Genomic DNA, 72,089 nt, shown 5'->3' on the forward strand with positions numbered 1-72,089 from the left:
ACCACCTTCAACTTAGGCTGACCGCACTGCACGTATGCAAATTCCCCCCGAACAGCTGATCAGTAGCTTTGCTCTGCTGCCCTCTGCTGGATGCTTGCTTGCACTCAAACCCCTTGGGTCTCCTTCGCCGGTTCACCTTCAACTTAGGCTGACCGCACTGCACGTATGCAAATTCCCCCCGAACAGCTGATCAGTAGCTTTGCTCTGCTGCCCTCTGCTGGATGCTTGCTTGCACTCAAACCCCTTGGGTCTCCTTCGCCGGTTCACCTTCAACTTAGGCTGACCGCACTGCACGTATGCAAATTCCCCCCGAACAGCTGATCAGTAGCTTTGCTCTGCTGCCCTCTGCTGGATGCTTGCTTGCACTCAAACCCCTTGGGTCTCCTTCGCCGGTTCACCTTCAACTTAGGCTGACCGCACTGCACGTATGCAAATTCCCCCCGAACAGCTGATCAGTAGCTTTGCTCTGCTGCCCTCTGCTGGATGCTTGCTTGCACTCAAACCCCTTGGGTCTCCTTCGCCGGTTCACCTTCAACTTAGGCTGACCGCACTGCATGTATGCAAATTCCCCCCGAACAGCTGATCAGTAGCTTTGCTCTGCTGCCCTCTGCTGGATCGACATCCCCTCTAACCCCATCTAAACTTTTGGATACTAAGGAGTAATTTAGCATAGCCAATCCACCTAACCTGCACATCTTTGGACTGTGGGAGGAAACCAGAGCACCCGGAGGAAACCCACGCAGACAGGGGAGACAGTGCAAACTCCAAACAACAGGAATCGAGGTCAGGATCGAACCCGGGTCCCTTGCTCTGTGAGGCAGCAGTGCTAATTATTGTGCCACCGTGTCACCTGGTTCGTATATCGGTTCATCCACCGGTTCATACATCAGTTCTCAGCTAACAATGGAATAAGTTCACAATTTGCAAATTTTTTCAATTACCTGGGAGCTTGGGGAGCCTATAATTCCCCATTTCTTTCTCCATTGCAAGATCTCGGCCAATCAGAGTCAACGGCAACAAATCAGCACTCTTTTATCCTGCAGTAAAACTGATTGCGATCATTTGAAATTTGACAAGAATTATGGGGCGGGATTCTCCCGTACCCGGCGGGGCGGGGGGTCCCGGCAGGACGGAGTGGCATGAACCACTCCCACGTCGGCCCGCCCCCAAAGGTGCGGAATCCTCCGCACCTGCAGGGGCTAGGCCAGCGCCAGAGTGGTTTGCGCTCCGCTGGCTGGCGTGGAAGGCTTTTGGCGTCACGCTAGCCGGGGCCGAATGGACTCCACTGGCCGACACGGGTCCGCACATGCGCGGGAGCATCAGTGGCTGCTGACATCATCCCTGCGCATGCGCAGGAGGGTTCACCTATGCATTGGCCATCGTGGAGGCTGACATGGCTGGCACGTAGGAAAAGAGTGCCCCCACGGCACAGGCCTGCCCGCGGATCGGTGGGCCTCGATTGCGGGCCAGGCCACCGCGGGGGCACCCCCTGGGGTCAGATCGCCCCGCGCCCCTCCCCCCCCCCCCCCCAGGACCCCAGAGCCTGCCCGCGCCGACAGGCGCCGGTAAGGGACCTAGTCCAATTTACGCCGGCGGGACCTGCATATTACGAGCGGGACTTTGGCTCATCGCGGTTCGGAGAATCGCCGGGGGGGGGGGGGGGGGGCGCTGCGAGCAGCGCTGACTGGCGCAGTGCGATTCCCGCCCCCGCCGAATCTCTGGCGCCGGAGAATTTGGCGGCCGTTGGGGGCGGGATCCACGCCACCCCCCGCCGATTCTCCAACCCGGCGGGGGGGTCGGAAAATCCCGCCCATTGTGTTTGTTCCAATGAGTTTAAAATGAAAAGCTTCAGCAACATATTTTTATTTTAGCAGTTCTTTGATATACGTTCATTCATGAGGAACAAATGTAGAGTTTTTTTGTGTAATTATATCTGCAAATAAAAACACTTACAGATAAAGGAGAACACAATTAACTTGAATGCATAAACTGGTTAGAAGTCATGAATACCAAACATGATGATGCATAGATTTCCGTTTCAAATTAATGCAAAAGAATGTTTGCCTTGCGCACCAGAAAAAAAGGGCCTAAAAATGTATTTGTGATTCATACCTCAAATAGTATACTCAATAATGTGATAATGTGAGTAACAGAGGAGAAAGGGACTTCAATGAATCTTTTCTGCTTTAACTATATCAACACTGTTGTAAGTGAATAGCATCTATTTTATTCCCTTGACAAGCATCTGCAATAAAAATTATGGATTGCACTTCTATGCACACAGTAATCCGTTTGTATCCATTTACAGTTGAAAAATATGAGGCAGCTAGAAAACAGTCAGTATTCCTTCAATCATTGGTACACGCACTAACAACGAGAGATTCAAATCCAAAATCCTGAAACTAAATCACCAAGGATAACAGAGACAACAATCTCGAAATGACGACAAATGCTGATTTCCCATATCTCAGCAGGCTCCAAGGAGTCTGAGCTAGACTAATGAGAACATTGTATTCTCCATTCAAATGTCAGAAATGTCAGAGTAATCTGATCCATTTATCCCACAAGATTATTTGAGATTACCTTGTACTTCAAAACTGTCTGTAACTAGAAGCAACAATATGGGTGTCACCAATAATGCTTAAGGCCTGAAGGACATTGCACCTTCTTGTAAAATAGTTGCCACACAGAGATGGTTTTACGAGAGGACAAGCGATTTCTTCACTTTTTTCTCATGAATATAGAAGATATCTGAAAGATCTTCAAACTTTTCTGCTGCACTGCTGCCAATAAAAATGCCAAAGTAGCCATTTTCTCTGAGGGTATAATCATTCTGACTGAATCTAGACCAGGGTCTATTGCAGAGCTCACTGCATTGATTCTGTCATTGAATGAACTGCGAGAGAGCTGTAACACGTACAGTGATTCTTCTGGGTATTTAACGGGGTTGAGGACCTCACTCCTCCAGTATTGGATTCAGTGTTAATATATTCACATATATCTGGTTTATGTGCAGAGAAGATTGAAGACTGCATAATAGTTAATTCAAATGGGTCAAATGCAAGAGGTGGGACTCTCCTACTCAGATGTGCAGTGAAACTGTAATCACTTAACTGGTGAAAACCAAGTCCCAAATAAAATGAATGCTTTGACTTACATTTTCAGTATATTGTAAAAATAAATGGGAAAAATTATACATGCATTATAAATTTTCTTCAATTCAATATTGGGATGATCAAAGCCATTGTCTTCATTCCCCATTACAAATTATGTTCTCTAGCTACCAACTGAATCCCTCTGCTTGATAACATTTTGAGGCTGATGCAGAGGAATGGCTTTAGTAGGAGCAAGGGCTGCTCCACAATTCAGTAACGTCTTCCTGGAGGCGCTCATCGACACAACATGGAAAGGAAAAATGTCCTGCTTCCAGCAGGTGGGAGGAAGAGGCGAGCAAACCTAATGAATAAGATGTGGTTGGAGATGGTAGCAACAGTGAGTAGCCAAGAACCTGGATCCAGTGCAGGAGGAGATTCAATGTCTTGCTGCAGTCTGGAAAGGTCAGTGGCGTGTAAAATTGCGAACTTGAAGCCCAGCATGAATTAAAAGCTGCCCATGAAATGTCAGGCAAATTGCTAGAACCATTCATGGGACATCAGTAGGCAATACATTGAGGCACCCAATTCATGTGAATCCAAGCCCCATGGTGATGCCTGGTAAATGCAACATTCAGGTGTCTAATTGGGCGTTTGACCTCACGATTTCAGACACATAGTGCTGCACTTTTACAGTACCTTAGAGTGGCCAACAAAGCTCGGCTTTAAGAATACATCTTGAGAACAAAGTGACATTGAGTATGCCTGTGCTCCAGGAGACGTGTGGTCATAAAGCCAGGGAGTGTCAGTGCACAGGAGGTAGTGTGGCACTGGTCTCAAGCAGGATCTTTAGAATAATCTCGCTGCAGAACATGGAACATTTCTTTCCAGCAGAGTTCATTTGAAATTCATGTTCCAGCTTAAGAGTTTAAACCTTTTGTTAACTGAAGGTCTCCTAACGTGAGACTTCTGGATTGGCCAAGCAGAGTAAAGTTTTAGATACAAGATGACAGAGTTAAAGAACCAAGGTGATCATATGCTTAAGAAAATATCAATGCGTGGCACGAATAAGACATCTATGACTCTGCCCTTGGTACATTTGGAGGAAATTTAAAGGGAAAAACTTGCTGGAAGTAAGCAGAATGCCTAAGAAATGGGCTATACGAATCTGCGAAACAGTACTCAGACCAAATGGAGGCAGGGTAGCACAGTAGTTAGCACTGCTGCCTCATAGCGCCAGGGACCCGGCCTTGAGTGACTGTCTGTGGGGAGTTTGCGGGATCTCACCGTGTGTGCGTGGGTTTCCTCCGGGTACTCCGGTTTCCTCCCACAGCCCAAAGATGTGCAGATTAGGTGAATTGGCCATGAACAAATTGCCCCTTAGTTTCCCGGAATGTACAGATTATGTGGAGCTACAGCACTAGAGCAGTGGAGTGGGCCTATATAGTGTGCTGAATGGTTCCTTCTGCACTGTTGGTGAATCTACCAATTTTTGGTAATTATCTGGCGGTGTAAGTCAAATGATTGGAGAAGGAAAGTTGAATTAAGAAATTTGCTTTAAAGTAACAGTATTTGTGTCATTGTATTTTTAATATCTTTAACGTGACTTTAGTTTTTTTTTGTTCATTCACAGGATGTGGGTGCCGCTGACTGGGCCAGCATTTATTGGCCATCCCTAACTGCACACTGCCTTCCATTTCAGAGGGCATTTAAGAGTCAAGCAAATTGCTATGCATCTGGGGCGGAATTCTCCGACCCCCCGCAGGGTCGGGGAATCCCAGGGCCTTTGTAAATCCCGCGCCCGCCGTGGCCGGAATTCTCTGCCACCCGGGAATCGACAGGGGCGGGAATCGCGCCCCGCCAGTCAGCGGGCCCCCCCGTGGCGATTCTCTGGCCCGCGATGGGCCGAAGTCCCGCCGCTGTCAGGCCTCTCCCACCGATGTGGTTTAAACCACCTCTGGTGGCGGCGGGAGTAGGTTGTGGGAGCGGGCCCCGGGGTCCTGGGGGTGGGGGGGGCGTGGGGCGATCGGACCCCGGGGGGTGCCCCCACGGTGGCCTAGCCCAAGATCGGGGCCCACCGATTGGTGGGCGGGCCTGTGGCACCTGTCCCACCATGGCGGAGGCGGAAGAGAACCCCTCCACCGCGCATGCGCCGGTGGTGACGTCAGCGGCCGCTGACGCTCCGGCGCATGCGCGGACTCCTTTTGGCCAGCCTCGACGCCGGTCGGTGGGGCGCCAAAGGCCGTTACCGCCAGTTGGCAGAGCGGGAGCCACTCCGGCGGGGGCCTTGCCCCTAAAGGTGCGGAGAATTCCGCACCTTTGGGAGGCCCGACGCCGGAGTGGTTCTCGCCACTCGTGTACGCCGGGACCCCCCGCCCCGCTGGATAAGGGAGAATCCCGGCCCTGCAGTCACATTTAGGCCAGACCAGGTAAAGATGGCAGATTTCATTCTGTAAAGGACATGGGTTAACTAGATTTGTTTTCATGGAAACAATGGTTTCATGGTCATGATTAGACTTTTAATTCCCAGTTTTTAATCAATTCAAATTTCGCACTGCTGCCTCACAGTGCCAAGGACCCGGGTTCAATTCCGGGTCACTGACTGTGTGGATTTTCCACAATCATCCCATGCCTGTGAGGATCCCACCCCCACAACCCAAAAAGATGTGCTGGTTAGGGGGATTGGCCACACTAAATTTCCCCTTAATTGGACAAAAAAAAAGAATTGGGAACTCTTATTTTTTTTAAAATTCGGATTTAACCATCTGCCATGGAAGATATGTACGCTGGTCTCCAGATCATTCACTAGATTACTAGCCCAGGGACAATACCACTACACTACCACCATGTCCTTTGCTTTGGTTGAGTAAAACTCTTTTGTTTTAAACAGTGAACTTTATGGTTTCATTCTTTTATAAATACCTGGATTTTCAAATTCTAAAATAAATAAATAAACATGTTACTGCTCTCTACCAAGATTATAACAAAAGTGATAATGACGCCAAGACAAGGAAATAGATTAGCAAGTTATTTCGCTGGCTATTAAACAGACAGATTATAAAAATCTCTATGTAAAGCTTCTTTAATTTTTAATACATTTTGTGTGCCCATGAAATGGCTTCACACGTTCCCCATTGTTTTATTTAGTTATGTGTTTGTTTCTACAAAGGAAAATTCCAGTAGTTTTACAACTTGAAATGGCAGAAGATCAAAAATTTCTATTTTCTTACATGAAATGGCTCCATGTTCCATTAGTTCCATGATTTCTACTACCATGTTCCGTATTATTGAATTCTACGATTGTAAAAAACACATTCTTGAAAAGAAAATAAATACATGACAGAATTTTAAAAGGCTCCATCCAAGCTCCTGAATTAACCCTTTGTTTGGAAGGTAGAAACAAAACTGTTTCTAAAGTCGTAGCTCCTATCAATGATGGCATCGTAAAGTCAATGAGGTGCTGGTGATGCCTTGACAAGTGTTGAGGCCTGCATGAAGTGTGTTTTCCTCATTTGCTTCCAGGGGCAGAAATAGTGCCACAGGTGGTAACTAGGATTACTATTGCCAGTTACCCTTCTCTCCATACAGATGGCTGACACTGCTCTTCCCCAAACGTTAACATAGGTTTAGCAGTCAGATTTGTAAGTCATGATTGTGACTTTCAGGTAACCATCTATGATTGCATTTTCTTACCTGCAATAGTTAGTTACGACTGCTGATATTGTGGAATCCACAGGGCAATGGAACCCGCAAATATAAGTACTCCAATTAATTACTCCATTGCTCCCATCCACAACATTTAAATGACTCCAGAGCTTTTGCTACCCTGATTTCACAGCATTTAGAGAACAAGATTGTTCGAGAAACTCTTTTTTCAACCATCCTGGGGAGGACCAATGTCCTCGAGGGAGTGTTTGCTAGTGCTGTGAGGGAGGGTTTAAACTTATATGGCAGGGGGCTGGGAACCGATGCAGGTGGTTGGAGGGAAGTAAGGTAGTGACAGAAACAAAAGACAGTAAAGGGAAAAGTGAAGGCAGAGAAACCAAAGACAAAAATCAAAAAGGGCCACATTACATCATAATTCCAAAAGGCTTTGTGACTCAATGCGAGGAGGATTTGTGATAAGGTTGATGAATTAACTGTGCTGGCAATCATTAACATATATGACGCAATTGGGATCACAAGAACTGGCTCCAGGGTGACCAAACATCCAGGGGAATTCAATACTCAGGGCAAATTGAAGGACAGGAAAGGGAGGTGGGGTGCCGTTGCTGGTTCAAGATGAGATTAACACAATAGTAAGGAAAGAGATGAGCCTGGATGATGTGGGACCTGTAGAGGTGGAGTTGCGGAACACCAAAGGGCAAAAACCTTTAGTGGGAGTTGTGGACGGACCACCAAACAGTAGTTGTGAGGTTGGGGATGGCATCAAACAGGAAATTAGAGATGCGTGCAGTAAGGGTACAACAGTTATTATAGGTGACTTCAATCTGCATATTGATTGGGCTGATCAAACTGGTAGCAATGCAATGGAAGAGGATTTCCTGAAATGTATTAGGGATGGTTTTCTCAACCAATATGCCGAGGAACAAACTATAGAGCAGGCCATCCTAGACTGGGTATTGTGCAATGAGAGAAGATTAATTAGCAACATTTTGGTGTGAGATCCTTTAGGGAAGAGTGACCATAATATGGTAGAATTTCTCATTAAATGGAGAGTGACATAGTTAAGTCTGAGACTCATGCCCTGAACTTAAAGAAAGCTAACTTTGATGGTATGAGATGTACATTGGCTAGGATAAGCTGGCAAAGTTTACTTAAGGGTTTGATGGTGGATAGGCAATGGCGGACATTTAAAGAACACATGGATGAACTTCAACAATTGTACATCCCTGTCTGGTGCAAGAGTAAAACTGTGAAGGTGGCTCAACCATAGCTAACAATGGAAATCAGGGACAGTGTTAAAGCCAAAGAGGAGGCATGTAAATTGGACAGAAAAAGTAGCAAGCCTGAGGACTAGGAGGAAAAGGGTTTAATTCAGAAGGGGAAAATAGAATACTGACTGCAAAAGCGTCTATAGGGTGGCATGGGGGCACAGTGGTTAGCACGTGCCTCAGAACTCCAGGGATCCTGGTTCAATTCCAGCCTCGGCTGACTGTGTGAAGTTTGCCCCATGTCTGCGTGGGTTTCCTTCGGGTGCTCCAGTTTCCTCCCACAGTCCAAAAGATGTGCAGGTTAAGTGGATTGGCCACAGTAAATTTCCCTTAGTATACAAAGTTTAGGTGGGGTTACTGAGTTACGTGTTTAGGGTGGAGGCGTGGGCTTAGGTGGAGTGCACCTTCAAGGGCTGGTGTAGACTTGATGGGCTGAATGGCCTCCTTCTGCACTATAAATTCTATGATCTATAGATATGTGAAGAGAAAAAGACTGGTGAAGACAAGTGTAGGTCCCTTACAGTTAGAATCAGGTGAATTCATAATGGGCAACAAAGAGACCAGTTGAACAATTACTTTGGATCTGTCTTCACTAAGGAGGACACACATAACCTTCAGGAAAAAGTAGGGGACAGAGGGTCTAGCATGAAGGAGGAACTGAAGGGAATCCTTATTAGTCAGGAAATTGTATTGAGGAAATTGATAGGATTAAACCCAATAAGTCTTCAGGGCCTGATGCTTTGCATCCCAGAGTACCTAAAGAGGTCGCTTTAGAAGTAGTGGATGCATTGATGATCATTTTCCAGCATTCTATAGAGCCTGGAAGAGTTACAATGGATTTGCGAGTAACTAATGTAACCCCACTTTTTAAAAAACGAGAGAAAGAGAAAACAGAGAATTATAGATTGGTTAGCCTGACATCGGTGGTGGGGAAAATGCTGAAGTCAATTATTGAGAATGAAATTACTGAGGATTTGGAAAGTTGGGACAGGATTGGTCCATGGATTCACTAAAGGGAAATCATGTTTGACAAATCTTCTGGAATTTTTTGAGGATGTGACCAGTAGAGTGGACAAGGGTGAACCAGTGGATGTTGTGTATCTGGACTATCAAAAGGCTTTTGACAAGGTCCCACACAAGAGATTAGTGAGCAAAATTAATGCTCATGGTATTGGGGATAATGTATTGACGTGGATACAGAACTGGTTGGCAGGCAAGCAGCAGAGATTGTGAATAAAGGTGTCCTTTTCAGAGTGGCAGGCAATGTATAGTGGGATTCAGTGCTGGGACACCAGCTGTACATAATATGATTTGGACAACGGCATTGTATGCAATATCTCCAAATTTGCAGATGACACTAAGCTAGGTGGCAGTGTGTGCTGTGAGGAGGATGCCAAGAGGATGCAGGGTGACTTGGACAGACTGGCTGAGTAGGCAAATACCTGGAAAATGCAATATAATGTGGGTAAATGTGAGGTTATCTACTTTGGCAAAAACAGAAAGGCAGATTGTTATCTGAATGATGGCAGTTTAGGAAGAGGGGTAGTGCAACGAGACCTGGGTATCATGGTGAAGCAGTCGCTGAAGGTTGGCATGCAGGTACAGCAGGAGTTGAGGAAAGCTGATGGCTTGCTAGCCATCATAGCGAAAGGATTTGAGTATAGGAGTAGGGATGTCTTGCTGCAGTTGCACAGGGCCTTGGTGAGGATACATTTTGAGCATTGTGTGCAGTTTTTGGTCTCCTAGTTTGAGGAAGGACATTGTTGCTATTGAGGGTGTCCAGCGAAGATTCACCAGACTAATTCCCAAGATGCACGATTGACAACTGAAGAAAAATGGGTCGACTGGGCTTGTACTCACTGTCATTTAGAAGAATGAGAGGGGACCTCATAGAAACATGTAAAATCCTGATGGGACTGGACAGGCTAGATGGGTGAAGAACATTCCTGATGTTGGGGATGTCCAGAACTAGGGGTCAAAGCCTAAGAATAAGGGGAAAGCCTTTCAGGACAGAGATGAGGAAGAGTATCTTCTCTCAGAGAGTTGTGAACTTGTGGAATTCTCTACCACAGAAAGCTATTGAGTCCAGTTTGTTGAATATATTCAAGAGGGAGCTGGACGTGGCTCTTGCGGCTAAATGGGTCAAGGGGTATGGAGAGAAAGCGGGAGTGGAATACTGTATTTGCATGATCAGCCATGGTCATATTGAATGGTGGTGCAGGCTCGAAGGGCCGAATGGCCTACTCCTGCACCTATTTTCTATGTTTCTATCCTGAAATGTAATGGGAGCATTCAGTGTCATCAGTTCAAAAAACAAATCAAAAAACGAAAAGAAGAGATATCTATGAGTTTCTCCCTGAGTCTCAAGATTAATTGATTGAAGAGCCTCTGGATTTGAATTTAACATTAAAGGTTCAAATTAATATTTGAATTAAACATCAGTTAAGCATGCCAAGTTATATGCCAGACTTGAAAAGTCATGATCCCAGTTATGGTTATCTATCTCCTTACTTATCCCTGTGAAACTTTGGTTCCTTGGAAGGACTGGCAAGGAGTGCATGTTTTAATTCAAAACACTTCCTTCTTTCAGACAAAAAATTGCTTTTTGGGAGAATTTTTATTGGTAATATATAAAAGCATAAGTTATTACACCTGCGGATTTTACCACACAGTTTTTGATATTGATGGGTGGGGCTAGGGACACCAAGTGATTTTGCCTTCCTGTTAAGCAAATGATGCAACTAATAGGTAGCACTCTTGGACGGGATTCTCCGACACCCCGCCGAGTCGGAGAATCGCCGGGGGCCGGCATCAATCCCGCCCCCGCCGTGTCCCGAATTCTCCGGCACCGCAGATTCGGCGGGGGCGGGAATCGCTCTGCGCAGGTCAGCGCCCCCCCCCCCCCCCCCCGGCGATTCTCTGGCCCGCAATAGGCCAAAATCCCGCCGCTGTCAAGCCTCTCCCGCCAGCATGGATCAAACCACCTACCTTACCAGTGAGAGCAGGCGGTGCAGGCGGGCGCTGGGGTCCTGGGAGGGGGGGGGGAGGGGCGCAGGGCGATCAGGCCCCAGGGGGTGCTCCCACGATGGCCTGGCCCGCAATCAGGGCCCACCGATCGGCGGGCGGGCCTGTGCCATGGGGGAACTCTTTTCCTTCCGCCTTCACCATAGTCATCACCATGGAGGAGGCGGAAGTGACCCCCTCCCCTGCGCATGGGCAGGGATGACATCAGCAGCCGCTGATGCTCCGGCGCATGCACAGACGTCCGCTGGCCGGCGAAGTCCCGTGGGCCCCGGCTGGCGGGGCACCAAAGGCCATCCCCGCCAGCCGGCGAAGCGCCAACCACTTCGGCGCAGGCCTAGCCCCTCAATGTTAGGGCTTGGCCCCTAAAGGTACGGAGACTTCAGCACCTTTGGGACGGCCCGACGCCAGAGTGGTTCACGCCACTCCATCATGCCGTGACCCCCCGCCCCGCTGGGTAGGGGAGAATCCCGGTGTTCCATTATAACAGCACGGCTGTGGTTTTATTCCAGTTTGAAACCTATTGTGAAAGAACAAGCCAAGAGTAAATCATTCAACTGGAGGAAGCCCATTGGCAACATTACCGAAGTAGCCCAACAGGAAGAAAATCCCAGTTTAAAGATTGCAGACCAGAAAGAATATTCATGCTGAAATAAAATGATCAAAATTCTCCAAACCTTTCTGTTCTAAAATAACAGGGCAGGATTCCTCGTTTGGGAAACAATGTTCTCCCACCGGAAGTGAATTGCTCCTGGTTTGTGCTGGTGCTAGCAGCGTCACCCAGGAGTGATTCACTCTCCCTTGTCATGCTAATTTCTGCATGGCGTGAAGCTCGCGGGATTCCATTCCGAATCCAGTTATTGGGCCACCATTTTGAGTGGGTGGCCCGAAAATTACGTCTGGCAGATGGCCGCCTCCCCCCACCTTGCAAATCCTGTTCCCCCCCCCCCCACCACCACCACTGACAAGTAGGGGCATCCTCCCCCGCGACAGAAAATGCTGGGCCACCCGCCCCCACAACAAGCAAGCCTGAGGGTGACCCGACTCCCCCTCCCTCCCCCAGATCTCCCCACGACAAAACAAGTTGGTTTTACCACGAAGGCTCCATTTAGCTCATTCTCTTACATATAATTATAATTTAATTTTAACGAAAATTTTAGAATACCTTTGCTCAGCAAAGAATTGCAAGGAACGCAAGGGGTGAGATTTTCCTGGATATCAACAAAGACCGATTTTGTGCAGGAAAAGCAGCATTGAAGCCGATAATGGCAATGGCGTGTTTCTCCTCCCTATAGTCTGGGACCCAGAAAAAAACTTCAGTGAACATTCCCATGACATTTGGCCAGCAGGGCAGCCTCAGACTCGCTTGCAATTTGAAAACCTGAGAACCGGGGCGCCATCATTAAAGGCCGCCCCAGTGCACAGCGACCAAACCAGTTAACCCTGGAAACCCCCAGCACCCACATCCCGTTCACACAATATTGCGCTTTACAGTTGGTGGCTTATGAGTATGTGTTGGAACAACGCCCTGGGACGAAGAACCCTCATGCGGGTGCCCTGAGGTGCGTCAGGTGCATTACCCTGCCGATCAGGCCATGGATGCCCGCTCCTGCCGACGAAGTCTTCGCAGCTCTGCATTTTATGAATACGTTACGCGACACTGCATCCCAGATTTCCACCTGGACATAGACGCACCCCCAGTTAGCCAGTGTCTGGCACATCATTTTGTATGGAGCCCAACATTGTACCTTGCCAATTGAGCTAAAAGCCTATACGGCGAAGATCGTGGAACTTAGTATAGAAGGCGGTATCCTCTGCTGGGCAACGTGTTTCATAGTCCCAACGACGGGGCATGATGGATCTCCATTAGCATTAATCAAAAATGAAAATGCTGGCCCGCAGTTACATGTGGTTGCTGATCAACAAATTCAAGAAGCTCGCCCAACAATGTAGTTTGTGCCAGGAACACCAGATGCTGCCTTTTGGCAGCATCCCCCACTCTTGGGAATGGCCAGGTCGACCTTGGTATCAGATATGCATTGATACAGTATTCGCAGCCCTCTAAAGGGATTGTTAGTCCTGATCCTGGTTGATGGCCACTCCACATGAATGGACATTCACTGAATGATCTTGATGACCAAGGCCACAATCGAGCAACTCCGGCAGTCCTTTATGATTTTCACCAGCACAGAATTTGGGGCTTCCTTGCAGACCAATGGGATTCTCCACATCCGCACTGCACTGTACCGGACATCGAATGGTCTGGCAAAGCGGGCGGTCCAGTGGGGGATGTGGAAGCAGACTACAGGTTCCTTTGAGGTGCATCTGGCCCGTTTCATTTTCTACCTCAGAACTATGCCGCACGCTACCATGGGATTGACACCATCAGAGCTACTGATGGGGCTGCACCTTGTCATCAACCTCGGGTTTCCAGACATTGGTGGGAAGGTCTGCAATGGACAGGTGCAACCAAAATTGGACTCTGACAGGCATATGCACCTTTAGTGTTTTTCACACGGAAACCTGGTGCATGTCTGAGGTTTTGTCGAGTGAGTAATGTGGGTCCCCGCCGTCATGCTTAAGCAGATGAGGCTGGTGTTCTTTAGGTATGAGCAACAGGTCGGGAGATGAATCGCCACGTAGATCACTTCTGCAGTCGCATCCCAGCATCAGCCTACCCTTGTCCGAATGAGTCGGCACCATTGTTGCCGTCTCCACCAACACTGGTGCCAGTGCCGCCACCACAGGTCGAGGTCTTCCAAGATGCTGAGGTGCTGGATGCAGAAGTCACTGATTCCGACTCTAATATGGAGATGTAACCACCTGCGGCTGCCGTGAACCTGGGCGTGGATGGCAATCCACCAGTGGTGGCACCGCTTAGGCTTTCAACCTGCAAACGTGGAGTAGAGTTGTAGTTAGTAAGATTGTATGATTAAACCTTTTGTTTTGCTTCATTGTCGCTTCCTTCAGGTCACTCTGCCAGGAACCACCATTCGACATAAATATAATTTAATAATTCTTGAAAGTGCTGCACAACTTGTTTGTTCAGTGAGCACCTGCGACAGATGGAGCAGAAGGACCCCAGGTTTTGTAGCCAATATGTACTGTGTTGAGTGATCTCAACCAACGAGCTGGTGTAAGTAGCCTCAGTCCTATAGGTTAAGGAGGGGAAAACTAGCTAGTATTCTTGATTCTTAGTACTATTCATTGACCACTGCTGAAGATGCATGTTTGCAGTTGCAGAGGGCAGTTAGTTCAGTTGCCTAGATGGTTAACAGAATGATGCAAATGGGGTAGGTTCAATTCAGTTATGGTAGTTTGTTGAGGTCTGCTTCCTCCCTTATTTGCAGAGTGCTGTCCCTCAACCAATTGTGTCTCTCTAATAGAAAGAGAGGTACCTGTGGTCATGTGTGGACTGTGGTTAATTCGTTAGTTGTTACGTAAGGCTAACACTGTGGTTAAATGTGATGCCTTACATCATGATCCAAAGGCCGACTAACTCTGCCTAACAAGTCACATATATGTTTAAAGGCCATTTAGGTGAGGAACTATAAAGCAACTGGTGACTGCAGCTTATGTTACAGGCAGGATTCTTCAAGTGAAGATAAGGGAAGGGGAAAGATTGTCAGAGAAATCAAGATCAAAATGTATATTGAGTAATTATGTTGGCCTTAATGTAAAATAATTGGATATTGCATGTAATAATAATAGCTTATTGTCACGAGTAGGCTTCAATTAAGTTACTGTGAAAAGCCCCTATTCGCCACATTCTGCACCTGTTCGGTACGGGAATTAAACCCACACTGCTGGCCTTGTTCTGCATTACAAGCCAGATGTTTAGCCCACTGTGCTAAACTATAATTGAATATTTGTGACCTTGCAGTTTTCTTTGGGTATCCTTTAGCTGCAGTTTCAACCATTTTGTCCTTCAGACGGAGGTTAACAATCTTCCTCAAACTTGAACAGATGTCCATGCCTCTTAAAAATGAGTGGAAGTTTGCTCTGAAATTAGACTTAATGAATTTGTTTATTGAGCAATAAGACGTAGTCATTCTGTTAATGGTTCCGAGTTTTCCACATGCTCTTAAAATTGTCCAAGTGTAAATTGGCATAGTCCACCTGAATGCACTAAACAGACATCAATGGGTTCTTGTTTGTTAGGTTTTATTAAGCAACAAATGGTGAATGTGCAAAATTACTCTGTCTAATTGATATGCACGTGGATTTAAAGATTCATAATTAAGGTTGTTTTAAAGTACCTGAGAGTTTTGCCAGAGTTTGTGAGATGAAGAGAGTGCAAGATGGCTGAGGAGTACAGGAAATAGAAGCAAAATGCTGAGGATGGTGGAAATTTGAAATAGAATCATAAAATGCTGAAAGAACTCAGCAAGTCCGGCAGCACCTGTGGAGAGAGAAACAGAGTTAATGGACGAAATTCTCCCAAAACGGGAGAAATCGTCAAACTGCCGTAAAACCCGGGCGGGTTTTAAGGCATCGCGCCCCTTCCCGACGGGGGACCGATTCTGGTCCCCCGTCGGGGCTAGCAGCCCGACGTCGGAGGCCCCGACAAGTCGGGCTTAACGAAAATCGTTAAGCCCGCTTGTCGGACTTAGCGCCGGCTGACGCGTCATATGACGTCAGCCGCGCATGCGCAGGTGGGAAGACTCCACCCGCGCATGCGCGGGTGACGTCATCGCGTTTTTGCGCGAAACCCGCGCATGCGCGGTCCGGGTTGCCCCTCAGCCGCCCCGCGTATTGATACTGCGGGGCGGCGGAAGGACAAATAGTGCGCGGGCATCGGGCCCGCTGCCCGCGATCGGTGGGCACCGATCGCGGGCCCATGGCACCCTTGGCACGGCCGTGGTACTGCCGTGCCAATCGGTGCCATGGTTATTTTTTTCCAGGTGGTCACGACGTTTTTACGAATGGCAGGACCAGGTGTGTTTGCCGTTCGTAAAAAGGTCGTAAAGGGCTGGGACTTCGGCCCTTCTAACAGCTGTGAATCGCTGCCGGCCGTAAAAAAAACGGCGGCAGCGATTCGTGTCGGGATTTCGGCGGGGGGGGGGAGAATAGCGGGAGGGCGTCAAAAAAGTCGGGAAGGCCCTCCCGCTATTCTCCCACCCGTCGTGGGGGGGGGAGAATTTCGCCCAATGTTTTGGGTCTAATTTGACCCTTCATCAGATAAACAGGAGCTGTTTGCTGAGCAGAGCAATATAGACACAGTATAAAGTTGATCCTTTCTGGACAGTACAGTGGCACGGTTATTAGCACTGCTGCTTCACATCACAGGGACCTGAGTTCAATTTCGACCTTGGCTGATGGCTGTGTGGAGTTTGAACGCTCTTCCTGTGTCTGCGTGGATTTCGTCTGGGTGCTCCGGTTTCCTGTCACAATCCAAAGATGTGCAGGTTGGGTGAATTGACAATGCTAAATTGCTCCTAAGTGTCCAAAGATGTGCAGGTTAGGTGAATTGGCCTTGATCAATGCACGGGGTTATGATTTTATTTTATTTATTTATTTATTGTTATGTGTGCTGCGCCACAGTGAAAGGTATTGTTCTGTGAACAGTCCAGACAGATCGTTCCATACATGAAAAAATATAGGGCATACATAAATACATACTGTAAAAAATAGACAACGGCATTGGTTTAAGCTGACAGAATGTAGTATTAATCAATAGAAATGATGTGTGAAGAGGTCAGTTCAGTCCATAAGAGGGTCATTCAGGAGTCTGGCAACAGCGGGGAAGAAGCTGTTTTTGAATCTGTTCATCGATCATAGATCATAGAATTTACAATGCAGAAGGAGGCCATTTGGCCCATCGAGTCTGCACCAGCTCTTGTAAAGAGCACGCTACCCCCTACCCAAGGTCAACACCTCCACCCTATTCCCATAACTCAGTAACCCACCCAACACTAAGGGCAATTTTGGACACTAAGGGGAATTTATCATGGCCAATCCACCTAACTTGCACATCTTTGGACTGTGGGAGGAAACCGGAGCACCCGGAGGAAACCCACGCACACACGGGGAGGATGTGCAGACTCCGCACAGACAGAGACCCAAGCCGGGAATCGAACCTGGGATCCTGGAGCTGTGAAGCGATTGTGCTATCCACAATGCTACCGTGCGTGTTCTCATAATGCTGTATTTCCTGCCTGATGGAAGAGGTTGGAAGAGAGAATAATCTCGGTGGGAGGAGTATTTGATTATACTGCCCACTTTCCCAAGGCAGCAGGACATGCAGACAACATCAATGGATGGGAGGCGATTTTATGTGATGGACTGGTCTGTGTTCAAGACTCCCTGTAGTTTCTTAGGGTCTTGAGCCGAGCAGTTGCCACATCAGGCTGTGATGCAGCCAGTAAGGGGGTGTGATTTTCCAGCCTGCATACCAGTTTTCTGATGTGGCGTGCCCCCGCCAGCAGCAGGATTCTCTGTCCCACCAGCCAGCCAATGGGATTTTGCATTCTGGGCAGCTCCATGCCGTTTGGAAATCCCCGGGCATGGGTGCGCTGCTGGCGCAACAGCGAATTCCTACAGCGGAGAATCCAGCCCAGGATACTTTCTATGGTGCATCTGTAAAAATTGGAAAGAGTCAATGTGGACAAGCCGAATTTCCTTACTTTCCTGAGGAAATGTAGGTACTATTGTGCTTTCTTGGTCATAGCGTTGACATAGGTGGACAAGGACAGATTGTTGGTGATGTCCACACCTAGGAATTTGAAGCTATCAACCATCTCCAACTCGGCACCATTGATGTAGACATGAGTGTGTATGATACTTCGCTTCCTGAAGTCGATGACCAGTTCCTTTGTTTTGCTGATGTTGAGGGAGAGATTGTTGTCGTTGCAACATGACACTAGGTTCTCTATCTCCCTCCTATACTCTGACTCATTGTTGTTGATATCCGACCCACTATGGTCGTGTCATCAGCAAACTTGTAGATAGAGTTGGAACCAAATTTTGCGACACAGTCGTGTGTATAGAAAATATAGTAGGGAGCTAAGTACGCAGCCTTGTGGGGTCCCGGTATTGAGGACTATCGTGGAGGGAGTGTTTTTGTTTACCCTTACTGATTGTGATCTGTGGGTCAGGAAGTCAAGGATCCAGTTGCAGAGGGAGGAGCCAAGTCAGAGGTGTTGATATGAGCTTGGCTGGGATTATGGTGTTGAAGGCAGAGCTGTAGTCAATGAATAGGAGGGATAGGGTGGGGGTGGGCCTAGATAGGGTGCTCTTTAAGAGGGTTGGTGTAGACTTGATGGGTTGAATGGCCCCTCCTGCACTGTGGGGTTTCTACGGCTACCTTCGAGAAGGCAGAGAAAAGGCAAGGGAAGGCATTAGGTTATGAGGTCTGAAGTAAAGGGTGTGGACCTTGAGATTGATCTCCGCATTGAAGGACCTGACTCACTTGAGTCTTGAAGTTTTATTATAATGTAATGCAGCACAAGGACTACAGATGGCATGTGAGCCGTTAAGTGTAAACTGTGCATTGACAAGGATGTGATTGCTGACCTATCAAGTCCTGAGCTAAGAATCACAGGCCCATGATATGCAGCACTAGATGGAAAAAAATAAGTTCCAATTTTCTAGTTTTGTGACATTCCCCAAGATCACCACGACGAGTCCCTGCTTTTACCAACAAAATGGGTTACTGCCTCCTAATAGTCAGCATTTAAAACAACTTCTGCAAGTTAATTATCATTTTTTGTAGCTTGTTATTTTTCCCAACTCTTTTTAGAGAGAAAGATTAGACCAATAAGATGGCGGTCATCTGCTTCAAACATTGGATTAAATGCTTGTGTGGAATCCTTGGATTCCTAAGAAGCGTTCATATTGTGTAATGGTAAAGTTTCTATGTAACTGAAGAGTGTGTTAACTTCATCAAATTATATTTATGTTGTAGAAATTAACATTTTCAGCAGACAAATTTCTTGCTGCAGAATCTTGTCTAGCTCAGTGCTAAATTGAGCAGCAGTACCCAGATCGAGGGCAGAACTTCACATGCAATGTGTGTGCTCGCCAGGTGGACAGACATCAACCACGATTCCTGTTCCTGCCTAAGATCAGTTGAGAATGGTGACATTTCTCTGGTTGGCTAGCCAGTTAAGTGGCAGCAAGCATACATTGCGGCTGCATTGGGTCGGTGGGGCAGGGGCCAGTGCCATGTCCAAAGGGAGTCACTGTAGACAGGAAGGGGGTTTCCAGGGGCCAGCAAGCCCCCTCATTTCCAGAACGGCTGCCTCTGAGCCCTGGCTAAGGCAATCGCAGCCAGGATAGACACATTGAAGCCCATGGATGGAAGGAGGAGGCCATTCCGCCTCACTAAGAAGGCAAGGACAGAGGTGGCTGCTGAGGTAAGCCAGCATGACCTTCCTTGTCCGACGCACCTAGATCCAGTGCCAGAAAAGGTTCAATGAACGTCTGCCCTCAGCATGGTTGAGTGATAAGTGGACATTGTGCCGTGCGGAGACACAAGACGGGTGTCCGTTCATTTTTGCAATGAAGCATGTGGGCAGCACAGTGGTTAGCACAGTTGTTTCAACGCTCCAGGGTGCTAGATTCAATTCCCGGCTTGAGTCACTGTCTGTGCAGAGTCTGCACGTTCTCCCCGTGTCTGCATGGGTTTCCTCCGGGTGCTCTGGTTACCTCCCATAGTCCAAAAATGTGCAGGTTAGGTGGACTGGCCATGCTAAATTGCCCTTAGTGTAAAAAAAAAGGTTATGTGGGGCTATGAGGGTGTGGGCTTAATTGGGGTGCCCTTTCCAAGGGCTGGTGCAGACCCGATGGGCCGAATGGGCTCCTTCTGCACTGTAGAATTCTATGGTTCTACAGGGAATCCCAGAACACACATCTGCCCTTGTGACTCAGGGCTGGAGAGATGGGTCTGCAGTCTTTGATTCATAAAAGGATCAGATGGCCAAAGAGTTGGTAATGTTCTCTAGCCTCTCGGAGGTGAATTGAGTTGGGGGGGGCAGCATGGTATGGCGCCGGAGGTGGAGTGTTGAGTACTCACTGGAGCTTTGCCCTTATTTGCAGGAAAAATCTAACCTAACAATTTGGAGAGAGCAATTGCTGATGGTGGGATGCCAAACCTGGTTTTCCTCACCAGCTATGAGATGTGAACTGAGTCGCGAGCGGGGAGGGAGGACGTCAGGCCGCTGTGAGGCTGGCGTCTCAGAGGAAGATAAGAGCTCAGTCGGCAGAATCATGACAGTACGAGGATGAAAGTAATGAATGGGCATCTCACCCTCAGAATGAATTCATTTATGCGCCGATCTTTGAGACATTTCAATGCAATTGGGTCCAATCGCAATGGGCAACACATGTTGAAAATTAAGGCTGTGTGATTTGAGTTATGTCTCTGAACATTTCCTTTCATCCCTCAGATGAGCCGTCCACTAGATCCAGCCAAGATGTCGATGATCTTCCTTTGCCACCAGAACATGACAATAATCAGGATACACCTGTAGCACATCTTCTCAGCACTGAGCACCAGCACAGATACTGGTCCGTCGAATGATATAACTGCTTTGGGAGTATTGGTAGTATATAGCAGTAAGATCACATCATGCTTGCTGGTGCAGATGATGGAGGAAGGGAGTGCCCAGTGCTCCGGCTGGTGGAGGACTGCTGGAAATCAGGACCATGCTGCGCCAGAGGAATATGGTGAGCCTCTGGTGTTGTCCATAAGGCGAGAAATGTTGGATGTCCAGCAAGATGCGCAAAGAGATCTGGTGGAGATCCCTGAGCATTTGCATGCCATGGTATCTGTCATGGAGAAGTCACTGTGGAGCCTGAGCGCTACGTTGTCCCTTATCTCTGAGTACACAGCCTCATCCATTGAGTGGTGACTCTCGTGCAGAGGCAACTTCAGGATCGGAATGAGATGTCCCAAGGGTTGAATTCAGACATGCAGAGCCTCACACAGGTACTGACCTCAGCGGGTTACTGTGTGGGAGAGAGATTCAACACCCACTCTCTCCGATGAATGCCTACCCTTCATTGTTGAGCAGGGAGGTGGGGACTCATCTCATAATGAGGCCGTGGGCAGCACGGTAGCATTGTGGATAGCACAATTGCTTCACAGCTCCAGGGTCCCAGATTCGATTCCAGCTTGGGTCACTGTTATAACCTGCCTGCTTACCATTGGCTGGGGACTAATGACAATCCCACAATCCTATGGGAGTATGAGCTTCCCCAATGAGGGGGGCAGAGAAATCATTTGCAGACTCCCTGCATAAATAGAGCTGGCCAGTTTGGAACCAGCAGAGAGAGAGGAGTTAGCTGCAAGGGAAGTTGCTGCTGTTGTATATATATGTTATTGTAAATAAATGTTATTTCTTTGTATCCTGAAGACTCGTGCTGGACTCTTCGTGGCCCTCACAAAAGTCACTGTCTGTGCGGAGTCTGCACATCCTCCCCGTGTGTGTGTGGGTTTCCTCCGGGTGCTCCGATTTCCTCCCACAGTCCAAAGATGTGCAGGTTAGGTGGATTGGCCATGATAAATTGCCCTTAGTGTCCAAAATTGCCCTTAGTGTTGGGTGTGGTTACTGGGTTATGGGGATAGGTTGGAGGTGTTGCCCTTGGGTAGGGTGCTCTTTCCAAGAGCCGTTGCAGACTCGATGGGCTGAATGGCCTCCTTCTGCACTGTAAATTCTATGATAATGGCAGACAAGCTGCGTGCCATCTCTGAGGCTTCCACTCTCTGCCGGTCACACCGTCATTCTCTGAGTCCACGGTGATTGAGGTATGTGCAGTCAAGTCACTAAGCAAACTCTTCCAGGCAGAGCCTGCTCAGGCCCCATTGGCTTGAGCAGTGTTTTTCAAACTCTTTTTGCCCGGGACCCATTTTTACCAATGCCGGTCGGCCGACCTACACAACCCATGCCTGCCGATCTTTGCGAACCAAGCCGGTCGACCTTCACGACCCATGCTGGCCAATCTTAGCGACCTACGCTGGCCGGCTTTAGCAACCCATGCCGCGCGAATGTCGTGACCCACCATTTTCACTTACCTTTATTGCGACAGGTGAGCCTGCTTGTCCTCACGATCTCACTTGCTTTGTCATTCAACGTTACATTTCTGCTGAAGATTTCAGTTGACGATATAAGTTCTCGCTGCGTCCTTTGAAAGAAAGCAAGAGGCTTGTCCTCAAATTCACCATGGTTAGTCTTCAAAGGCCTTTGAAGTTTTGAGGGTATTAATCTTTCATTTTCCAATACTTCCCTGCATATAAGGTTTTGCATCCTGATTGCATTTGCACAATTAATAAAGCCATACCACAAGAAATGCTTTGTTCCTGATTACAGCTTGTTAATGGATTGTCCACCGAGGCCCTGGAGCTCACACCAGCACTGCTTTATCCTGCCGTGGACTCCTGAGAAGCTCTCTCCAGCAGATACAGTTGTGAGGTCCTGGCCTGTTTGTGTCTCTGGGCCTCTCGCCCTTATTACAAACGAATCCATCGTCAGTTCTTCACACACTCCTGCTGCTTGCTTGCTGGCAGCTACAAAATGGAGGAATCTCACTCCAATAATTTTGCAGCCAAAGCATGGATCGTGTGACGTCAGTGGATGTGCCAGATGCATGACCTCCTCTCTACCGCCACTTCTGGTGGAAAGATTCTGCCACTTTTAAAAATAAATTTAGCCCTGAGATAGCGTGTTGACATTAGGAGGAGACAGTACTAGGACAGTGCTCTGACATCAGGAGGAGACAGTACTAGGACAGAGCGCTGACATCAGGAGGAATCATTACTAGGACAGAGCACTGACATCAGGAGGAGACAGTACTCTGTTGCAACCCTGAGTTGGAAAAATCCTGGGCTACAGAGCAACGGCCAATGTCATCATTGTCAACAGGGCATTGACATCAACAACCTGCCTCTCATGCCACTGACAGCAAGGTAGGGGGCACCTAGACAGAACACCCCACAAACATAAACCTAAGTCACATGAGCACAACCAGCGGTTTGCACAGGGTGAGGCCATTCCGCCTCACTAAGAAGGCAAGGACAGAGGTGGCTGCTGAGGTAAGCCAGCATGACCTTCCTTGTCCGACGCACCTAGATCCAGTGCCAGAAAAGGTTCAATGAACGTCTGCCCTCAGCATGGTTGAGTGATAAGTGGACATTGTGCCGTGCGGAGACACAAGACGGGTGTCCGTTCATTTTTGCAATGAAGCATGTGGGCAGCACAGTGGTTAGCACAGTTGTTTCAACGCTCCAGGGTGCTAGATTCAATTCCCGGCTTGAGTCACTGTCTGTGCAGAGTCTGCACGTTCTCCCCGTGTCTGCATGGGTTTCCTCCGGGTGCTCTGGTTACCTCCCATAGTCCAAAAATGTGCAGGTTAGGTGGACTGGCCATGCTAAATTGCCCTTAGTGTAAAAAAAAAGGTTATGTGGGGTCATGAGGGTGTGGGCTTAATTGGGGTGCCCTTTCCAAGGGCTGGTGCAGACCCGATGGGCCAAATGGGCTCCTTCTGCACTGTAGAATTCTATGGTTCTACAGGGAATCCCAGAACACACATCTGCCCTTGTGAATCAGGGCTGGAGAGATGGGTCTGCAGTCTTTGATTCATAAAAGGATCAGATGGCCAAAGAGTTGGTAATGTTCTCTAGCCTCTCGGAGGTGAATTGAGTTGGGGGGGGGGGGGGGGGGGGGGGGGGGCAGCATGGTATGGCGCCGGAAGTGGAGTGTTGAGTACTCACTGGAGCTTTGCCCTTATTTGCAGGAAAAATCTAACCTAACAATTTGGAGAGAGCAATTGCTGGTGGTGGGATGCCAAACCTGGTCTTCCTCACCAGCTATGAGATGTGAGCTGAGTCGCGAGCGGGGAGGGAGGACGTCAGGCCGCTGTGAGGCTGGCGTCTCAGAGGAAGATAAGAGCTCAGTCGGCAGAATCATGACAGTACAAGGATGAAAGTAATGAATGGGCATCTCACCCTCAGAATGAATTCATTTATGTGCCGATCTTTGAGACATTTCAATGCAATTGGGTCCAATCGCAATGGGCAACACATGTTGAAAATTAAGGCTGTGAGATTTGAGTTATGTCTCTGAACATTTCCTTTCATCCCTCAGATGAGCCGTCCACTAGATCCAGCCAAGATGTCGATGATCTTCCTTTGCCACCAGAACATGACAATAATCAGGATACACCTGTAGCACATCTTCTCAGCACTGAGCACCAGCACAGATACTGGTCCGTCGAATGATATAACTGCTTTGGGAGTATTGGTAATATATAGCAGTAAGATCATATCATGCTTGCTGGTGCAGATGATGGAGGAAGGGAGTGCCCAGTGCTCCGGCTGGTGGAGGACTGCTGGAAATCAGGACCATGCTGCGCCAGAGGAATATGGTGAGCCTCTGGTGTTGTCCATAAGGCGAGAAATGTCGGATGTCCAGCAAGATGCGCAAAGAGATCTGGTGGAGATCCCTGAGCATTTGCATGCCATGGCATCTGTCATGGAGAAGTCACTGTGGAGCCTGAGCGCTACGTTGTCCCTTATCTCTGAGTACACAGCCTCATCCATTGAGTGGTGACTCTCGTGCAGAGGCAACTTCAGGATCGGAATGAGATGTCCCAAGGGTTGAATTCAGACATGCAGAGCCTCACACAGGTACTGACCTCAGCGGGTTACTGTGTGGGAGAGAGATGCAACACCCACTCTCTCCGATGAATGCCTACCCTTCATTGTTGAGCAGGGAGGTGGGGACTCATCTCATAATGAGGCCGTGGGCAGCACGGTAGCATTGTGGATAGCACAATTGCTTCACAGCTCCAGGGTCCCAGATTCGATTCCGGCTTGGGTCACTGTTATAACCTGCCTGCTTACCATTGGCTGGGGACTAATGACAATCCCAAAATCCTATGGGAGTATGAGCTTCCCCAATGAGGGGGGCAGAGAAATCATTTGCAGACTCCCTGCATAAATAGAGCTGGCCAGTTTGGAACCAGCAGAGAGAGAGGAGTTAGCTGCAAGGGAAGTTGCTGCTGTTGTATATATATGTTATTGTAAATAAATGTTATTTCTTTGTATCCTGAAGACTCGTGCTGGACTCTTCGTGGCCCTCACAAAAGTCACTGTCTGTGCGGAGTCTGCACATCCTCCCCGTGTGTGCGTGGGTTTCCTCCGGGTGCTCCGATTTCCTCCCACAGTCCAAAGATGTGCAGGTTAGGTGGATTGGCCATGATAAATTGCCCTTAGTGTCCAAAATTGCCCTTAGTGTTGGGTGTGGTTACTGGGTTATGGGGATAGGTTGGAGGTGTTGCCCTTGGGTAGGGTGCTCTTTCCAAGAGCCGTTGCAGACTCGATGGGCTGAATGGCCTCCTTCTGCACTGTAAATTCTATGATAATGGCAGACAAGCTGCGTGCCATCTCTGAGTCTTCCACTCTCTGCCGGTCACACCGTCATTCTCTGAGTCCACGGTGATTGAGGTATGTGCAGTCAAGTCACTAAGCAAACTCTTCCAGGCAGAGCCTGCTCAGGCCCCATTGGCTTGAGCAGTGTTTTTCAAACTCTTTTTGCCCGGGACCCATTTTTACCAATGCCGGTCGGCCGACCTACACAACCCATGCCTGCCGATCTTTGCGAACCAAGCCGGTCGACCTTCATGACCCATGCTGGCCAATCTTAGCGACCTACGCTGGCCGGCTTTAGCAACCCATGCCGCGCGAATGTCGTGACCCACCATTTTCACTTACCTTTATTGCGACAGGTGAGCCTGCTTGTCCTCACGATCTCACTTGCTTTGTCATTCAACGTTACATTTCTGCTGAAGATTTCAGTTGACGATATAAGTTCTCGCTGCGTCCTTTGAAAGAAAGCAAGAGGCTTGTCCTCAAATTCACCATGGTTAGTCTTCAAAGGCCTTTGAAGTTTTGAGGGTATTAATCTTTCATTTTCCAATACTTCCCTGCATATAAGGTTTTGCATCCTGATTGCATTTGCACAATTAATAAAGCCATACCACAAGAAATGCTTTGTTCCTGATTACAGCTTGTTAATGGATTGTCCACCGAGGCCCTGGAGCTCACACCAGCACTGCTTTATTCTGCCGTGGACTCCTGAGAAGCTCTCTCCAGCAGATACAGTTGTGAGGTCCTGGCCTGTTTGTGTCTCTGGGCCTCTCGCCCTTATTACAAACGAATCCATCGTCAGTTCTTCACACACTCCTGCTGCTTGCTTGCTGGCAGCTACAAAATGGAGGAATCTCACTCCAATGATTTTGCAGCCAAAGCATGGATCGTGTGACGTCAGTGGATGTGCCAGATGCATGACCTCCTCTCTACCGCCACTTCTGGTGGAAAGATTCTGCCACTTTTAAAAATAAATTTAGCCCTGAGATAGCGTGTTGACATTAGGAGGAGACAGTACTAGGACAGTGCTCTGACATCAGGAGGAGACAGTACTAGGACAGAGCGCTGACATCAGGAGGAATCATTACTAGGACAGAGCACTGACATCAGGAGGAGACAGTACTCTGTTGCAACCCTGAGTTGGAAAAATCCTGGGCTACAGAGCAACGGCCAATGTCATCATTGTCAACAGGGCATTGACATCAACAACCTGCCTCTCATGCCACTGACAGCAAGGTAGGGGGCACCTAGACAGAACACCCCACAAACATAAACCTAAGTCACATGAGCACAACCAGCGGTTTGCACAGGGTGCTTTGGATCTCCTTCCCTCTCACCGTTTGCAGATTATTCAGCTGGGTAATACGTTATGTGATTGTTATCACCATTGAATTCTTATTGCTCCCAAACCATCAGTGTCCTGTGTGTCGGCATCGAATGATTCCAGCCTCACAAATTGCTGTGGATAAACATCAAGGGTAAAACCTTTTAAGGGTCAGGCATTTGGGCTCATGGAGTGGTTTACTGTGAAGTGCTTGAGATCGAGGTGATGCTCATGTACTCTTTTGGAGGACATGTTACGACAGGCTAGCTGAAAATGGCATGGCAGACTGGCCGAAAAAAGTGATAAATCAGGGTCCCTCTTGTGTCCCTACCCTGCTGAACATTCCTGATTTTAGCTTGCTTGGCCTTGCCTTCTGGCTGTCCGGGATCTGCATCTGAGTCCATGTTCTCTCCTGATCCAGGTGCATCAACCACATTGTCCTCCTAGTCCAGAGCTTACCCCTGGAGAGAGTGAGATTATGAAGAGCGCAGCATCAGCATACTACTGCAATGAGCGATTCTCAATAGGGTCGACAATGCAGGGTGACACTCACCCATCATCACTATGGGTACTGACCTGTATTGACTTCCAGTCTGGCGTTACCTTGATTTAAAAAATTCTTATCCTTGTTTTCAAATCCCGACATGACCATACCCTACTTAGCTCTGTTACCCCTGCCAGCCATACACTCTCTGTGATCTCTATGTTCCTCTCATTCTGATCTCTTGAATCCCTGATTTTGGCTGCTCCACTATTGATCGTGCCTTCAGCTGCCAAGACCCTCATCTTTGGAATTCCCTCTGTAAATCTCTCTTGACTCCTATCTCACCTTTCTCCTCCTTGAAGACTTATACCTCTTTTAGACCATTTGTCCTTTGTGACTTGATATCAAATTTTGTTTGACAATGAACTTGTGAAACACATTGGGACGCATTACTATGTAAGAGGTGGTATGCAAATACAATATTGCACTGATACCTGTAATTTGCTTGGTTGGTTACATCTTGCAATGTAAATGGTTGATAGTCATGCTAGCATACAGCAGTTAAAGTTAGTTGTCCCTTTTATCTCTGCTGAGGTCTGCGCATTCTACACCTGAAGTAGTACACTTTGCATTCTTTATAGCTTTTTGCTACTTTTTCAGGAAGTTTAAGATTCTTCACCGCAACTTAAGATGTGTTTTTATTGCTAGCTTGCAGGTTGGATCTAATACGCTTGACCTCCAAGAAAGTGCCCTGAGGAAACGTTTTGTTTTCAAGACTGCATTAAAACATGAGCACAATAAATGAGAGTTAATTATATCCGTCAGCACCCAGAGAAACCTGCTGGACATTTTTCATGTTCTGATTTAGATTCTCTGGTCTAATCTGCAAGCTTTCAATGCTCACAGTTGATGGATGCAAACAGTCTAAACAAATTGTTCAGTTAATGGAACGTAAGTTGTTATACACAATACTTAACTGCCCATTAGGATGAAATCGGACTTTCAAGAAATTAATGTAGAAAGAGGGGTACACGGGTGGCATGGCCGTACAGTGGTTAGCACTGCTGCCTCATGGCATCGAGGAACCAGGTTCAATCCCAGCCCCGGATTTCTGTCCATGTAGAGTTTGCACATTATCCCCGTGTCTGCCTGGATCTCACCCTCACAACCGAAAGATGTGCAGGGTAGGTAGATTGGCCACGCTAAATTGCCCCTCAATTGGAAATGTTAAAAAAAAAGAGAAAGAGGGGTAGACTTGAGGAAACTGCACATTCCCACACTGAAGGGAAACATTGCAGGTTACCTGAACATTACATTTTGGATCTTTTAAAAAAAAAATCTTTATTGTCACAAGTAGGCTGACATTAACACTGCAATGAAGTCACTGTGGTAAGCCCCTAGTTGCCACATTCCGACACTTGTTTGGGAACAAGGAGGGAGAATTCAGAATGTCCTATTCACCTAACAGCACGTCTTTCGAGACTTGTGGGAGGAAACCAGAGCACCCGGAGAAACCCACGGAGACACGGGGAGAACATGCAGACTCCACACATACAGTGACCCAAGCCGGGAATCGAACTTGGGACCCTGGCGCTGTGAAGCAATAGTGCCAACCACTGTCCTACCGTGCCGATCTGGCCCAGCTGTCTGGTTGGAAGGGAAAAAGAAAGAGACCTTTCTCCCTCTCTTTTAGCTCTGAAGCAGAGTCATCCAGACTCAAAACTTTAACTCTGTTTCTCACTCCATGGATGCTGCCAGGCCTGCTGAGATTTCCCCATCATATTCCATTTTTATTACGGCACCTTTGTATCCCAAGAAGGATTTCAAAAGACATTTTAAATTTAGTGGGTGTTCTACAAGTGTAAATGAGATCTTTTCACTTGCTGGTCTTCTCTCAGAATAAAGACCATTAACTGATAAGAACCTTAGTGTAAAGCTAGACATCAAACCGCAGATGGGAGAAAGGCTGATTGATATGGAATCATGATTCATCAGTTTGTGAACAGCCATCTTTGGTTTACATGCCAAAAGAAAAGGCTGGAAGCTGCCGAAAAGGAGAAGCATCTTCAACATCATGAGAGAGACAACTTGAAACAGAAACTGCTTCTCAACAGAGAGAGGCCAAGGAAGGTTTCCAGAGGCAACTATCGGATTGTTGTACTAAAATCAGGCTGACAGTGGGCATTCTGAATTCTCCCTCTGTGCACCCGAATAGGCACCGGAATGTGGCAACTAGGGGCTTTTCACAGTACTTTGTTGTAGTGTTAATGTAAGCTGACTTGTGACAATAAAGATTATTATTATTATTGTACAAGAACCACCACCTGCAAAGCAAAACTCCCAACCCTCCAGCTACAAAAGCCATTGCACCTGCTAATCTGAACTTCAAATTTTAACCCCATCGCTTTGTGAGAACAAAGAGAAGAGGCAAGAGATCTGCAGCAATACCTCACAGAGACTGATCTAAAATCACGGGCTGGATTCTCTGTTGGTGAGATCCTCCGTTTCGCCGGCAGCACACTCACTCCTGTGGATTTCCCAATGGCGTGGGGGTGCCCACAATGGGAAACCCCATTGGCCGGCTGTCGGCATGGACAATCCTGCTGCTGGCGGGATGCGCTGCACCAGAAAATGGGTGAGGCAGGATGGAGAATCCCACCCGAGTCTTTGATCTTTTAATGATTATCTGCACTTAAATCTCTGTATCTCTAATTTAGCCATGATGTGGAAATGCCAGCATTGGACTGGGGTGAGCACAGTAAGAAGTCTTACAACACCAGGTTAAAGTCCAACAAGTTTGTTTCAAACACTAGGTTTCGGAGCACTGCTCCTTCCTCAGGTGATTTAGGTAATACGTTTGTCACTTTATCTAAACAAGTTGCAGCGGTAGTTCTGTAATAAAGCTAATTTTTTAATCTTGTTTTAGATTAAAATGTTTCTGCTGGATTATTTTTAATTGAATCATTCAAAAATTAAAAGAGGGCTGCATGCACACATACAAATTTTAGCTTCTTAGATAGTTGTCCCTTTTATCTCTGCTGAGGTCTGCGCATTCTACACCTGAGCCGGGATTCTCCCCTACCCCGACTATACTTCTGTGCAGTCGCTCATGGGGAAATAGGCATTTCTCCTCTGCTCTATTCCTGCAACAGGCAGCATGGTAGAATTGTGGATAGCACAATCGCTTAACAGCTCCAGGATCCCAGGTTCGATTCCAGCTTGGGTCACTGTCTGTGCGGAGTCTGCACATCCTCCCCATGTGTGCGTGGGTTTCCTCCGTGTGCTCTGGTTTCCTCCCGCGGTCCAAAGATGTGCAGGTTAGGTGGGCTGGCCATGATAAATTGCCCTTAGTATCCAAAATTGCCCTTAGTGTTTGGTGGGGTTACTGGGTTATGGGGATAGGGTGGAGGTGTTAACCTTGGGTAGGGTGCTCTTTCCAGGAGCTGGTGCAGACTCGATGGGCCGAATGGCCCCCTTCTGCATTGTAAATTCTATGAAACAGCTGCTCAATGGTCTTTTGCAACTAGCCCCTGTTTATAGGCAATCTGTGAATTACAAGCTGTTCTATTCTTTATATGAAATCTTGCTGTTTTGTCCTGCATTATGTTCTGGCAACAGTCACTCTTCAGATGTGGATATTTGACTGGAAGTTACAGAGTTCCTTGAGATTTCCCTGTTGCTTACACAGGTTTTCCTTCTGCTTTAGTGTGTCGGCGTCACAGACTAATACCCCTATTCCACCAACATCTCTTTGGGTCGTGGCAGCTAAACCAGGCATGAAATGGTTGTCCTGATGATGTTAAGTTTTAAATGGAAATAATCTAAAGATGGGTCTCAACAACTTTCTTCCCTTTGTCAGCTTGTTCCATTTTCCTTGGGAAGAACCTCCTCCCAAATGGCTTCAATCCCTTTAAGCAGCCATAGGCCTTTAATTTCCTGTACCCTCATGACACCATCCAATAAGAGGCCATGGCAACTTAACATTCAACTTGGCACTCAGGAAGAAAATGGATCATTGGAACGTGATCTTGGAAGCAGTGCTATTTCAATGCGTGCCTTTTACACAGGACTCATATATATGTACTGCAGGGAAATCGGCCTTACAGATAAAGCAAGCTGTGCACAACCTTGGTGAAATATTATTAGTTACGTATCTTAATTACTGAATACCTCTTTACTTGTACTCCCTTCACATTGCTTGTGAATCTTCAGGAACTGCCGTGGCCTTCATCCCATTTTTGCTATCTTTTTAATTAAACCGTGGACATTTATCCATAGAACAAATTTGCCTCCGAGTTGCCTTTCCCTGTGTGCACAACACCTTCTGTCATGTCCAGTGCATGCAGACCATGTTAAAATGGGATGTTAAGATGATTACTGCAAACTACGTGACTTTTGGCCTGTGGTCTATGGGCAGTTACAAGTCAGCAGCAAATACCTACTTAAATATGGACATACAGTAGTACAAGGTTCCTCACGTCCATTTGTGGAATTCACACATCTCATTGTTCAAGGATAAACCAACGCTCAAAGACTATGGAGTTTCCAGACTGCTCATCTTCATTTTTAATTCTGCATCAAAGGAAAAATCAAACCTCAATTGTCACGATCAACATCCCATTGTATCACAATGGCCTCCCTCATCAAAGATAGATTGGATTGGTCTCAGAAGTGTTAAACCCGCAGTCATGTAATTGCATTATTATTAGCCGAAGACCCAACAGACACATCAAAACTGTCAGCCAGTCTGAGGATCAAACTCTGAAACAACCTACAAGTCATCATGTAGCCAACTTGTTCCAACTTCAAAGTTCACCGAGAACTAACTCGCTGAATATTCAACTACAAGAGACCTCACAACCTGCTGTGAACTGTTCACTTTGTAAGCCTCTCACTTCAACTTTAAATCATCAAACCCACTCAAGAAACCGCAGGTCTGCCACATGGGCGATCATATATTGAATATCGGAGTCTTTCAAAGGACAAATGGCGTGCAATCCTACGGCCATGTTGCACGGAAAAGCACCTTGTGGTGGTGCACATAGCCATTGAATTCTGGGAGTCCCCACTCACGGGATCTACCCAGCTCAAAGCGCCTCGCGAAATTCAACACAATCTCGCGAGACATACGTTTTTAGCAAATCTGCATTTTAAAGCGAATCAGTAAGCCTTACTCTAATGTGCAGATTTATGAGGTACCTGAAGCTATGGGACTTAGCCCTGTTGCCTCAGAAACCTGGTAGTGCCAGGTTGGTGCCACAAACAGAGACCAGAAGGAATGGCACTTGTGTGGCTCTCCAAGAAGATCGTGTGCGATCGGGCCGAGATTGCCTAGCATGGGTGGTGGGCAGTGCAAGGGGAGAAGGGGACCATCCCATAATGCATTTGGGCTTGGATGAAGATTGGGAATTGTTTAAAAATGGTGTGTCAATCTCTCGCTACAATGGGGAGTTCTGGTGAGCGGAGCTCTCCACTGTAGAAAATGGGGCTATATAGTGCCTTGGTCACGCGTTCGTGGTTCAGGCCACTTATTCAACACAGGTCGCGTTGAATAGCCATGTGTTTCTCGGAACATGTGGGTAAACGCACTCACAAGGGGACTTTATTCCCCTTTGGGAGGATCGTGCACAATATCTTTATCTGCCAGAGACGGAGGGCGGGATTTATCTTTCCCGGGACTACGTCCCCATGCCAGCGGGAAAACCAACGCCAACCACTCCGGTGTCAACACCCCCACAAGTGCGGAATGTTTTGCACTTTCGGGGACTAGGTGGACGCCGGAGGGGTTGGCGCCACGCCAGCCGTCAGCGAAGTTACTACGTGAATCCGCGCATGCGCCAAAGGGCTGGGGTGATCCTGCGCATGCGCGGAAACCGCCGCCGTGTTTTGGTACATGCGTGGGGGTTCTCCTCTCTGCACCAGCGATGCCGGAGCCCTACACAGGCCGGCGCGGAAGGAAGGAGTGCCCCCATGGCACAGCACTGCCCGCAGATCGGTGGGCTCTGATCGTGGACCAGGCCACCGTGGGGACCCCCCCGGGGTTGGATCCACCCCCCCCCCGCCCCGCCCCCCCCGCCCCCCCCGCCCCCGCCGCCCCGCCCCCCCCGCCCCCCCCCGCCCCCCCCGCCCCCCCCCCCCCCCCCCCCCCGCCCCCCCCCCCCCCGCCGCCCCCCCCCCGCCGCCCCCCGCCCCCCCCCCCCCCGCCGCCCCCCCCCCCCCCCCCCCCCCGCCCCCCCCCCCCCCCGCCCCCCCCCCCCCCCCCCCCCCCCCCCCCCGCCGCCGGGGGGCCCCCCGCCCCACCCCGCCCCCCCCCCCCCCCCCCCCCCCCCGCCCCCCCCCCCCCCACCGCCGGCCCCCCCCCCCCGCCGCCCCCCCCGCCCCCCCCCCCCCCCCAGCCCCCGCCCCCCCCCCCGCCGCCCCCCCCCCCCCCCCCCCCCCCCCCCCCCCCCGCCCCCGCCCCCCCCCCCCGCCCCGCCCCCCCCCCCCCCCCCGCCGCCGCCCCCCCCCCCCCGCCGCCCCCCCCCCCCCCCGCCCCCCCCGCCCCACCCCCCCGCCCCCCCGCCCCCGCGCCCCCCCCCCGCCCCCGCCCCCCCCCCGCCCCCGCCCCCCCCCCGCCCCCCGCCCCCCCCCGCCCCCCGCCCCGCCCCCCCCCCCCCCCCCGCCCCCGCCCCCCCCCCCCCACCCCCCCCCCCCCCCGCCGCCCCCCCCCCCCCCCCCCCCCCCCCCCCCCCCCCCCCCCCCCCCCCCCCCCCCCCCCCCCCCCCCCCCCCCCCCCCCCCCCCCCCCCCCCCCCCCCCCCCCCCCCCCCCCCCCCCCCCCCCCCCCCCCCGCCCCCGCCCCCCCCCCCCCCCCCACCCCCCCCCCCCCCCCCCCCCCCGCCCCCCCCCCCCCCCCCCCCCCCCCCCCCCCCCCCCCCCCCCCGCCCCCCCCCCCCCCCCCCCCCCCCCCCCCCCCCCCCCCCCCCCCCCCCCCCCCCCCCCCCCCCCCACCCCCCCCCCCCCCCCCCCCCCCCCCCCCCCCCCCCCCCCCCCCCCCCCCCCCCCCCCCCCCCCCCCCCCCCACCCCCCCCCCCCCCCCCCCCCCCCCCCCCCCCCCCCCCCCCCCCCCCCCCCCCACCCCCCCCCCCCCCCCCCCCCCCCCCCCCCCCCCCCCCCCCCCCCCCCCACCCCCCCCCCCCCCCCCCCCCCCCCCCCCCCCCCCCCCCCCCCCCCCCCCCCCCCCCCCCCCCCCCCCCCCCCCCCCCCCCCCCCCCCCCCCCCCCCCCCCCCCCCCCCCCCCCCCCCCCCCCCCCCCCCCCCCCCCCCCCCCCCCCCCCCCCCCCCCCCCCCCCCCCCCCCCCCCCCCCCCCCCCCCCCCCCCCCCCCCCCCCCCCCCCCCCCCCCCCCCCCCCCCCCCCCCCCCCCCCCCCCCCCCGCCCCCCCCCCCCCCCCCCCCCCCCCCCCCCCCCCCCCCCCCCCCCCCCCCCCCCCCCCCCCCCCCCCCCCCCCCCCCCCCCCCCCCCCCCCCCCCCCCCCCCCCCCCCCCCCCCCCCCCCCCCCCCCCCCCCCCCCCCCCCCCCCCCCCCCCCCCCCCCCCCCCCCCCCCCCCCCCCCCCCCCCCCCCCCCCCCCCCCCCCCCCCCCCCCCCCATCCTCACACACCCCCCCCCCTCCTCACACACCCCCCCCCCCTCCTCACACACCCCCCCCCTCCTCACACACCCCCCCCTCCTCACACACCCCCCCCCCCTCCTCACACACCCCCCCCCCTCCTCACACACCCCCCCCCTCCTCACACACCCCCCCCCCTCCTCACACACCCCCCCCCCCTCCTCACACACCCCCCCCCCTCCTCACACACCCCCCCCCCTCCTCACACACCCCCCCCCCCCTCCTCACACACCCCCCCCCCCCCTCCTCACACACCCCCCCCCCCCTCCTCACACACCCCCCCCCCCCCTCCTCACACACCCCCCCGCCCCCCTCCTCACACACCCCCCCCCCCCCCTCCTCACACACCCCCCCCCCCCCCTCCTCACACACACACCCCCAACTCCCAAACCCAAATTCTGGCCTGACCCAAACCCCCTCGCAAGGCTTGATCCAGCCTGACCTAACCACCCTCAAATCCTATCCACTTACCTTATGGACTTACCTTCTCTTTGGTTTGTCAAAGTGGCTAAACTTTAAACTTAACCACTCCATGGCAGTTAATGTTGTAAAAAGGGGATGTGTCTCACTTGCTTTCCACTGAGTTCCCTTCGCCTGTCGGCCTCGGTAACCTGCTGCTACACAGATCTCGCCTGGCCTGATTGAAAATTGAGTGACATAGGAGCAGCTGGATTTCAAGGGAAGTAATAATGAGCTATATAATCCAACTCAATTGCCAATCCACTGGATATTAAAAGTCACTGATTACGGGCAATAAGAAAGAAAGTATATTCTGACCACATCACTTAAAAAGGAACAATTAAATAGAAGTCTTCCCAAGGTGCTTTGCACAAAATAATATGATGCAAGCAAAAGTTAAAGAGTGCAGACCGATGACCAAATCTATAATCGGATGGATAGGTTTTAAGTAAGATCTACATCCTGCGCCCTATGCTGCTGTTGCTCATGTATTTGCTTTGTTTGGCCCCTTGTTCCGCACTGTAACCAATCACTGTTTGTCAATGCACCATTGTCAATGTTCTCTGTTGATTAATCTCTTTGTCTACTATGTACGCACTGTGTATGTTCCCTCTGCCGCAGAAAAATACTTTTCACTGTACGGTGTACATGTGACAATAAATCAAGTCAATAAATCAAATGAATCAATCCTTGAAGCTTTCCAAGCATGACGTCCAGAACTGGACCCAATTCTTCAGCTGAGGCCTAACTAGTGACTTTTAAATGTTTATCATATGTTCCTTGCTTTTATACTCTTTGCCTCCATGCAAAAATACAAGGATCAAGCACACGTTTTAATCACCTAGCAAATTATTCTGCGAACATCAAAGATTTGTGTATATGATCACTTCTATTTCTGCACTCCCTTTATAATTGTCATTTAGTTTATATTGCCTCTTCAAATTCTTCCTTCAAAAATGCACTTGGATTGGATTTGATTAGATTTGTTTATTGTCACATGTACCCTGGTACAGTGAAAAGTATTTTTCTGTGAGCAGCTCAACAGATCATTAAGTACATGGGAAGAAAAGGGAAGAAAATAAAATCTGTAATAGGGCAACACAAGGTATACAATGTAACTGCATAAGCACAAGCATCGGGTGAAGCATACAGGGTGTAGTGTTAATGAGGTCAGTCCATAAGAGGGTCATTTAGGAGTCTGGTAAAAGCGGGGAAGAAGCTGTTTTTGAGTCTACGGGTTCTCAGACTTCTGTACATCCTGTCCAATGGAAGAAGTTGGGAGAGTGAGTAAGCCGGGTGGGAGGGGTCTTTGATTATGCTGCCCGCTTTCCCCAGGGAACGGGAGGTGTATATGGAGTCAATGGATGGGAGGCAGGTTTGTGTGATGGACAGGGTGGTGTTCACGACTCTCTGAAGTTCCTTGCGGCCCTGGGCCGAGCAATTGCTATACCAGGCTGTGATGCAGCCCGATAGGATGCTTTCTATGGTTCTATTTTTATCTGTAAAAGTTGGGAAGGGTTAATGTGGACATGTCAAATTTCCTTAGTGTCCTGAGGAAGTATAGGTGCTGTTGTGCTTTCTTGGTGGTAGCGTTAACGTGGGTGGACCAGGACAGATTTTTGGAGATGTGCACCCCTAGGAATTTGAAACTGCTACCCATCTCCACCTCGGCCCCGTTGATGCTGACAGGGGTGTGTACAGTACTTTGCTTACTGAAGTCAAGGACCAGGGCCAGGATTCACCCCTACCCGGCGGGCAGGGGGTCCTGGCGGGATGGAGTGGGGTGAACCACTCCGGCGTTGGGCCGCCCCAAAGCTGCAGAAGTCACCGCACCTTTAGGGGCCAAGCCCTCACATTGAGGGGCTAGGCCCGCGCCGGAGTGGTTGGTGCTCCGCAGGATGACGTGGACGGCCTTTGGCTCCACGCCAGCCGGGGCCGAAAGGACTTCACCGGCCAGCGTAAGTCTGTGCATGCACCGGAGCGTCAGCGGCTGCTGACGTCAACCCCGCGCATGCGCAGGGGAGGGGGTCACTTCTGCCTCCGCCATGCTGAAGACCATGGCGAAGGCGGAAAGAAAAGAGTGCCCCCACGGCACAGGCCCGCCCGCTGATCAGTGGGCCCCGATCGCGGGCCAGGCCACCGTGGGGGCACCCCCCGGGGCCAGTTCACCCCGCACCCCCCTCAGGACCCCAGAGCCCGCCCGCGCCGCCAGTCCCGCTGGTCAGGTAGGTGTTTTGATTCCCGCCGGCGGGAGAGGCTTGACAGCGGCGCGACTTCGGCCCATCACGGGCCGGAGAATCGCCGGGGGGGGGGCCGCCGACTGGCGTGGCGCGTTTCCCGGCCCACCGAATCTCTGGTGGCGAAGAATTTGGGACACGGCGGAGGCGGGATTGACGCCGGCCCCCGGCGATTCTCCAACCCGGCGGGGGTTGGAGAATCCCGCCCCAGCTCTTTAGTTTTGCTGGTGTTGAAGGAGAGATTGTTGTTGCTGCCCCACTCCACTAGGTTCTTAATCTCCCTCCTATATTCTGACTCGTCGTTATTTGAAATCCGGCCCATTATGGTCGCATCGTCAGCAAACTCGTAAATGGAGTTTGAACCAAATCTTGCCACGCCGTCGTGTGTGTACAGGGAGTAGAGTAGGGGGCTAAGTACGCAGCCTTGAGGGGCCCTGGTATTGAGGACTATTGTGGAGGTTATTGGTCATTCTTACTGATTGTGATCTGTTGGTCAGAAAATCGAGGATCCAGTTGCAGAGTGGGGAGCCAAGTCCTAGGTTTTGGAGCTTTGCTATAAGCTTGGCTGGGATTATGGTGTTGACGTCGGAGCTATAGTCAATAAATAGGAGTCTAATGTTGGAGTTCTTGTTGTCGAGATGCTCTAGGGATGGGTGTAGGGCCAGGGAAATGGCGTCTGCTGTGGACCGGTTGCGACGGTATGCGAATTGCAGTGGACCAAGGAATTCTGGGAGTATGGAGGTGATGAGCTTCATGATCAACCTCTCGAACCACTTCATTACGACTGAAGTCAGGGCCACCGGACGGTAGTCATTGAGGCATGTTGCCTGGTTCTTCTTTGGCACCGGTATGATAGTAGTCTTCTTGAAGCAGGTGGGGACCTCGGAGTGTAGTAGGGTCAGGTTAAAGATGTCCACGAACACCTCTGCCAGCTGGTCCGCGCAGGCTCTGAGTGCACGACCAGGGATTCCGTTCGGGCCCGTCGCCTTCCGAGGGTTCACTTTCAGGGAGGCCGATCTGACTTCGGAAGCTGTGATGGTGGGTGTGGGTGAGTTATGGGCTGCTAGGGCACTCAAAAGCGGATTGTTGGTTACCTGCTCGAATCGAGCATAGAATGCATTGAGTTCATCGGGGAGGGGTGTCCTGCTGCCGGAGATACTGCTTGGCTTTGCTTTGTAGCCCGTTATGTTGTTTAGTTCTTGCCAGAATCACCGAGAGCCTGTCTGTGACTCTAGCTTGGTTTGATATTCTCTCTTGACATCTTGGACGGCTTTGCGGAGGTCATACCTGGATTTCTTGTATATGTCAGGGTCGTCTGACCTGAACGCCTCAGATCTGTCCTTCAGTAGGGAGTCAATCCCGCAATTGAGCCATGGTTTCCGGTTGGGGCACGTACGTACTGTTTTCTTTGGCACGCAGTCGTCCACACATTTTCTGATGAAGTCTAGTGATGAAGGTGGTGGCATACTCATTCAAGTTGGTCGCTGAGTTCTTAAATATGTACCAGGCCACTGTCCCTAAGCAGTCACGTAAGAGTTCTTCTGTTTCCTCGGACCAGCACTGCATGACCTTCTTAGCTGGATTCTCCCGCTTGAGTTTCTGCTTGGGAGAAGGAGCACCATCTTATGGTCTGATTTCCCAAAGTGCGGTCGGGGGATGGAACGGTTTTTGAGTAGCAGTGGTCAAGAGTGTTGTTGCCCCTGGTGGGACAGGAGGTGTGCTGGTGGAATTTTGGCAGTACACACTTGAGGTTGGCCTTGTTGAAGTCTCCGGCCATGATGAACAAGGCGTCCGGGTGTTCTGTTTTGTAGTTGTTTATAACTGTGGACAGTTCATCCAGCGCCTTCCTCAATTCTGCCTGGGGTGGGATGTAGACCGCTGTGATAATGGCTGAAGTGAACTCATGTGGAAGATAGTATGGGCTGCACTTACCAGCCTCACCGAACAGTCCCGACCAGCCTCCCCGAACAGACGCCGGAATGTGGCGACCAGGGGCTTTTCACAGTAACTTCACTGAAACCTACTTGTGACAATAAGCGATTTTCATTTATTTCATTCATTTCATTTCATTTAATTTACTTCACGGTCAGGTATTCCAGGTCCGGGGAGCAGTACGTCGCCAGAGTCACCACATCCAAGCAGCAGGAGGAGTTGATAAGAAGGCAAACCCTTCCACCCTACGCTTTGCCTGATGACGCGGACTCTTCTCTGCATGAAGTCTTCTCATACCTCTTTGCTGTTTCTTACATTGGCAAGTTGAATAGCCCGAATGGAATTACATTCTTTACTCTTGAGAACTTGACCATTCATAAATTGAAAAATATTTTTGATAATTATTTCCGTGAGAACTTCCTTTTACACACCTAAAGTTTGAAAGTATTTTTCCCTGGCATATGTATCCCTGGCATTTTTCAAATGGAAAAATATGTTAAAATGTTCTGGTGCTCAGCTGTCTTCAGTATTGTTCAGTACTATACCCGAATCCACCCTCTTGCTTCAGGTTTTTGAAAACTTCAATCTACGAAAATTAGTCACAAACATCAAATTGTCGTTCAGTGCCTTATTGGCTTTATTCAGATCAAGCTTTAATCACTATTTACTGAATGTTCCTTCACAGCATCAGCTAATTAGTAATTGCTTATTTTATGAATTACCATTTGAATCAGTCAGCATTTCATGTGTAAGGGACAGTTTGAAAGTGTGATATGAACATCAGGATTCACCATCCAGTGACGCCGGAATCTGAAACTCGATCAGGCAGAGATATGCATGTGAGCCGAAAATCATGGTGTCTGACTGAATGCCATTGCTCTGGTGCCTCAACAGCAGCGTTCGTGCACCACACACTGAGCAAACGTCATTGGCATATCATTAATGGGCCTGACCTGGTATTTTATGATTCCTCCGTGATGCTCCACATTGGCCAGGAGGAATTACCGATGGTAATTGTGGTTTTAAAAATCGGGCAACAGGCGCTATGAGGAGTAGCGTGGGCGACCAAGGGATGGGCTTGGTGTCAAGGTGACTCCCCCAGGATCACAATTTCCATGGACTTCAGAGCAGCAAACGTGCTGTGCACCTACTGTCCACCAACCATAGCCCATGCGTGCGCAGAGTGACACCGGCCATATGGGTGTCCCCACCCCACCAAACCCCACCCCTTCACAACTGAGTGCCACCCTGCAGGCGGAGCATCATATGGCGCACCCAACGGGGAGGCCCACAGTAGCCCCTACAAGAAGGCATCAGATGGGGGCCACAGAGCATATTGCTGGCATGGGTTGGGCCAGCCAACAGTACCCCTGCTGGCAGGGATGGGTGCCAGGGATAGAGGCCTTGGCAGGGGTGGCACCGATGGGGCCAGGTGTGCAGTGTGGGGGGGCAGAGTGCCGGGGGAATGGCCGGGGGCTGGGTGCAGAGATGGGAGAGGTCAGGGGAGTGGGACATGCGGAGACAGGGACTGCAGTGCAGACCAGGGCTACCCTGGAGCCCATTGGACCTAGTCTGCACAGGATATGCATCATGCTAACATGTCTGCCTTTCATCCTCTGCAGACCATGGACTTCGGAATTCAACAGGAATGGTGGCCAACATCCTAGCCACCACAACCCTGGGGAACGCATTGAGGCTCTACGAGCACGAGTGATGTACCGTCAGTTACCTCGAGACGAGAATGGTGAAACATTCAAGGCTTTATTGCACAAGATGTTGTGCCTCCCGCAGCTGGAACCAGAATGGCTGCAGAGCAGGAGAGCATACACTTTTATACTCACGTTTATGCTGGGTCCGCCCAGCAGGTAGGGATTTACCGGCGTACCTGTAATATACAGGCAGTGCTGTAATACATACAATATACCACATTCACCCCCTGTTAAAAAAAAGTCCAGCGGGTGTGACAAAAACATTACAAATGAAGTCTGTCAGGGGCTTTGACCCTTCGCCGCGATCGCCTCAGTCCTGGTGGTGATGTGAGTGCCGATGTGGTCCCCTGTGACTCCGGGAGCGGGTTGTCCTTGTCTTTGTCACCCCTGAGTGAATCCAGTGGGAGGACGGACCCCGCTGGGGTCGGGGCTGCGGTGAGGTTCGCTGGTGGGAGCATGGATGGCGCAGGGTTGAATAAGGCAACTGGGTGGAGGGGAGGCGGTGTCAAGTCGGGGGTCATGGGTGGGGAGCCAGCAGGTGCCATGTCCCGGATGGAAACTGTGTCTTGGCGCTCGTTGGGGTGTGCCACGTAGGTGTATTGCGGGTTTGCATGTCGGAGGTGGACTTTCTCGACCAAGGGGTCCAATTTATGGCTCCGCACATGCTCCTGGAGGAGGACGGGTCCAGGAACTGTCAGCCATGTTGGGAGCAAGACCCTGGAGGTGGACTTCCTGGGGAAGGCAATCACACGTTCGTGAGGGGTCTCAGTAGTGACGTCGCAGAGGAGCAACCAGATGGAGTGGAGCACATCGGGGAGGACTTCCTGCCAGCGGGAGACTGGTAGATTTTTAGACTGCAGAGCCAGCAGGACGGCCTTCCAGACCGTCCCGTTCTCCCTCTCCACCTGCCCGTTTCCCCGGGGGTTGTAGCTGGTCGTCCTGCTCGAGGCAATGCCTTTGCTGAGCAGGAACTGACGCAGCTCATCGTTCATGAACGAGGATCCCCAATCGCTGTGGCTGTAGGTGGGGAAACCAAACAGAGTGAAGATGCTGTGCAGTGATTTGATTATTGTGGCAGGAGTCATGTCGGGGCATGGGATGGCGAAAGGGAACTGGGAGTACTCGTCAATTACGTTGAGGAAGTACACGTTGTGGTTGGGGGATGGGAGGGGCCCTTTGAAGTCCATGCTGAGGCGTTCAAAGGGGCGGGAGGCCTTCACCAGATACGCTCTATCTGGCCAGTAGAAGTACGGCTTGCACTCTGCGCAGGCTTGGCAGTCTCTGGTGATGGTCCAGACCTCCTCAATGGAGTAGGGCAGGTTGCGGGCCTTGACAAAATGGAAGAACCGGGTGACCCCCGGGTGGCAGAGGTCATAGTGGAGAGCCCGGAGTCGGTCCACTTGTACGCTGGCACATGTACCACGGCATAGGGCATCAAAAGGCTCATTGAGCTTCCCCGGGTGATACAAGATCTCATAATTATTGTTGGAGAGCTCGATCCTCCACCTCAAGATCTTATCATTTTTGATCTTGCCCGGCTGTGTATTATTAAACATATAGGCAACCGACCGTTGGTCAGTGAGGAGAGTGAATCACCTGCCGGCCAGGTACTGCCTCCAATGTCGCACAGCTTCCACAATGGCTTGTGCCTCCTTTTCGACAGAGGAGTGCCAAATTTCGGAGGCATGGAGGGTGCGGGAAAAGAAGGCCACGGGTCAGCCCGCCTGGTTGAGGGTGACGGCCAGAGCCATGTCCAATGCATCGCTCTCCACCTGAAAGGGGAGAGACTCGTCGACCGCGTGCATCGTGGCCTTGGCGATGTCTGCCTTGATGTGGTTGAAGACCTGGCGGGCCTCAGCCATCAGAGGAAAAACTGTGGACTTGATGAGTGGGCGGGCCTTGTCCGCATAATTAGGGACCCACTGGGCGTAATACGAGAAAAACCCCAGGCAACGTTTCAGGCCCTTGGGGCAGTGGGGGAGAGGGAGTTCCAGGAGGGGGTGCATGCAGTCGGGGTCGGGCCCTAGGACTCCATTTTCACTACATAGCCAAGGATGGCTAAGCGGTTGGTGCAGAACACGCATTTCTCCTTATTGTATGTGAGGTTAAGGAGTTTGGCGGTATGGAGGAATCTTTGAAGGTTTGCGTCGTGGTCCTGCTGATCGTGGCCGCAGATGGTGACATTATCTAGGTACAGGAAGGTGGCCCGCAGCCCGTATTGGTTAATCATTCGGTCCATTTCTCGCTGGAAGACCGAGACCCCATTGGTGACGCCGAAGGGAACTCTGCGGAAGTGATAGAGGTGGTCATCTGCTTCGAACGCAGTGTGTTGGCGGTCCTCTGGGCGGAAGAGGAGCTGGTGGTAGGCGGATTTCAAGTCACCTGTAGAGGAGACTCGATACTGCGAATTTGATTGACCATGTCAGATATGCGTGGGAAGGGGTACGCGTTGAGCTGCGTGTACCGATTGATGGTCTGACTGTAGTCAATGACCATCCTGTGCTTCTCACCAGTTTTTACTACTACCACTTGAGCTCTCTAGGGGCTGTTGCTGGCCTCAATGATCCCCTCATGCAGAAGCTGTTGGACCTCCGACCTGATGAAGGTCCTGTCCTGGGCATTGTACTGTCTGCACCTAGTGGCGACGAGTTTGCAGTCCGGGGTGAAGTTCGCAAACAGTGAAGGTGGATCTACCTTGAGGGTCATGAGGCCGCAGACGGTGAGGGGGGGCAGGGGTCCGCCGAATTTCAAAGTAAGGCTTTGGAGATGGCACTGAAAACCCAGGCCGAGCACAATCAGCACAGAGGTAGGGGAGGACGTAGAGCCTGAAGTAGCTGAACTCTGCGCCCTGGACGATGAGGGTCGCGATACAGTACCCCCGGATTTCAACGGAATGGGATCGGAGGCCAGGGAGATTTTCTGGGTGACGGGGTGTACTGGGAGGGAGCAGCGCCTTACTGTAGTGGGGTGGATGAAACCCGCTGTGCTCCCGGAGTCAAAGAGGCAGGTCATCTCGTGCCCGTTGATCTTCACCGTCGTCATAGCGGTCGCGAGGTTGCGGGGCCAAGACTGATCCAGGGTGATGGAGGCGAGCTGCGGAAGATGTTGGGAGGTCCCGGGCTGATCAGTGGTGGCAGAGGTAGCAATAGGTGGCAAACGGCCAGAGGAGCCGGTGTCCTGAGGTGCGGTCCAAAATGGCGCCAAAGATGCCGGCGCCCATGTGGCATACATGGCGGGTGACATCAAAGATGGCGGCACCCACGGGCCGCACGTGGCTTGCGGAGGAGAAGATGGAGGCGCCCCTGGGTCGCACGTGGGGGGTGTAGAAATGCCAGGCCTGGGAACAGCAGTGACCGACCGGGCCTGGCAAACAGAAACAAAGTGTCCTTCCCACACCCGGTGCAGGTTGCGCTTCGCGCCGGGCAGTGCTGCCTTGGGTGTTTGCTTTGTCCACAAAAATAACACTTGGGCCCCCCAGAGTTCGCTGGCTGCCATGCAGCGCAGGCTTGCGGTGAGCTGGAGTTGGTAGCTGGTGGGGCCCACAATGCCCATGAGGGTGCCGCGCGGTTGTGGGTGTAGGACTCCAGGTTAGGGGAGGCCACTTCTAGTGAATTTGCAAGCTGCCTAGTCTGGGCAAGATCAAGCTTACCCCCTTCCAGTAGTCGCTGGCCAACATACGTAGACTGCATGCCCGTGACATAAGTGTCTGATTAAAGGTTTGGTGTGTTGGACTGCCAAAACTGCCTGGCAGTCACAGTTCCTACCTCGGATCTGTAGGGCCCACAAGAAATCGGCCAGACTCTCCCCAGGGAGTTGCTGTCTCATGGCCAGGAGATGCCTGGCGCACACTTGGTTCACCGGTTTAACGTAAAGTCCCTTTAGGAGCGTCATCGCTTCTGAGTAGGTGGGTGCATCCCGGCTAATGGGGAAATTTTCAGGGCTCACCCGTGAGTAGAGGACTTGGAGCTTCTGTGAGTCCGAGGGTTCTTCAGTGGCTGCTCTGAGGTAGCCTTCGAAGCAGGCTAGCCAGTGGTCGAAGGTAGATGTGGTGTTGGCTGTGTGAGGGCTCAGCTGCAGGCAATCAGGCTTGATTAGGACATCCATCTTTTAAAATCTTGTGCAATAAATTGATGTACCGTCAATTACCACGAGATGAGAATGGTGAAACAATCGAGTTTTTATTGCACAAGATGTTGTGCCTCCCGCAGCTGGAACCAGAATGGCTGCAGCGCAGGAGAGCATACACTTTTATACGCCGCCTGCTGGGAGGAGGCAGCAGGCAGGGATTTACTGTCGTATCTGTAATATACGGGCAGTTCTGTAATACATACAATACACCACTAATGGTGTCTACCACAACGAGCTTCGTGGGGAGGACCCAGTAGACCAGGAGCTTGCCCCCGAGGAAATGGAGACAGCCAGTGAGGAGTGAGAGCTGGCTGCCTAACAAGCTGAGGAGGATCTGGGAAGGAGGTGCATATTAGGCCTCATGTGTTTGATCGAGCAGTGAAGTGGCATCCTGAAGATGCTGTTTAGGTGCTTGGACTGCTTTGGAGGAGCTCTCCAGTATGCCTGAGGAGAGTCTCCCACATTGTGGTGGCCTGCTGCGTCCTCCACAACATCGCGCGACAGAGGGGCGACGTGCTGGAGGAGAGGGATGAATGCCAGGCCTCATCCGATGAGGAGGATGCAGGTGAGGGCCAGGCTGGGCAAGGCCTGGGACAGGGCAAGCACTTGATGCTGCACAATATGTGTGCCAGGGCCGGCGTGCACAGGACGCTCTAATTGCCTCCAGTCTCACCGTAGCATGAACATGCTGTCGCACCACCCATCTGATCCCACCCTCCCTGTCCAATCACCCTCTACCATGACCACCCTCCCTGCACAAACACCCTCCCTGCAACACCACCCTTTGATTCCGAACTGCCTCACTGAGGGATGTGGACCTTAGTAATAACAGCTGCTTGGTCCATGAGATGGAGGATGATTATGATCTGCTCCACAAAGATGATCCTCTGGCTACTCCTTGGGATGGAGCAAACTCATGGGGCTCCCACTCCCCCTGGTATAGCCACTCCTGGAAGCTTGCACCCATCTTGACGAGTGGCCATGGAACACAGGGACTGGGCCGCCTCCCTCTGTGACTGTGCCACATCACTCAGCGACTGTGCCACCTCCCACTGGGACTGGCTCAGGTCAGCCAGTGCCCGGGCAATGCGATCAACGCCCTCAGCCATAATCTGTTGTGACTGAGCCAAGCTCTGGAGAACCACATCAATGTTCAGGTGGCAAGGGTACATGACTGTCTGTGACAGGGCTGCCCTGTCATCTGCCTCGACCACCAACCAAACAGATTGCCCAGGCCTGGGACATCCTGACCCATGGCCAATACCTGAGCACCCAGGGGCCCCCACAGCGGACCCCACCCGAATGGTGTTGGCCAGGTGGTTGGACTCCTTCACCTGCCTGCAGGTGCTGGATGGTTGTTGCCAGCCCCTAATGTAATCCTTGGTTCTGTATCTGCAGCTCCATTATCGAAGGGACCGCCATTTCCAGAAGACCAAGACCCATCTGGATGGCAGCTAATCCCTGGCTTCAGGCAGTCCTCCGACCTTCTACCCCCTCGGGGATTCCTACCTCCTCCTTATGTACCGCTTCACGCTGTGGTGCGCACTAGATAGCGCCCCAGGAGCCTCTTCGCTAATAAGCCCAACCGAGGTGATGGTGGTGGGTGTTGGAGACAGCTGTGATGGAAAGTCGATGCTGTCGATGCTCCGGTGTGGCTCGGGCTGGCATTTGGATGCTCTTTTCAGTATCCCTTGCCACCTCGTTGCTGGAATTAGCTTGGGGTTGGGGTTTGGGGCAGGGGACACCAGAAGAGCTCGCTTCATCGCCAGGTGATCCTGTAAGACACAAGGCATGACTCATGCTTAGATCGCAGGTTGGGTGGTGGGTGGTGTTGGGGTGGTGTAAAGGAGGTGGGGTAGTGTGGGAGTGGTGAGGGGTGATGGTGTGGGTGCCGTGCCACAGATGCCATAAGGACACCGCATCTCAGCGGGGGCTCACTTGGTTCCCCGAATCTGACCGCCGCCTCGGTAGCTGCCCTCTCTCCGGGCCCACCAGCCAGGTCCAATGCACACTTCTTTATGACAGTGACGGGCTGCAGGTCTGGTGATTCCCCCTCTGATCCTCCCTCCGTCTCTCTGCGGTTATGCAGCATCTTCCCCTGGATAGGGTCGGGTAGCGCACAGTGTTAGGCAATCGGACGCATGCAGCATAGGGGGTGGGCAGCTCCTGGCCTTTGTGGGCCAGGGCACCCGGCCATGGTGGCGAGTTTGGCTGCTGGTATGTGGTTCAGTGTGGGATGTGCGCTCATGCTGGCAGATGGGATTCGATCACTCTCCAGGTGCGGGGATGGGGGTTACGGGTGTGTGGGATGAGGCGGGTTAGTTCCAAGGGAACAGTGCGGCTTACTCACCCTGACCGCTCTGAGGAGGTCATAGAATGTATTCTGGCACTGCTTTTGGTCCTGGTGGTGGGGTCCACGGCGCTCACGACCTTTGCCACCTGTGCTCAGACCCAATATACATTTGCGGGTGGCATCCTCAAAGAACAAAGAACAATACAGCACAGGAACAGGCCCTTCAGCCCTCCAAGCCTGTACCGGTCATGATACCCTTGGCCAAAGCCATCAGCACACAGAACAATACAGCACAAGAACAGACCCTTCAGCCCTCCAAGCCTGTACCGGTCATGATACCCTTGGCTAAAGCCATCAGCACACAGAACAATACAGCACAGGAACAGGCACTTAAATACCAACCCACCTAACCTGCACATCTTTGGACTGTGGGAGGAAACCCACGCAGACACAGGGAGAAAATGCAAACTCCACGCAGACAGTCTCCCGAGGCGGGATTTGAACCCGGGACCCTGGAGCTGTGAAGCAGCAGCGCTAGCTACTGTGCCACCATGCCTCCTTCCCGACCCGGGGAACAGGGTGGCCTGCCTCTCCTCCGGGGAGTCCAGCAGAATCTTGAGTTCTGTGTCCGCGAACCGGGGCGCGGTCTTCGTGCTCCATCCTGTTGGCTGGGTGGCTGCAGTTTGTCAGCCTCTCGAGTGGCAATCCCGACTCTGTCGAAATGGACACCGCTTTTCATTGGAATTGCTCGAGTTCCACGTGGCGCCGGAGCTAGCTCATTAATGGAAAGATGAATTTCTCCGAGACTGGCACCTGTTTAGTTGTCTTAGAAGTCCACCGATTCAGTCCCGATGGCCTCTGAAACGGAGAATCCCACCCGGCGTACTTTGGCACTTTACATTCTTCCATGCTATAAAGATATAGGAGAAATATGTAATGCTTTTACGTCAGGCCAGCTAGTTAGAGTGTGATGTTTATTAATGCTGACGATGTGGGTACAAGCTGAGGTAATTCTTTTTGCCTGTTTCATGTACTTCCTCATTGTGATATCATGGCACCATTGAGCTATGACTGGAAATGCTTGGACAACGAGGACAAGATAGGGCAGGGGTGGGCAAACTTTTCCGTGCAAGGGCCGCATTCAGAAATTCACAATTCACAAAGGGCCGCATAGTATATTAAGTAAAATAATTTCGTCACCCGGTTATGATTCTGGGCGCCTCATATAGAACATAGAACAGTACAGCACAGAACAGGCCCTTCGGCCCTCGACGTTGTGCCAAGCAATGATCACCCTACTCAAGTCAACGTATCCACCCTATACCAGTAAGTAACCCAACAGCCCCCCCACCCATTAACCTTTAAAAAAAAAATTTAAAAAAAAAAAGAAAAATGTTTTAAAAAAAAAAATGTTTTTTTTTTTTTTTTAATGACTTGGTGGGCCGCAGAAATACCTTTGGCGGGCCGCATGCGGCCCGCGGGCCGTAGTTTGCCCACCCCTGAGATAGGGAGTGATTGCTTCTGTTCTACAGCTTCAGGTGAACACAAATTGGAATTGTCAAAATTTAGTGTGGAAAGCGTTATCACCCTAGTACCACATGAAAATAATACCCCTCTCTTCTTGCTTTTTATGTTTGAAGGGGAGAACATAGAGCCTGCTGAATGCTCCCCACCCTCAGTTCCAGTGCCACTCAGATGTGTGATCCTGAGTGTCATACCTGGCTTCTTTTCACCTGAAATAATAAAGATTGGAAACACGACCTGTGATTCAGAGTGCAGATTGAAAGTGTAGTCCTTCCACGGAAAAGCATGCTTACGTGCTTTGCCAACGTGAAAGCCCCAGAATTAAAACTCTGTTCATTTCTGATCAGTTTTATAAGTGATGTATCCTTTGATATAATATATGCTGAAAATTAGAGTGTCTACCTGCCGTATATAATACATCCTGAAGTCAGATTAGCTAAAGATACAGACCCACAGAACTATATATTCCTTTGCAGTATTCCCTTAATGTATGTCATCATTCAATTGAATTTAATTTATAACTTAGATAACTTAGAATTATCGCTTTGAAAAGAATGATGGGGACATTCAGCCAAATATTAAAATAATTGCAGGCTTTTATCAGTCTCATAAAAATGTGTATATGCACGTTGGGAATACCACAGAAGAACCAACGCAATGAATGCTAAAATAGCTTTTACCCTCAGTGACACGCTTGGTTACTTGTGAAAATTTTTATTTCTTCCCATTCATTATAATATGTTTTATTTTAAGTGCTGCATTTTTATGAGCTTACAAAGGTTAATATTGGTTTAATACCAAGGCAATGATAAAATAAATTTCAATAAGTGAGTTTTACGCCAAGTCTGAATGGTTAATATATTTTTGATACCAGGACGAAAATAAAATAAATTCAAATACGTAAGCTTAAGGCTCAGCTTGAATGGTTTTATTATGCATAATTCTCTAATTTGGAGCCCTCCTTCATTTCCAGGCTGGTGAATAATAAAACTATGGAAGGTTTAAGCAAGAATAATAATAACCAGTTTGCTTCGACATTTCATCAGTGAACACATCTCACAGATAAGGGGCCTTCATTCCTCAGCATTAATGTCACATAGCCCAGAATTATTGGTGGCGCTAGCTTTTTAAAATGATTCTGAAACTGGCGAGGAGCAAGATTATTTAATAAACTTTTTTGATAAAGCATTACAAGAACACAAAATCCAACTCTATTTGATTTGGAGAGAGTGGAGAATTTGAAGTGGTAATAATTCAAACGTCTAAATTCTAGTTCTTATTCACTTGGTATCACACAGACATTACTATCAGCAGAGCAGTGATGAACTAAGCATCACGGATACTCCCCCAAACTCTTCAGAGGTCAAAAAGCTAATTAACCTCCGCATTCATTTTAAAGTGACTGTCACTGGTGGAAACAAGATTCATAAAAGACGTGTGACAACATTCATCTGGCAGGCTTATCTGAACATTTATTTAAGTAGTTAAACCAAAATGATTCGTGAAAACAGTGTGGGCTTTTTCTTCTGTTGTCTCAAATCAAATGTTCCATTAAACTAAGAGTCGCATTAAAGGACTCGAGATAGCAACTGTAACTATAATAACAAAGTTGAATTTATTTGCAATTACAACCTTAGTACTGCATCATAGAATCCCGACAGTGCAGAAGGAGGCCATTCGGCCCATCGAGTCGACACGAAACCTCCTGAAAAAACACCCTACCTACACCCACTCCCTGCCCTACTCCTGTAACCCCATAACTCCACCTAACCTTTGGGCAATTTAGGCAACCTTTTGACACTAAGGAGCAAGATGGCCAATTCACATAACCTGCACATCTTTGGACTATGAGAGGAAACCGGAGCACCCAGAGGAAATTCATGCAGAAACGGGGAGAAAGTATAAATCCCACACATTCAGTGAGGAAATTGAACCCGGGTCCCTGGCGCTGTGAGGCAGCAGTTCTAACACTGTACCACCGTGCATTTATAACCATGACTAAAGGCTTCTTTATTCTGTAGTTGGAAATTTAAATTTATTCTAAATCCACAGCTATTCTGTATAAAAAATGAATTAATTAGTGTGATCTTTTTTAAATTGCAAATTATACAACATCATATTTCTTCATTGGGCATCTTAACTATCATTGTTCTTCCATTCAGTCTTCTATTGCTATAAAGTAGGCAGTTTTCTACCATTTTATAGAACGTGTAGGGATTCCCACCTCTTGTCTAATTACCAGCCAGCCTCTTTGTTTGTGATTATACTTCACGTGTTTTATCCCCAGCCCATCAATTGGTATCCGCATGAAAAGCAGCATTATATTATCTCAATGCTGGAAAATCCACCAGATCCACCTGTCATTGTATTTCACTTAGTCTCCTAGTCACAGCTCATGCTGAAACCAATTGCTTTCCTTGCAGTTATTCCCACGTGCCTTCTATCCATCAAAGTGCAAACATGTCTGCCATGTGAATATGCTGAAAGATAACACTTTGGGTGTGATCTATTAACCTCGCTGTGCCCCACTCGGGACCCAACGAGGCTGGTAAGTCTCGCGAGAGGCCTCTCGTCATGCCTCCCTGAAAGAGCACCTTTGATCCACCCCGGTCCCATCCCCGTTTCATTAGATCTCGTGAGGCATTGCGATCTGGATCCTGCCCAATGAGGTTGGGACCCAGATTTGCATATTCAAGTGATCGGTTAGTCTCACTTGAATATGTCTTACGCCAGATCTACCCAGACCTAACAATCTCACCTCAAAGTTCCCCAGCAGACACTGTTTAGCACTGGTTTCCACAAATCAGGGCACCGTGGTACAGTGGTTAGCGCTGCTGCCTCACAGCATCAGGGTTCCGGGTTCAGTTCTGGCCTTGGATGACTGTCTGCGTGGAGTTTGCACATTCTCCCCGTGTCTACTTGGGTTTCCTCCAAGTGCTCCAGTTTCATCCCACAGTCCAAAGATGTGCAGGTTAGGTGGATTGGCCATTGCACAATTGCCCCTTAGTGTCCAAAACATGTGCAGGTTGGGTGGGGTTACGGGAATGGGACCGGGGTGGGTCTATGTGCCCTTTCGGGGGTAGGTGCAGACTCGATAGGCCAAATAGCTTCCTTCTGCACTGCAGGGATTCTATGATTCCATGACACTCGGTGGGGGGGGGGGGATTGGGGCCCTCTGCTTTGTCAGGCTCTGGGCAGAGTGGTACTCTGGCGCCCCTGAAGCCAGGTTACTAGGCTGGAAGTGCCAAGGTGCCCAAGTGGCATTGTGCAGAATCCAGATTGTGACGCCTCGCGAAATCTCGTTCGGCCTCTCGCGAGACTTACCGGCCTTGTCGCATCCAGAGTGGGGCACAGCAAGGCTTCAACTTTGCTATTCTCCTATTCTTCAGGAAGCGAGTTCCAAAGAGACTCAACCTTATGAGAGAGAAAAACAATCTGCTCATCTCCATTTTGAATGGGCGATCCGTATTTTTACAGAGTGACCCCTTCTAGATTCTCTACAAGTGGAAACGTTCTCTCCATAGTCACCTCATTAAGACCCCTCAATGAAAAAGGTAGAAAATGATCTTACAGAATCATAGATCATGTAACAGTAAGACCCAAAAGTATGCCATTCAGCATATCGAGTATGCACCAGCACTTTCAATGTGCATTCCACTTATTTTTGCTCTCAGCATCGCTTCTCCCCACTACTACCTGCTCTTACCCTACATAGCCCTGCCATTTTTCTCCAATATTCTCACTGGAATCACCACAATATGTTCAGGTAAAAATTACTCTTAGATTTAATATCTGTATCAAACTATTAAGGCATGATTCAATCAAAACATATCTATGTCCGGTTTCGGGTGCTTTAAGTGGGGTTTTCTCAGCGCTTGCAGCGCCAAGAAAGACCCCGCCATCCAATGGTACTTTGCCATTTTGTTTTGACCTCAGCGAATAACTCCCCATCGAGGCCACAATTCCGTCATTTCCTGAACTGAGGAGCTCAGTTTTCGACCCCCCTCAACGACTCCATCATGGACTCTGGACCGCCCCACTTCACCTATAATTTAAGAAACATTTTTTGATCAAATGATTACAGCAAGACTGGACCTTTCCTCACTGTATTGCATATCTTTCCTCACATTATACCATAGAACATAGAACAGTACAGCACAGAACAGGCCCTTCGGCCCTCAATGTTGTGCCGAGCAATGATCACCCTACTTAAATCCACGTAACCCGTATACCTGTAACCCAACAATCCCCCCATTAACCTTACACTACTGGCAATTTAACATGGCCAATCCACCTAACCCGCACATCTTTGGACTGTGGGAGGAAACCGGAGCACCCGGAGGAAACCCACGCACACACGGGGAGGACGTGCAGACTCCACACAGACAGTGACCCAGCCGGGAATCGAACCTGGGACCCTGGAGCTGTGAAGCATTGATGCTAACCACCATACTACCGTGAGGCCCCCAAGTTACGCTTCTGAATTTTCATATCTAACGCCAGCAGGGGTCTTCTCACTCCCCAACAGCACAAGTAAATACCTCTGCAAATACCTTAGGGCAGCACGGTAGCATGGTGGTTAGCATAAATGCTTCACAGCTCCAGGGTCCCAGGTTCGATTCCCGGCTCGCGTCACTGTCTGTGCGGAGTCTGCACGTCCTCCCCGTGTGTGCGTGGGTTTCCTCCGGGTGCTCCGGTTTCCTCCCACAGTCCAAAGATGTGCGGGTTAGGTGGATTGGCCATGCTAAATTGCCCGTAGTGTCCTAAAAAGTAAGGTTAAGGGGGGGTTGTTGGGTTACGGGTATAGGGTGGGTTTGAGTAGGGTGATCATTGCTCGGCACAGCATCGAGGGCCGAAGGGCCTGTTCTGTGCTGTACTATTCTATGTTCTATGTTCTGCAAGGATAGTGGTCCCTGTACTGCTGGGGTGGAGCCCGTCCAGCTTGTATTGGTCCCATCTTCCCCAGAATCAGTCCCATTGCCTCAGGAATCCAAACCCCTCCCTCCTGCATCATCTCTCCAGCCACACATTAATCTGGTCTAGTTTCCTATTCCTGCTCTTGCTGGCCCATAGCACTGGAAGCAATCCTGAGATGGCTCCCTTGAGATTGACATTCTTGAGCCTGGAACCAAGGAGACTATACATCATTTGCAGCCTCAAGAACATCTATCATTTTCCCTTACAGTAGAATCCCTGAACACTATTGCTCCCCCATTCTCTTTTCCCTCCTTATTCGCCTGATCCATCAGGTGCTCCACTCAGGGGAGAAACCATTCACTTGTGAGGTGTGTGACAAATCATTCCTGCAGTCAGTAAGCTTCCACACACAGCAATGTATTCACACTAGGGAGAAACCATTCACGTGCGAGGTCTGTAACAAATTATTCTTGCAGTCTTGAACCCTCCATGCACACAAATACATTTGCATGGAAGTAACTGTCCAAGTCTGACAAAGCCTTCACAAATCTTTCAATGCTCCTGGTCAATCAGACAGTCCACAAAGAAGAGAAGCTATTGAGGTGTGCAGCAGATCATTCTTAGAGTCGTCTCAACACCTCTCCATTAGAGGATACACATTAAGGCGGCACAGTGGTTAGCAGTGCTACCTCACAGCGCCAGGGACCCGGGTTTGATTCTGGCCTCGGTGACTGCTTGCGTGGAGTTTGCATATCCTCCTTGTGTCTGCATGGGTGCCTCCGGATGCTCCGGTGACCTCCCACCGTCCAAAGATGTGCAGGTTAGGCGGCTTGGCTAAATTGCCCCTTAGGGTAGGGTTGTAGGAATAGGACGGGGGAATTGGTCCTGGGTCTTGGTAGGATGGTCTTTCAAAGGGTCGGTGAAGACCTAATGGGCCAAATGACCTCCTTCTGCACTGTAGGGATTCTTCTATGATACCTCACCTCCTATGGGCAAGGCACCCCTGGGCCCAGCCCCTGGCATGAGCAACTTGGCACCTGGGCACCTTAGTGCCACCCATGTACCCTGGCAGTGCCAGGGTGCTCACATGCCCATGTACCAGCGGGAGTGCCAGAGTGCCACCCTACGCAATGCCAATCACCCAGAGGCCTGGCAGATCCCCCTAGGTTCGCTACGACTGGTCCACATTTGTGTAGACCAGTATTAAACGGCGCCCTGGCAAGGTCACCCAGACAAGGTCAAGAAATCCCAGGCCCTGAGAGAATCCGATGAATGCATATTTAAGTGACCCTAATGAATAATTTAAATATGCTGATCTGAATCACGGCCAGGGAGAGCGAGATCCAGATCGCGATGCCTTGCGGTACTCCATTAAATCCTGTGAGACATTTTGATTCAACGGCCTCATTCCAACACCAAGTCGGGCGTGACCAGGCTGCTGCCTCGCTCCCTAAATCTCCGCAGGTGTAATGAACTCCAATTGGCTTTATTGGTTGGCCAATTGGAGTATGAGCTCCCTCAATGATAGCTCATTGAGGGGGCCCTTATAATCACCTGTGTAGGCTTTGTGAGCAGTCTTAAGTTGACTGGACTGCTAGCAGCACTGTTTGTAGCTGCTCCTGTAATATCGTTATTGTAAATAAATATTGGTGTGGTGACGGACCTCTGCCTCCCGTAGATTATTACAGTGGCGACGAGGTAAACTACGAATTTTGCGGAGACCAGCTGCCGCACTCGGAGGGTAAGCCTTGCCATTTTAAAAATGCCGTTTTTTGGGAGGTGAGAGGCATTCGACCCGGCTATTGAGGACTGGTCCCAGTATGTGGAGAGAATGTGTTACTTCTTCCGGGCAAATGATATACTGACGGACGTAAGGAGACGGCTTATCCTGCTGTCGGCGTGCGGACCCTTCGCTTTCGCCATTATACGTAGTCTGACTTATCCCGATGCGCCGGACACGAAAACTTTCCAAGAAGTAACGGAATTGGTGAAAGAGCATTACGACCCAAAACCATCCCTCATTTTGCGTAGGTACAGATTCTATACAGCGAAGCGGGAAGACAGGGAGTCAGTCACAAATTTCTTGACCCACCTGAGAAGGCTGGCAGAAAAATGTGAGTTTGGCCCGACGCTAAATGAAATGCTTTGGGACCCATTAATGTGTGGTATAAACAACCTCACAATACAGAAACGCCTGTTGGCGGAAACGGAGCTAGACTGCAGGCAGGCGTTACAGCTCGCACTGTCCCTAGAAAAGGCAGCAAGTGGAGCGCAGGAACTACAGGGCACGCCAATGGAGGTAGATACCTGTGAGAGGGACTACCACAACGGGTCCTGCTACCAGATAGCCGCTCTCAGGAAAAACCTGAGTAATAGAGGGAAAAAGGAAAACCCCAGAACTGCCCCCAAGTCTGCCAGGACTAACTGGAGACAGAGGGAAGTACCGGTTGAGGCTCCCCCAACAGAGAAGGACCGTTTCTGGCACCAGACAGAGTGGGGTAACAATGACAGAAACCCTAGAAGGAGGTGGAAAAAGAGGAATAGCAGGTGGGGACGCAGGGAAGTACACAACCTAGACGCCCCATCCTCCTCTGAAGGGGAACAATGATATAATATTACAACAAAGAAAGCAGAACCCATTAGGATTACCCCACGGGTGAACGGGTGGCCGACAATGGGGGCAGCAGGGTAGCATGGTGGTTAGCATAAATGCTTCACAGCTCCAGGGTCCCAGGTTCGATTCCCGGCTGGGTCACTGTCTGTGTGGAGTCTGCACGTCCTCCCCCTGTGTGCGTGGGTTTCCTCCGGGTGCTCCGGTTTCCTCCCACAGTCCAAAGATGTGCGGGTTAGGTGGATTGGCCATGCTAAATTGCCCGTAGTGTCCTAAAAAAAGTAAGGTTAAGGGGGGGGGGGTTGTTGGGTTACGGGTATAGGGTGGATACGTGGGTTTGAGTAGGGTGATCATGGCTCGGCACAACATTGAGGGCCGAAGGGCCTGTTCTGTGCTGTACTGTTCTATGTTCTATGTTCTATGTTCTAATAATGGAAATAGACACGGTTGCGGCTGTATCAGTAATGGGAGTGGCAGCATTTAGAAAAATCAAAGATGGACTCCAGCCACTAACCCTAACAAAAACATCGACGAAACGTAAAACCTACACGGGGAACCCCTGGAAGTTCTAGGCACGACTCATGTACCTGTGGAATATGAGAAACAATTGCTCAGATTACTGTTGACGATAGTAGAGGGCTCCGGACCGAGCTTAATTGGACGGAACTGGCTGAAAGACCTAAAATTAGATTGGATGAAAATTTTCCAGAGTGGAATCAGGCAGTTGAGTGGAGTACTCCAAAAATACCCGGAGGTCTTCCAGGAAGGTTTGGCGGAAATCATAGGCGCCAAAGCAACTTTGCACGTGGACCCAGAAGCCCTTCTGAAATTTTGTAAGGCCAGGCCGGTACCTTTAGCATTAAGGAAGAAAGTAGATGACGAAATAGAAAGGTTACGGCACGACGGCATTGTCAGACCAGTACAGTTCTCGGAATGGGCAGCGCCGGTGGTACCAAGATTGAAGCCAGACGGCTCGATACGTCTCTGTGGAGATTTCAAACAGACAGTAAACAAATACGCACTGCTGGACAAATACCCAATCCGGAAAATAGACGATCTATATGCCAAATTGGCAGGTGGGCTTTTGTACACAAAACTAGACATGAGCCACGCCAGCTGCAGTTAAAACTGGACAAGGGCTCCCAGAAGTTCGCTACGATCAACACCCTGAAGGGCCTTTTTCGTTATACTAGGCTACCTTTTGGAGTGTCATCAGCCTGCGCTATATTCCAGCGTACGATGGAAAATATTCTGCAGGGACTACCGCAGGTGGCGATTTATTTGGACGATGTCTTAATCACGGGGAGGACAAACAGGGGACACTTAAGGAACCTGGAGGAAGTGCTCAGGCGTTTTGCAAAGGCAGGCGTATGGCTAAAAAGGGAAAAATGTGTTTTTCTGGCCCCACAAGTGATGTGCCTGGGATATAAAGTAGTCGAGTCAGGCTTACATCCATTAGAAGACAGAATAAGGGCAATAAAAGAAGCCCCAGCTCTCACCACAGTCCAGGAGTTATGATCATTTCTAGGGTTGGTAACCTATTATGGAAAATTTATTGAAAATAGGGCGTCCATCCTAGAACCCTTCCACCAGCTACTAAAAATGGGGCAAGAATGGAAATGGTCCACCCGCCAAAACCAAGCATTTAGGGACATTAAGGAACAGCTGTCATCCAAAAATGTCCTAGAGCATTATGACCCAAGGAAGGAATTGGTGGTCACTTGTGATGCATCCCCCTATGGGGTAGGAGCCGTCTTAGCCCATAGAGGAAGGAATGGGGAAGAACGGCCAATAGCCTATGCTTCGAGGACCTTGGCGATGGCTGAGAGGAAGTATGCCCAAATCGAGAAGGAAGGACTGGCGGTGATATTCGCAGTAAAAAAATTTCACCAGTATCTGTACGGGCGGAAATTCACCATAGTGACGGACCATAAGCCGTTATTAGGGTTATTAAAAGAAGACAAGTCAATACCCCCGATTGCATCAGCTAGAATCCAACGCTGGGCGTTGCTACTGGCAGCATATAGATACGTTCTGGAGCACAGACCGGGAACGCGAGTAGCACATGCAGATGCTTTGAGCAGACTTCCCCTCCCGGACACTCTGCCGCAAATACCAAAAGTAGAGGAGACAGTAATGACTCTAAATTTTTTGGACACCCTACCAGTAGACGCACAACGTATTCGGTTGTGGACGCAAAAAGACCCAGTTTTAGCCAAGATGAAGCATTTACTGCTAACAGGGGAACTGGAAAGACCAGTGGAGCCCCAGATGCACCCATACTGGAGCAGAAGGGACCAAATAACCGTAGAAGACGGTATCCTATTATGGGGAGCCCGGGTAATCGTCCCAGCTCGGGGCCGTCAGGCAATCTTAACTGAGTTACATCACGGACACCCAGGGATGTCTAAAATGAAGATGCTAGCTCGAAGCTACGTTTGGTGGCCAGGTTTGGACACAGACATAGCAGCCTTGGTACGTCGGTGCCAGGAGTGCCAACAGGGGCAAAGAGTGCCACCAGCGGCGCCATTGCACCCGTGGGAATGGCCAGGCAGACCGTGGACCCGCCTGCATATTGACCATGCCAGCCCTTTCATGGGCTCAATGTTTTTGGTGATAGTGGACGCCCACTCCAAATGGTTGGACATCCACCGGGTAAACACGGCAAGCACAGCATCGACAATTGAAAAGCTCAGGGCCTCGTTTGCAACACATGGACTTCCGGAGGTATTGGTGTCGGACAACGGAACGGCATTCACAAGTTGGGAATTTTGAAAATTCCTGAAGGAAAACGGAGTCCATCACATCAAAACAGCCCCTTACCATCCAGCGACCAACGGCCTGGCAAAGGGAGCGGTCCAGACACTTAAAGCGGAACTCAAGAAGCAGCCGGCAGCGTCAATAGACACAAAGCTCTCCCGCTGGCTGTTTGATTACAGGACCACACCGCATTCCACAACGGGCATACTGCCAGCTGAACTCTTAATGGGAAGGCGGCTGCGAACGAGGCTGAGTCTCCTTTTCCCAAATTTAACGCGGAAAGTGGAGAAACAACAGGAGGCCCAACGCAAGGGGCATGATAATAGTCGGCAGCAGAGACATTTCCAGGTGGGGGCACCGGTTTGGGTCAAGAATTATGGGAATGGACCAACGTGGGTCAAAGGCACGGTAGAGTCCCAAACAGGGCCCATATCCTATGAGGTTGCAGTAGGAGGTAAGGTGCTGAAGAAACACCTAGACCAAATAAGGGTAGCGGAACCACACCTGGAGGCAAGCGAAGCAGGACCGCCTCAAGCTGGGATAGCCCAGACGGAAAGGATACCCACACCCCAGCCCCGAGCAATTTCTCCAGACCCCGTCATCCAGTCATCAGTGTCGGAGATGGACACCCTCGACGAGGCTGCCGCGACACCTCTCCCCGAGGAGGAGGAAGAACAAATTCCAAGGAAACGACGGGCACCTATAAGGTACACCCTGCCCACTTCAGAGAACGACCCGGCGGACGACACAGAGGTGACAGACCCAGACATGAGGAGCAGGAAGAAGCTCAGAGGAATGCCAGCTGGCAGGAATTCCTCGGACCTTGGGGGGGGGGGGGGGGGGGGGTGTAATGAACTCCAATTGGCTTTATTGGTTGGCCAATTGGAGTATGAGCTCCCTCAATGATAGCTCATTGAGGGGGCCCATATAATCACCTGTGTAGGCTTTGTGATCAGTCTTAAGTTGACTGGACTGCTAGCACCACTGTTTGTAGCTGCTCCTGTAATATCGTTATTGTAAATAAATATTAGTGTGGTGACGGAACTCCTGCCTCCCATGGATTACTACAGCAGGGTTACAGTTTTGCACTTGTCATTAACAGTATGAGAAGACTGCTTTTATATTTGTAAATCCTTTCTTTTAATGAACAGTCTTTGGTGAAAGTGAGTAATTGCCAGCTGGGAAAGTGACAACTGATTAACCCAGCATTGTAAAATTTAGGCACAGGGTGTACTTGATTTTGATCTCTGTGAGATAAATAATTGCATCCCACCGATAAACTGTTTGTGCCTTAGTTTGAATTGAAATTTCAGCTGTCTTTGTGGGAGTGGTTTCAGTTTCACAACATACAACTGGAACTGATTTTTGGTTAATCATTGTGGAATGTTAATCCAGATGGAGATATTTAATCTGCATTTATTTCACTGTTAACCGAGTGATAGATAAGAAGTGATGTAGATCACGTCAATGAGTAGCTGGGAAGGGTTTAAGCGTATCATAATTTGGCGGCCCTCGACATGGTAATGAAATAAATGACTGGAGTTAATGGGAGTCTGATAATAACAGAAATACCCGTCTGACACAATTTAACAAAGGGGAGCCAGACATACTTTGTGACATAAACTCCTGATGGATATGTAGAAATGACAATTGCCACTCTGGTAATGATTGAACTGTTGGAAAAAAGGGGTAGGAAAGAGTAAGAATATTTCACAATGTAGAATAATGATGGATATGTTTCCAAATTAGTTGCTGAATCAGTTGGATTTGTATGAGGAAAGAGTGATTTCTGCCTCTGGAATTGAGGTAGGTCACTTTGGGCCTATTGAGTGGACAACCATACCTGACTTACTCTAAGCAAAGCAAGTTTGGGATGGTTGACAAGGTGACACTTCGAGAACTGTCAGGTACCCGAGGAAAGTATTAACAGCAAATATGTTTTGGCTGTGGTGAACCCAACTTTGAATCCCACATCTGGTGCCTTGCTATACAACTCCCCAAAAAGCATTTTCTCTAAAAGGGAAAATTAATTGTGTGCAGCGGAACTACGATTAAGAAACATGAATGTCTACATTTTCTCAGGACGATTAATTTATAATGTCCATCAATTCAACAATGGTAAATAATATAATTACTCTATACTTGCCACCTTCAAGGGAAATTATGAATTGATAAAGCAGGAGTTGACAAGCACCTGACTACATTGATAATGGGGAAATCAGAGCCGGACTGAACAGCTGAACCTGTTAGGAGTGGAAAGGAATGTAGCTCCAACTTTTGTAATGGAAAATTGATTCCCTTAACCAATTTCATAGCAAACATTAGATCTGAATGTCAGTTCTAAAATTTAGAATATGTCAGTGCATTTTTTTGCTTGGCAGAAATTCATTCATCAGTATTGGCTAGCATAATTGGATAAAAAGAATAGTTTTCCACACTGATACTTTTCTTAGACAAAGTATATTGTCCCAGTTACTCTGGATCGAACAGAGCGGAACGGTCGGCCACTTCATACAGCAATTAAGCGTCAGCAATGTTGGTGTCGGGCTGTAGTTGTATGTAGTTCTGAGCAGACAAGCAAGGACAGCAGTTGCCTTCCCTGAAGGACATTAGTGAATCAAGTTCATTCCAGAGTCTAGGTTCAGTGGAGGGAGTGGAAGAGTGAGAAAGGATGACTGGCAAAGCGTGACCTTGCCCTGTCCAGCTCATTAAATACACATCTGCGAAGAGCAAGGTGAATCTCACAGTGGGGCGGGCAGGAATGGGTTATCCGACTGTTAACTCATGGGGCTGAAGGTTCTGATGCCATACTTAAAGAGCACCCATACAGCCATTCACATAATGCAATCCAGGAGCTATGGGCTCTCCACACCACAGGCAGAGGCCGGGATTCTCCCTTCTAGGGACCAAGTCCCCATGCCGGCGGGAGAACTGGTGCCAACCACTCTGGCATCAACAACCTCCGAAATTCTCCGCACTTTCGGGGGCTAGGTGGACGCCGGAGGGGTTGCCGCCGCTCCAGCTTGCGCTGAAGGGACAGCGCGTGTGCGGAACTGCTGGGGTGGTTCCGCGCATGCGTAGACCGGCCAGTGTATTTTGGCGCATGCACGGGGGGGGGGGTTGTCTTCTCCGTGCCGGCCATGGTGAAGCCCTACAGGGGCCAGCGCGGAAGGAAGAAGTGCCCCCACAGAACAGGCACACCCGCAGATCGGTGGGCCCCAATCGTGGGTCAGGCCACCGTGGGGGCCCCCTCCGAGGTCGGATCCCCCCGCCCCCCCTCCCCCCCAAGGACCACCCCCTGTCGATTTACCTGCCAGATCCCGTTGGTACGTGAGTTGAATGATTCACGCCGGCAGGACTGGCCAAAAACTGACGGGTGCTCGGCCCATCGTGGCCTGGAGAATTGCCGGGGGGTCCGCTGCCAGTGGCCCCCGACCGGCATGGCGTGAATCCCGCCCCCAGGCAGTCTGGTAGTGTCAGGGTGGCAAAGATGGATACAGAACTGGCTCAGTCACAGAAGGGTAGCAGTAGAAGGGTGTTTTTTCTGAATGGAAGCTTGTGATTAGTGGTGTTCCACAGAGATCTGTACTGGGGCCTCTGTTGATTGTAGTATACATAAACAATTTGGAGGAAATGTAACTGGTCTGATTAGTAAGTTCACGGATGATAACAAGATTGGTGGAGTGGCAGATAGTGTTGAGGATTTTCAGATGATACAGCAGGACATAAATAGGTTGAAGACTTGGGTAGAGAAGCGGACATATAGAAGTTGGAGACTTGAGCAGAGAAGGAGTTTAATCCGGATAAACATGTGGTAATGCATTTTGGCAGGTCTAACATAGAGGGGAAATATACCGTAAATGGAAAAGTCAGAGAGATCTGGGTGTGCAGGTCCACAGATCTTTGAAAGTGGCAACACAAGTGGACAAGATAGTCAATAAAGCATACGGAATGCTTGTCTTCATTGGATGGGGCATCAAGTATAAAACTGGTATGTCATGCTACAGTTGTATAGAACCGTGATGAGACCACACTTGGAATGTTGCGCACAATTCTGGTCGCCGCACCACCAGAAGGATGTGGAGGCTTTGGAGAGGGTGCAGAGGAGGTTTACCAGGGTGTTGCCTAGTCTGCAGGGTGTTACTTATACAAAGAGGCTGAATCACCCGGACTGCTTTGATTAGAATGACGGAGGTTGAGGGGTGACCTGATAGATGCCTACAAGATTATGAGGAGCACGGATAGAGTGGATGGGCAGGTACTCTTTCCCAGTGTGGAGGGGTCAGTCACCAGGGGGCAGAGTTTTAAGCTCTGTGGAGCAAAGTTTAGAGGAGATGAGCGAGGCAGGTTTTTTACGCAGAGGGTGGTGAGTGCCTGGAACACGTTGACAGGGGAGGTTGTGGAAGCAGATACATGAACGGTGTTCAAAAGGCATCTTGACAAACACATGGGTATAGAGGGATATGGCACAAGGAAGTACTGAGGGTTTTGACAAAGATTGGTGTCATGACCAGTACAGGCTTGGAGGGTCAAAGGGCATGTTCCTGTGTTATATTGTTCTTTGTTCTTGTTCCTGCATGAGGCTTTGTTGAGTCACCAAGCCGGGCGTGGCGAGGCCGGTAAATCATATCCCTAATTTCTGATTGGCGGTAATCATAATTTGGAGGAAAAACCTGATTCTGGTGAACTGGCCTTTTAATGAGCATAGTACGATTAGCTAATGCACGTGAAAGGGTTTCCTGACATTGTTCATCCAGAAACCCGCCCAACCTTTAACGTACCTGAGACCATAATGCCATAGGGAAGCTGATATTTGGCCTCACGACAAATTACTTTCCCCCGCCCAACAAGCTTCCCCATGAAAGCGGAATGGGAAGATTCCATGCTTGGGCTTTTGCAACAATCGGACAGCTTCATGGTCAGTTTAGCACAGTGGGCTAAACAGCTGGCTTGTAATGCAGAACAATGCCAGCAGCGCGGGCTCAATTCCCGTACCAGCCTCCCCGAACTGGTGCCGGAATGTGGCGACGGCTAGGGGCTTTTCACAGTAACTTCATTGAAGCCTACTTGTGACAATAAGCGATTATTATTGTTATTAACTGTTGAAATCCGCCTTTTGTTTCCATATTTTTTGGACCCTGTTAAAATTCTGCAACTGCCATACCAGAATTTAAACTCATATTCTCTGATAAATAATCTGGATCTGGGTTACACAATACTGTTGTAACTTTATAAACTGCAGACAAATCCACTAAACCACAGGTATTGATACCATAGAACTCCTCGGCTATGAATTTGCTCCACACAAACTGGAAAGGTAGATCATAAAGTGTCCAGGCAAATAGTCTGATGAAAGATTATTAACCTGAAATGTTAACTCTCCTTCTCTCTCCCTACTGATACTGTTTGACCTGCTAAGTATTGTCTGCATTTTCAGTTTGAATTTCAGATTTCTCGCATCAGCAGTATTTTGCTTTTGAAGTGGTTCGGGATATGACTTTTTCAAAAAATGTATTAAAATACTTAAGCAAGTCATCATGAATTATTCAAATTACAACTTAAATTCTTTGCCATGTTTTCTTACAAACCGGGGGATGGGATATCTTAATGTAATGTGTAATCGCTACAATGATTACACATTATGTTCACACAGGAGGAGGCTGCTCCCATTGCTTTAATATTTTATTGCTGTTAAGATAGCAAAAATAATGCTTGCAGACCAATATATCAAGTAGATGATATTACAGAAACCATGACCGTAGCTCAAAGCCAGTTACATGGGATAGTTTTCCCAATTTTTCAAAGATTAAATGGTGCTACTGTTGAATATAAGACTTTAATTAAGTGTGTGGACACTAATTTCCACTAAAGGACCTCAGTTGACGTCAGGGTGGCAAGACTGTCCATGAGCCTTCCTGCCCTGGACTTAATAGAAGCAGAGGTATGAAGGAGGCGGAGTCCACACTCTAGAACCCCACCTGATTAAATACCCCCTGTCCCCAAACTCAACTTGGGGCAGGTCATTAAATTCCACTCAATTGATAAATTAATGGATAGAAAAATAGTTAGAAAATAGATGAGGAAAAGGTGGGAAGAAGAAAAACAACTACCTGGTAGCAATCGGGAACATTTCTATTCTATACCACAAGTAATGAAATAATATGCTCGTTTGTAAAGAATGGGTTTATGATTTTGTGGCATTTCTTGCAGAGAATAGCTTCCCTTGATGTGAAATTGTTTTTTGAAATTCCAGACAAGGTTTTGTGAAGATTATAATTTCAGCTTAAAATCAAATTGTTGTAATCTTTTCTGTACTTCATTTGTTTTTGAAACTTCATTCCGTATATTTGGCAACTTGCCAATTCATATGTCACCCTCCTGACTTTACACAATTGCTATAAAATAGAAATTCTAGAACTGTATAAGTACCATGTTTATCGAGGTCTGTCAGAATATTTTTCACAGATATATAACAGTTTTCTGATTCCTAACTACACAACCAACTCATTCTATTCATTAAATTATGCGATGCCAAAATAGATAATGTGATCAATGCTGAAGATGCTAACATATCATTCTGGACCCACGACAGCACACTCCTTCTGGACATTCACAATGTTCACAGAAGCTGTCAACACTTTCTGTATGCCAACTCTTTATACTTTTTCTGAATTGGCAGTCACACATTCAAATTACCTGTTCTCTATAATGACAGTCCCTAACTCCTTTTTTAAGCTATATGCACACTCAGGACAATTCTGGTGGAAAGGGAGTTGTGGGAGAGGGACATCAAGTAGCATCAAAATCCACAGCGCTGAGAAAAGTTACAATGGAATAAATTACTTCTGCTCTACTTGTAGGAGAATGGGGTGTATATTCTGCACTGAAACTAATGAACTTGCATGTTTCCTAGGCTGATTGTAAGGGTGTTTTTAGTGACATCCTTAAAAAAAAGATTATCTGATCTGATATACCTTCAATTCACCGTGAGGCAGGGAGAGCAAGTGATCAGTAGGCTTTATTGGTCATGAACTTGCCTAGCCAGAGTCAGTAGTACAGAATTGATGCCGCCTACAAGAGGCCGGCTTATATATGCCCCGGTGTGGGCGGAGCCAGAGGCAGAGCCATACCGGGGTTACAGTACAGTACCTGGAAGCAGTTCATGTCACCACTTCCAGGTCATAGGTCACAGATTACAGTATCACGCATGCATTATGGTGAATACATTCACTACATTCACCCCATGTTAAAAAAAAATCAAGTCCAGAGTGATGTGGGGTCATTACATATTCAATCAATCTGGAGGCCGGACAGGGCCGGCCCAAGCTACCGGCAACTCGGGCAGTCGCCCGGGGCGCCATGTGCTAGGGGGCGCCAAAGACTCGGGTCCCGCGCATGCGCAGTTGGGCCGGTGCCAACCAGCGCATGCGCGGTGGCCGCCCTCCCCCAGGGCGGCCCCCCCCCTCCGTCCGCCCGCCCCTCGGCCCCGCCCGCTGCCTCGGCCCGACCCGCCCGCCGCCTCGGCCCGACCCGCCCCCCCCCCCGCCGCCTCGGCCCGACTTGCCCCCCCCCCGCCGCCTCGGCCCGACCCGCCCCCCCCGCCGCCTCGGCCCGACCCGCCCCCCCCCCCCGCCGCCTCGGCCCGACCCCCGCCCCTCGGCCCCGCCCCCCGCCCCTCGGCCTCACCCCCCCCTCAGCCCCCCGGCTCCGCCCCCCCCGGCTCCGCCCCCCCCCCCCCCGAAGGGCGCTGAAGTTCAGCTTGCCCGGGGCACCAGCAACCCTAGGGCCGGCGCTGAGGCCGGATCATTCTCTTCGACCTTCGCAGCTCTGGCGGTGCTGCGGGCATGGTGGGTGGTGACTCCAGGGGCGTTGTGTCTGGAGCTTGAGCCTCAGTCCGGGGTGTCGGAAATGGTTGGGGTGCGGGGGTAGGGTGGGGGGTGATGGGTGGTGGCAGTGTTGGTGCGGGACAATACCGGAGACCCAGGGGAGCGTACAGGGTGCTGTGGGTGGCGGCGGGCGGCGTGGAGGGGGGGATGTAGGCAGGGGAGGCGCGTTGGCAGGGGAACCAGCTGGCGCCAGGTCTCGTAGGGAGACCGTATCTTGCCGTCCGTCCTGGTGCGCGATGTAAGCGTACTGGGGGTTGGCGTGCAGCAGTTGGACACTCTTGACCAGGGGATCGGTCTTATGGCTCCTCATGTGCCTCCGGAGAAGGACTGCTCCCGGAGTTTTCTGCCAAGATGGAAGCGAGATCCCGAAGATGGACTTCCTGGGGAAGATAAACACACATTCGTGAGGGGTCTCGTTCATGGCCATGCAGAGGAGCGATCTGATGAAGTGGAGGGCGTCAGGGAGGACCTACTGCCAGCGGGGGATGGGGAGACTTCTAGACCTAAGGGCCAGAAGAACATCATTCCATACCGTTGCGTTCTCCCTCTGCACCTGCCAGTTTCCCTGCTGGTTACAGCTCGTAGTCCTGCTCGAGGCAATGCCTTTGTCGAGCAGGTACTAACGCAGCTCATCGCTCATGAACGATGTGCCACGGTCACTGTGGACGGAGGCAGGGAAACCGAACAGCGTGAAGATGCAGTGCCTTTATTACGGTGGCTGAGGTCATGCCGGGGCAGGGGACAGCGAAGGGGAAGCGGGAGTACTCATCGATGACGGTGAGGAAGTATATATTCCGGTTGGTGGAGGGGAGGGGCCCTTTGAAGTCAATAATTAGGTGCTCAAAGGGCCGGGAGGCCTTTACCACGTGGGCCTTGTCTGGCCGGTAGAAGTGCGGTTTGCACTCCGCGCAGACTTGGCAGTCCCTGATCATGGCCTTGACCTCCTCGGAGGAGAAGGCAGGTTGCGGGCCTTAATGAAGTGTGTAAGCCGGGTGACCCCCGGGTAGTAGAGGTCATTGTGGATAGCCCAAAGTCGATCATCTTGCGCACTGGCGCTTGTGCCGCGGGAAAGGGCACCTGGGGGCTCGTTGAGCTTCTCAGGATGATACTTCATATCGTAATTGTAGGTGGAGAGTTCAATCATCCACCTCAAGATTTTATAATTTCTTATTTTGCCCCGTTGTGCGTTGTCGAACATGAATGCTACGGATAGTTGGTCGGTGATGAGGGTGAACCTCCTACCGGCGAGGTAGTGCCTCCAGTGCCGTACGGTTTCCACTATGGCTTGTGCTTCCTTCTCAACTGAGGGGTGTCAAATTTCGGAAGCGTGGAGTGTCCTCGACATAAATGCTACTGGCCCGCCCGCCTGGTTGAGTGTGGCAGCCAGCACGACGTCTGACGCTTCACTCTCTACTTGAAAAGGGATAGACTCATCCACCACGTGCAGTGCTGCCTTGGTGATATCGGCCTTGATGTGGCTGAAGGCCGCACGGGCCTCATCCGTCAGGGGAAAAGTGGTTGTTTGAATAAGTGGGCGGGCTTTGTCCGCATAGTTGGGGACTCACAGGGCGTAGTAGGACTTCAGCCCCAGGCATCGTTTTAGGGCCTTGAGGCTCTGGGAAGGGGGGAGGTCTGTGAGGGGACGCATACAGTCGGAGTCGGGCTCCGTTCTCTACAACATAGCTGAGAATGGCTCGTCGGGTAGTACGGAAGATCCATTTTTCATTGTTGTATGTGAGGTTGAGGGATTGGGCAGCCTGGAGGAACCTCTGGAGGTTGGCGTCATGGTCCTGCTGATCATGGCCGCAGATGGTCACATTGTCCAGGTATGTGGCCCGCAAACCCTACTGGTCCACCATTCAATCCATCTTTCTCTGAAAGACCGAGACCCCGTTAGTGACGCTGAAGGGGACTCTGAGGAAGTGGAAGAGCTGGCCGGCTGCCTCAAAAGCAGTGTAGTGCCGCTCTTCCGGGCAGATTGGGAGCTGATGGTAGGCCGACTTCAGATCGACCATGGAGAACACACGGTACTGCGCAATCTGGTTCATCATCTCCGCTATACAGGGGAGGGGGTACGCAGCGAGTTGTGTGAATCGGTTAATAGTCTGGCTGTAGACCACAACCATCCGATTCTTTTCCCCTGTCTGGATGACCACCACTTGCGCTCTCCAGGGGCTGTTGCTGGCCTCGATGATCCCTTCACTCAAGTCGCTGGACCTCCGACTTGATAAACGTCATGTCCAGTGAACTGTACCGTCTGCTCCTGGTGGCGATGGACTTGCAGTTAGGACTGAGGTTCGCAAAGAGTGAAGGGCAAGAGACCATGAGGGTCGCGAGGCTGCACACCGTGAGTGGGGGGGCAAGGGTCTGCCGAACTGTAGGGTCAGGCTTCGGTGGTTACATTCAAAGTCTAATCCGAGCAGCAGGGAGGCACCGAGGTGGTCCCATTTTCCAGCAGGCACTGCCTGATATAGTTCGAGCGGACCCCCGCAACATAGGCGTCCCAGAGCTGTGCGTTCATTTGTTCCTCCGCCGTCACATCTCGATAGCTGCAGTTCCTCGCGAGTAGAGTCAGGGTTTTGAGATATTTGTCCAGCAATTCTCCAGCGCATTGACGGCGAGTAGTGTGGAGGTGTCTGGCGAACACCTCATTTACGGGCTTCATGAAATGAGCCTTGAGAGTTGCAACCGCCGCCTCGTACGCGGCCGCTTTTTCGATCATTACCGAGATTCGATGGCTGACCAGGGCGCAGAGGAGTCGCAGCTTGAGAGTCTCTGTGGGAGGCATTGAGGAGGAGTCGAGGTAGGCCTCGAAGCATCGGAGCCAATGTTCGAATATTTCCTTGGCTTCGGACGCACGGGCGTTGAGTTCGAGCCTGTCTGGCTTTAGAGCTGCTTCCATACTGCTGTCGATGACCAATAAATTGATATACCTTGAATTCACCGTGAGGCAGAGAGAGCAAGTGATCAGTAGGCTTTATTGGTCATGAACTTGCCTAGCCAGAGTCAGTAGTACAGAATGGATGCCGCCTACAAGAGGCCGGCTTATATATGCCCCGGTGTGGGCGGAGCAAGAGGCGGAACCATACCAGGGTTACAGTACAGTACCTGGAAGCAGTTCATATCACCGCTTCCAAGTCATAGGTCACAGGTTACAATATTGTGCATGCATTATGGTGAATACATTCACCACATGATCATTGCCATATTGTTTACGGGAGCTTCCTGTGCAAAAATTGGTTACCATATTTCCTACATTACAACAGAGACTATGGGTGCCAACTAATGGAAAAGAAATGTTTTGGGCACATTTAGCGGGGTGATTTCCGGAGTTTGCAGCGCCAACAACGTCCCAGTTGTTAAATGAGACACTAGTTTTTTTTGGGCCACGGCGAGGAAAGTCAAGGCTGACTTAGCCTAATTTCCAGCTCAGCTCGTCAGTGCAGGAAGAGATTGGGTCGCTATTTTTACATGGCACCCCGATCTCTTGATCCCCCACTGCAGCCTCTGTGCCCCTCCCAATGTATTAATTAGAAGTTCTCCAGCCCCCGCACACCCCACCTCGCAAGGGTAGGGAATCTCTGGCGTGGGGCCCTCCCCCCGATTCACCGCCCCCCGATGGGCCGAGGTCCAATGGTGTCAGTCACTCATGGTATTTATTTTCGGGAACTCGGCGTGGTGGCTGCGGACTGAGTCCAGCGCCGCCACAGTCAGGGGGTGCGCCGATCCGCGGGCAGGGGCGGGGGGCTTTGGCAGGGACTTGGGGAATTGGTGGGGTATGGTCTGAGGGTGGCTAACCTGGCCAAAAGGGGTCACTATTTGTCAGGAGGGGACCGCACACAGCCGCCGCCATGTTACACAGCAGCCACTGCCGGCCTCCGCCATGCGCATGCGCGGCAACGGACTTGCCAATCCTCCAGCCGTATCCACAACTCGAGCCAGGTGCTGCTATCCCCCCATCCAGACGGAGGGTCGGTGGCCGTTTTGCGCTATTTTTTTCGATCGTAAAATGCCACCATTCTTACGGTGGCATCAGCACTTAGTCTCAGAATCGGAGAATCCCAAGCCCAGAGAATCCGCGGCTGTTTCACGACCAGAAAATGAACGCAATCCTCTCACTGATTCCAGTACTGGAGAAGGGCTAGCACCAGCACCGCGTGGAAAGCCTGCGTATCGCACCAAAAGCAGCCAGAAAATCGGCGGGTCCGGGGCCATGAATGCACAGGGCTGATGACTTTCACCGGTTGTACCGGAAAACAAGGCTCCGGCCTTGCTCAAACCCTAATCCGCCAGCTGCGACCCCTCAGCCCACCCCATGTTCACCCCCCACCACTTACCCCAGCCCTAGCAGAAGCACCCCCAGCCAGTGGCATGGATCCCGGATGAGTATGGCAGCACTGGACACTGTCCACAGCTGGCACACTGGATTCCCGATCACTGGGACTACACATGGGCCACGCCATTGGGAACTGGGCACATGGGGCTTGGAGCATCACAGGTGGGCCGGCTGATGATGTGCCAACAACCTTGCAATGGCATGCGTCCCAATGATGCCGGTTTTGAGGGGGAAGAGCATGGTGGACCGGCACCTGCCCCAATTCCGGCATTGGAATCCTATCTTCATCCGATCACCGATCTCAACTTCGGCGTCGGGCTACGGAGAAGCCAGCCCATGTTATCTTATGAGAGAGAAAGAGAGAGAGAGAGTGATGTCAATATTAGCTGAGCATACTTGACCTGACATGATAAACTGGATTGCAAG

The sequence above is a fragment of the Scyliorhinus canicula genome, chromosome 7, assembly GCF_902713615.1.
Source record: "Scyliorhinus canicula chromosome 7, sScyCan1.1, whole genome shotgun sequence".
Lineage (NCBI taxonomy): Eukaryota > Metazoa > Chordata > Chondrichthyes > Carcharhiniformes > Scyliorhinidae > Scyliorhinus > Scyliorhinus canicula.